The sequence below is a fragment of the Arachis hypogaea genome, chromosome 20, assembly GCF_003086295.3.
Source record: "Arachis hypogaea cultivar Tifrunner chromosome 20, arahy.Tifrunner.gnm2.J5K5, whole genome shotgun sequence".
NCBI classification, from domain to species: Eukaryota; Viridiplantae; Streptophyta; class Magnoliopsida; order Fabales; family Fabaceae; genus Arachis; species Arachis hypogaea.
The window spans coordinates 83,165,058-83,237,146 of record NC_092055.1 but is presented as its reverse complement, the minus strand read 5'-3'; the positions used below and the strand labels follow the sequence as shown (position 1 = coordinate 83,237,146).

Here is a 72,089-nt window from a genome sequence, read left to right as displayed (position 1 = left end):
TTTCATTAGATTGTCCACATGGGGCTGTGGTTGGTCCTTGAATGTTCGCGCGTCTAGAAGCTAATTGAATTACTGCTTGCTCCAGTTGTCGAATGGTTGTTTGAAGTTTATTTACTGTTGCCTTGAGGCGAACCTCTGATTCTCTGGGTGATGGATTTGGACATAAAACATAGGGAATTGGTGGTGCTTGGGGGTGATTGGATTGGAACTGGGGTAAGAATGGATCATACGGTGGCGAATGGTGAAGAGAAGCTTGGGAGTGTGGTGGTTCGAGGTTATGTTGAGAGGATGGTCTATAGGCACGAGATGGGGCTTGTTGGTAATTACAAGGTTGTCCACCATATCTTTCAGCTGGGCATGCATTGTAGAATGGTCATTGTCCATGATATCTTGGAGGGTGTTGTTGCTTGAAGGGTTGATTAGATCCTCTTGGCTCCATCCATCCTTGATTGGTTTGATCTTGATGCATATTCCTGCTGTAACTTCTATTTCCTTCAACAAAGTTAGAGCCAAACTCAAAGCGAGAGGGGTGAGAGTCCATAATAGCAAATAAAATTAAAAAGGAAAAACAAAAATAAATAAACAAGTAAAAGAAAAATATGTACAATAACCAATAATAAGGCCACGTTAGCAGTTCCCCGGCAACGGCGCCATTTTGATGTTAGGAACTTTTGCGTGGTTTAGAAATTTGCTGATAAATCCTCGTTGCAAGTATAGTTTCTAAACCTTCAAAAGTCCTTTCATACAAACGTTTTGGTTGTCACAAGTAACAAACCCCTTAAAATTGATAACCGAGTATTTAAACCTCGGGTCGTCTTCTCAAGGAACTGCAGGGAAGTATATTCTTATTATTGGTTATGGAAATTGTAAATTGGGGTTTCAAGAATAAGGAACAAGTAACTTAATGGCGGGTAAATTAAATGGCAATTAAAATAAATAAATAGCTGCAAAGCAAACTTTTGGCAAGGTATGAGAAATTGGAAGTCCAGACATAGTTATTCTTATCAATAACAATGAAACTTGAATCTTAATTCCACGTCTAGGGGTGAGCACGGGTTGGTTTGGTTCGGGTTCAAGGTAAAATTAGAACCGAACCGATCAAAAAACAATTGGTTTGGTTTGGTTCGGATTTACATTTTTTTGTGCTTGTACCCGAACCAAACCAAACCGATTAAGAACAGATTGGTTCGGTTCGGGTAGCGGGTACCCGATGACTTTGAAATTCATAAAAAAAAAACTAAATTGGCAAATTTTTATCTTAAAAATTCAAGAAATACAATAAACATGTAACATCAACAGAAATAATACAAACATATTAAATACCAAATACATTAAAAACTAAACTCATCAAAATCCAAACATATTAATAGTAAATAATCTTGTTTAATGAAAATATAAAAGTGCAATAGAAATATTAGAAATTAAATACAAAAGTCTAGTGAATAATCTTTGAAAGAAGCTAAAACCAAAACACATTAAAATCTAAACATTAGTGAGATAGGATTAGAGTTATGAGTTAGAAAACACATAAAAAGTCATATATATATATATATATATATATATATATATATATATATATATATATATATTATTTAATTAATTATGATCGGGTATACGGGTTGGTTCGGGTTCCGCGCTCCCAAAACCGATACCCGAACCAATCATCAGCAAATGTCATTGGTTTGGTCCGGGTTGGACCCAATTACCCGTCGGTTCTAGAACCAATTTAATTGGTTTGGTTCGGGTGGGTAATCGGGTACCCGCTCCCCGTGCTCACCCCTAACTTAGTCAACCTTTACTAAAGTAAAGGAAAGTCAAGGGACTAATTAGTTTGATCTTCGAATCCTATTTATTTCCTGAGAAAAGGTTGGGATTATTGAAGCTCAGTTCAATTAGCAAAGATAACAGTTATCAATTATGTTGAGATAAGATAACTCTTGAGTTACTGCTTTCTTAACCAAGACCAAAAGAGGAAAAAGTAAATTTGATGGAATAAAAATGCCATTAGATGTAAAGCAACAATAACATAAATTAAAGAAAGCAATCATGAATTGAAATACTGATGCACGGAAAACTTGTCTCTCAACAAATCTCCCTTCGGCAAGTGTACCGAATTTGTCGTCAAGTAAAAACTCACAATAGAGTGAGGTCGAATCCCACAGGGATTGATTGATCAAGCAACTTTAATTAGAAGAATGTTCTAGTTGGGCGAATTCAGAATTTGGGTTGAGAGTTGCAGAAAATAAAATGGCGGGAATGTAAATAACAGAAAAGTAAATGCTAGAATTAAAGGACTGGAAGTAAATGACTGAAAATAAATTTCAGAATTGTAAATGGGAATGGGGGATTTGCTCATAAAAGTAAATGGCAGAAATTAAAGAGAATGGGTAAGATCAGAGATGGGGAGTTCATTGGGCTTAGGAGATGTTGCAATTCTCCGGATCAAGTTCATTTTCATCTCTTCCTCAATCAATGCACTCATTGATCTCCTTGGCAATCTTAAGTGATTAAATTACAATTTCTTGCAATTCAATCTCTCAAATCTTGATCAATAGCCAATTCCTTGGTCAATTGCTCATGAGAAGAGATGAAGTATGGTCACTGATTATACCACATGCATTTCCCAAATCAAGTATTGAGAGGGTTATAGTCACATACCCATCCAAACCCAATTTGGTCCAGCATGAGAAAGCATTTCTAGCTTGATCTCTTCATTCCTCTTTCAAGGTACAAAAGAGATCCAAGTTTGAATAGCTTCTCTTCCAAGATAACTACTCATTTGGATGAAGATCGAAAGTTTTCAAGTAAAATCAAGAGAAAAGATAGAAGAAGAATAATGAAAATTAGTATTGATCCATCAAATTACAACAGAGCTCCCTAACCCAATGAAAGGGGTTTAGTTGTTCATAGCTCTTGAAAATGAAAACAAAGATGGAGAATACATCCTAAAACTAGAAAATGCAGAGAAAGTAAAATACAGAGAGTAGTTCTCTTTTTCCAGCCTCCAGAACTCCTTTTTACAATTCAAAGCTACTCCTATATATACTACTCTTTTCAGCTTCTAGTTTACTCTTCAAGTCTTGGGCCTTTGGATCTTGAGTTTGAAGCAGTTCTTTTCTTCATTTGGGCTTGGCTTTACTTGTAGAGAGAAAGTGCTAAGTGGGCAGAGACTTCAGCTCAGGGCGTTAGGGGTGTTAACATTTATTGAAAGTATAAGTTCGAGAACGTTAGTGACACTTAACATTTTCACTAACGTTCCAATGTACCCCTTTGCCTCACGTTAGAGCCCACGTTAACTATGTTAACGTGGCTTCTAACGTGGCCTTGCCAAACTTCGAGAACGTTAGTGACACTCAACATTGTCACTAACGTTCCAGTGTGCCCCTTTTTGCTTCACGTTAAAGCTCCACGTTAACTAAGTTAACGTGGCTTCTAACGTGGCCTTGCCAACCTTCGAGAACGTTAGTGACCCTCAACATTGTCACTAACGTTCCAATGTGCCCCTAGATCTCACGTTAGAGTCCACGTTAACTAGGTTAACGTGGCTTCTAACGTGGCCATTCTTAGCCATCCCAACGTTAGTGACAATGTTGAGAGTCAATAACGTTGGCTTATCATTCATTCCTCATCGTTAGCTTCCACGTTAACTAAATTAACGTGAAAGTTAACGTGGCTCCTTGGGGGATTGTGTGGTTGCTTCTAACGTTAGTGACAATGTTGAGTGTCACTAACGTTGGCGACAACTCTCACTTCTTACGTTAGCTCCCACGTTAACCAAGTTAACGTGGGAGTTAACGTGGTGTGTTGCATCCTTAGGCCAACGTTAGTGACAATGTTGAATGTCACTAACGTTGGCTTCTCTTCCCCCTTTAACGTTAGAGGCCACATTAACTAGGTTAACGTGGACTCTAACGTGGCCACTCATGAGTGTTTGCCAACGTTAGTGACAATGTTAAGTGTCACTAACGTTGGCTCAACTTCCCTTTTTCACGTTAGAGTTCACGTTAACTTAGTTAACGTGACTCTTAAAGTGGGCAATGATGGCTATGAGAGTGTCATTGGCAATCACTTTTCTCATTAACCTTGCAAGTTTCCTCCCTTTCCTTGCTTCCTTTGGTCCTGAAATCAAGCAATAGAGTGCATCAAAGTTCTAGTCCAAGTCATGGGCAATGCAACATACAATTTGTCACTAAACTTATGCAAAATCCTCATGAAATAATGTAAAATGCACAATGTATGCTTGAGTCAAGGTGTAAGTGAATATCTACCTAAAACTAGCTTATTTCCTAAGGAAATGCATGAAACTAACCTAAAAACAGTAAAGAAAAGGTCAGTGAAACTGGCCAAGATGCCCTGGAATCACAACACCAAACTTAAAGCTTGCTTGTCCCTAAGCAAGTACTGGAACAAGAGAATGATGAATGGAATATCCAGAGGAATGAGTCATTCTTGTGGAAGTCATGTTACTGATTTTATGGTGGTTTCATGCATAGCAACTTAGGTTCATTCCATTACTGGCTTTCAGACCTTTATCATGTCCCTAAACACTTACTTTGTTTATATCCCATGAGACTTTTATTCATTGATCCTTTTACTGTTATTTCAAGGGTTATTTGTGTTATTTAGGCTAAGTGCTCTGTAAGGGGGCAACTCTTTAAGATAAGTTTTCAGCCAACACTCCCGAACCAGTTGGTTCAAGGTGCTAGGTGTTGAAGCACCCCTAAGGACTTACTCCCTCAAGTCTCTCCCCCATACATACACACCACAAGCATATAGTTTGTTTATTTTCTTTTCTTGAGACCTTGGTGTCCAGCACCTCTTTGGGTTACTAAATGCTCTGTAGTGAGGGTTACTCTCGATAGTGGATTTTCAGTTGATAATCCCGGGTTAGTTAACCCAAGTTACCAAGTGATAAAGCACCCCGGAGAGCTTATTCATCCAAGTAGATCCCTCACACAGGAGCACCACAGACACTTGTCTCAAGGTCCAAACCATTGGTGCCTAGCCTTATTGCTTACTCTTTTTCTTTTCTTTTACACTTCCATTATTCTTTCCCTTTTCTCTTATTAGGATCTTGTCATCTACTTAGTCTCATGGGTATATCCAAAGTCAAGTATTCAGGATAGATAGTTGTCCTCCTAACCTTGTGGTTGAACCAACTTAGCTACTTATGACTACCCCAAAGATTCATGAATGCACTTCCACATTATGAACTCTACTCTGGTCTTTTAAAAACAATCATTCTCTCTTCATTTAATTCAAAAGGAACAAGCATACAAGTAAGTTAAGTAAGGATGCAGTAACATAAAGACTAGCACACATAGACGTATTCAATACCACAAACTTAAAAGACATGATTGAAAAAGGTTTAAACATAACATGGAAGCAAGTTCTATTTCACACAAGATCTTCCTTATTTAAGACATAGAGAAAGATGGAACAAAGAAGGAGCTCCACCACCTTTTACTGTTGTGGATGTCCATGCTCTTTTCCTTGCTTGTCCTCCTTGTTTCCTCTTGCATTTCCTCGCATTCGTGCCAATCTTGCTTGCTTCCAATCCTCAAGTGCCTTCCTCACTGACTCATGACTCTCTTCCACCCTTTGTCTTTCCTTTCGTGCTAATTCATCCTTCATTTCGTCATACTTGGCTATTCCTGGATGCAGTACTGGCAGCTGTCCCACTAAGTAGCCAAGCCTGGCTTGAGTGTTTATATGATGTCCTGTTTCGCTCATGTAAACTCCTTCTGCGAATGCCCTTTGCTCGTCCAATAGTTCTGCCTGTTCTATTTGTCTTCAATGCATCTCATGTATGTGTGCCCCTTGATGTGCTTGGATGTTGATTAGCCTCTGGGTGGATTCTTGTTGCTCGTTTTGTCTTTGTTCCATCCTGTTGAATGCTTCTCCCCATTGTTGTCCTTGGCTTAGTTGCTGTTCCATCATTTGCCTTTGCCACTCACCTTGCTGAGTCATCCATCTTGAAAGTGTTTTCTCTTGCTGCCCCATCATCTGTAGTTGAAGCTCTTTCTGTGCTCCTTGGCTTTCCAAATATTGTCTAGACAAGCCATCAATGGCCTCCTGCAATTGGTGCATGTCCAAGGTCTGTTGTGCTTGACCCTCTGAGACTTGGCCTTCCACTACTTGAGGGGCTGTTAGGGTTATGCATGGCTAGAAGACAAGGATCATCACTTTATGATGGGGATTGCTCGGTCTTCTAGGGGTTCCATTTTTTTCAATGTTGCATGGCAACATTTTCCAATGTATTCCCTCATTGTGTGTAACCCCTCCTCTTGTGGTGTCCGAACCTTCTTTGTCTGGTTGTCCAATCTATCCCTTTTTATACTCCTTTTCCTTTCCTATAAAGATTTAAAATAAGGTAATTAATATCATAAAAAAAATTCAAACTCTACGGCTAGAATACAAGGGAAGAAAGGATTTGATTGTTTATTTATGAATTCCAACTAACTAACTAACTATTGGTGGGTCCTTATATGCATTTTGGTGGCACCATAGGGTGACACCAAACTTAGTTTGAAGCAATGTGATGAAAGATTTTGTTCAAAGCTCCCAAGACTAGCATGCATCTTGGTTTGCTTTGAACATCAAACTTGTTCTTCACTATATACTGCATGATAAAGATTTCACCAAATGTTTGTCAAGTTTAGGTTGAAATTCATGAACGTTGATTTATTCATTATTTTAAAAACATATAAAACATGGGTTGCCTCCCATGAAGCGCTTCTTTAGCGTCACTAGCTTGACGTTTTTCCTTCATCAGGGTGGTTGGTAGTGCTTAAAGTTCTCCCCTCTTGCTGTGGACATGTATCCATTGGTTGGATCAATGATCTCCACATGTTCCAGGGAAAGAACTCTGTTGATAGTGAAGACCTTAGGTAACTGAGATGGTACAGTAGGGAGATTAGGGGGAATATCTGGGAAGTAAGCTGAGACAACTCTATCCCCTGGAGAGAAGTCTTCTGTAGGGATCTTCTTGTTCCTCCATTTCCTTGGTACCTTCTTCTTTGTTTCTTTTGAAGTTGCCTTCCCCTTGGTGACCTTTTTTCTCCACGGAGTTGTGATGTTGTCTTCACATGCCTCTAGAGGTTTAGGTTCCTCCAACTTTTCCTTGAGCTGTGGCAATTGCTGTTTTCCTTGTTTATCAATTGAGGGGGTTTCAGAATGAACTTGCTGTGCTTCAGTGCTTGTCTCCTCCTTCAGTGTCTCTTTATCGTTTGTGCTTAGTTCCTTGTCCTCTTGATCTGTTTTTTGTGAGAGTTTGAAGACATTGAAGCTGAGTCGTTCATCATGGATTCTCAATATTAGCTCCCCTTTCTCTACATCGATAAGTGCTCTGGCCGTAGCTAGGAATGGTCTTTCCAATATGATTGGGTGAGTGTGACTCTCTTCCATGTCCAGAATGACAAAGTCTGTTGGGAGAAAGTATTTCCCAACCTTTAGCAACACATTTTCCACCACTCCTATTGCTTGCTTTTGAATTTTGCCAGCCAGTCTGATGATTACATCTGTGGGCATTATCTCATTAATCTGTAGCCTCTTCACCAGGGATAAAGGCAGTAAGTTGATGCTAGCCCCCAAATCACATAGTGCTCTATCAAACATAGTTTCACCTATGGCACAAGGGATGTGAAAACTGCCTGGGTCTCTTCTTTTTGTAGGCACTTCAGGTTGAATAAGGGCACTACATTCTTTGTTCATCACTATAGTCTGGCCTCCTTTGAGTTAGCTTTTCCTGGGAAGAAGTTTCTTCATATACTTGATGAATGCAGGCATTTGTTGAATTGCCTTGATGAATGGTATGTTTACATGCAGAGATGCAAACAAGTCTAGGAACCTTGAGTATATTCTCTTTCCCACAGAACCATTGAGCAGTTGAGGGAAGGGAGCATAGAGCTTCAGCAACTCTTGTGAGATTTCTGGTCCTTGGTGATCTCTATCCTCTTCCTTTGTTGAGTTGTCTTTAGGTTTTTTGCAAAGTTTGCCTTGCTTGTCTTCAGTCTCTTGATCACTCGTAGTGACCATTTTGCAATCTTTCCATCTTACTTTCTTTGCTTCTCCCTTGGGGTTTTTCTCCGTGTCACTTGGGAAGCTATCGGTAGGTTTGGGAATCTTCTCAACTAAATATCCTACCTGGAATTCCAGCTTCCTAATGGTCTCTCCCTGGTTCTTAATATTGGCTCGCACTTCCTCTTTGAACACCTTATTTTCTTGAATCTCTTGGCATATTCCTTCAAGTAAGGCTTCAATCTTAGAGAGCTTGTCATCAATTGATGGGTGATTCGGAGCAGATGTGCTATTTTGGTTTTGATAAGCATATGAAGAAGTGTTGTTGTGGGGGTGTTGAGACGTCCTCTATGTGAATTACTGGTGAGCTGCATTGTTGTTGGAGTTGTAACATCTCTGGTCTTGGTTTTGATCTTACTCACTTCCCCACCCAAAGTTTGGGTGGTTTCTCCATCCAGGGTTGTAGGTCTTGGAGTATGGATCATAGTTTTTCCTTGGTGAATTCCCAATGTAGTTAGCTTGCTCCTGACTCCCCTCTGCTTCTTCATTCACTCCTTCTTGGATTGTTGATGAAGTGGAGATTGCTGCTACTTGGTTCATCTCCATCTTCTTGGTGAGGTCAGCCAGCTGCTAGGTAATGAGCTTGTTTTCGGCCAACAGAGCATCTACATTGTTTAGCTCCATTACTCCTCTTGTGTTCCCTCTTTCAGAAGCATAGAAGTAGTCGTTCTCTGCTACTGTTTCAATAACATCTATGGCTTCCTCAATGGTCTTTTTCTTGTTCAAAGATCCTCCAGATGAATGGTCTACGGCCTTCTTTGACTCATAAGAGAGCCCTTCATAGAAAATGTGCAGCTGCACCCATTCGTTGAACATGTCAGGTGGACACCTCCTTGTTAAGTCCTTGAACCTCTCCCATGCTTCATATAGAGTCTCACCATCTTGTTGCCTGAAAGTTTGAACCTCAGCTCTCAGCCTATTGATTCGTTGAGGAGGGTAAAATCTTGCTAAGAATTTGTTCACCACGTCTTCCCAAGTTGTCAAGCTTTCCCTTGGGAAAGATTCCAGCCATTTGGCTGCCTTGTCCCTGAGTGAGAATGGAAATAAAAGCAGCCTATAGGCGTCAGGATGAACACCATTAGACTTCACTGTGTCACATATTCTTAGGAAGGTGGTTAAATGTTGATTGGGGTCTTCTTGAACACTTCCTCCAAATGAACAGTTGTTCTGAACAAGGGTGATGAGCTGTGGTTTAAGTTCGAAGTTGTTGGCATGGATTGTTGGCTTTTGGATGCTACGTCCATAATTGCCTGGGTTTGGATTGATGTAAGAGCCCAAAACTCTTCTATCCTCCCCAGCATGATTTGCTCTACCTCCTCCCCCATGGTTGTGATCTTCTTCTTCATGATGGTTTTCCATGTTGTCTTCCATGTGTGTTTCAAAGAATTCCTCTTCTTCCTCAGCACCAACCACTTTCTTTCCTCTTGCCTCCCTCCTTAATCTAAGGAAGGTCCTCTCAGGTTCAGAATTGAAGGAAGTTGAAGCCCCGCTTCTTCTCCCTGTCATACAACCATCAAGTGCAAGCAAGAAAAGATAGATGCAGAAAGTATTTGTGTCAGAATTACTGTTAGTTGTGGGTGATGCAATATATCAAACAGTTAGTGGGTTAGCAAACAGAATTAAAAATAACAAAGAAGAACAAAAGAGTAGAGGGGGAAGGGAAGAAGTTTAACTAAAACAAAAAGTAAATCACTCAAATAGAAAATGAAATTCACAAAACAAAAATGCTCAATCTAGTGATCTTCCAATTTAATCATTGTTGATACACAATCAATCCCTGGCAACAACGCCATAAACTTGATGCACGGAAAACTTGTCTCTCAACAAATCTCCCTTCGACAAGTGTACCGAATTTGTCGTCAAGTAAAAACTCACAATAGAGTGAGGTCGAATCCCACAGGGATTGATTGATCAAGCAACTTTAATTAGAAGAATGTTCTAGTTGAGCGAATTCAGAATTTGGGTTGAGAGTTGCAGAAAATAAAATGGCGGGAATGTAAATAACAGAAAAGTAAATGCTAGAATTAAAGGACTGGAAGTAAATGACTGAAAATAAATTTCAGAATTGTAAATGGGAATGGGGGATTTGCTCATAAAAGTAAATGGCAGAAATTAAAGAGAATGGGTAAGATCAGAGATGGGGAGTTCATTGGGCTTAGGAGATGTTGCAATTCTCCGGATCAAGTTCATTTTCATCTCTTCCTCAATCAATGCACTCATTGATCTCCTTGGCAATCATAAGTGATTAAATTACAATTTCTTGCAATTCAATCTCTCAAATCTTGATCAATAGCCAATTCCTTGGTCAATTGCTCATGAGAAGAGATGAAGTATGGTCACTGATTATACCACATGCATTTCCCAAATCAAGTATTGAGAGGGTTATAGTCACATACCCATCCAAACCCAATTTGGTCCAGCATGAGAAAGCATTTCTAGCTTGATCTCTTCATTCCTCTTTCAAGGTACAAAAGAGATCCAAGTTTGAATAGCTTCTCTTCCAAGATAACTACTCATTTGGATGAAGATCGAAAGCTTTCAAGTAAAATCAAGAGAAAAGATAGAAGAAGAATAATGAAAATTAGTATTGATCCATCAAATTACAACAGAGCTCCCTAACCCAATGAAAGGGGTTTAGTTGTTCATAGCTCTTGAAAATGAAAACAAAGATGGAGAATACATCCTAAAACTAGAAAATGCAGAGAAAGTAAAATACAGAGAGTAGTTCTCTTTTTCCAGCCTCCAGAACTCCTTTTTACAATTCAAAGCTACTCCTATATATACTACTCTTTTCAGTTTCTAGTTTACTCTTCAAGTCTTGGGCCTTTGGATCTTGAGTTTGAAGCAGTTCTTTTCTTCATTTGGGCTTGGCTTTACTTGCAGAGAGAAAGTGCTAAGTGGGCAGAGACTTCAGCTCAGGGCGTTAGGGGTGTTAACATTTATTGAAAGTATAAGTTCGAGAACGTTAGTGACACTTAACATTTTCACTAACGTTCCAATGTACCCCTTTGCCTCACGTTAGAGCCCACGTTAACTATGTTAACGTGGCTTCTAACGTGGCCTTGACAAACTTTGAAAATGTTAGTAACACTCAACATTGTCACTAACGTTCCAGTGCGCCCCTTTTTGCTTCACGTTAAAGCTCCACGTTAACTAGGTTAACGTGGCTTCTATCGTGGCCTTGCCAACCTTCGAGAACGTTAGTGACACTCAACATTGTCACTAACGTTCCAATGTGCCCCTAGATCTCACGTTAGAGTCCACGTTAACTAGGTTAACGTGGCTTCTAACGTGGCCATTCTTAGCTATCCCAACATTAGTGACAATGTTGAGTGTCACTAACATTGGCTCATCATTCATTCCTCATCGTTAGCTTCCACGTTAACTAAGTTAACGTGGCTCCTTGGGGGTTGTGTGGTTGCTTCCAACGTTAGTGACAATGTTGAGTGTCACTAACGTTGGCGACAACTCTCACTTCTTACGTTAGCTCCCACGTTAACCAAGTTAACGTGGGAGTTAACGTGGTGTGTTGCATCCTTAGGCCAATGTTGAATGTCACTAACGTTGGCTTCTCTTCCCCCTTTAACGTTAGAGGCCACGTTTACTAGGTTAACGTGGGCTCTAACGTGGCCACTCATGAGTGTTTGCCAACGTTAGTGACAATGTTAAGTGTCACTAACGTTGGCTCAACTTCACTTTTCCACGTTAGAGTTCACGTTAACTTAGTTAATGTGACTCTTAACGTGGGCAATGATGGCTATGATAGTGTCATTGGCAATCACTTTTCTCATTAACCTTGCAAGTTTCCTCCCTTTCCTTACTTCCTTTGGTCCTGAAATCAAGCAATAGAGTGCATCAAAGTTCTAGTCCAAGTCATGGGCAATGCAACATACAATTTGTCACTAAACTTATGCAAAATCATCATGAAATAATGTAAAATACACAATATATGCTTGAGTCAAGGTGTAAGTGAATATCTACCCAATACTAGCTTATTTCCTAAGGAAATGCATGAAACTAACCTAAAAACAGTAAAGAAAAGGTCAGTGAAATTAGCCAAGATGCCTGATGAGTATTTTGGTGAAAAATAAATTTCTCCCAAAACTCACAAATCTAACCGGCAAGTGCACCGGGTCGTATCACGTAATAAAAACTCACAGGAGTGAGGTCGATCCCACAGGGTTTGAAGGATTGAGCAATTTTAGCTTAGTGGTTAATTTAGTCAAGCGAATCAAGATTTGGTTGAGTGTTTTATGATTTGCAGAAATTAAATTGCATGGAAGTAAAGAGAACAGGGAATTAAAGTGCTGAATCTTAAAGAACAAGAAATTAAATGGCAGAAACTTAGAGTGCAAGAAATGTAAATTGCGGAATCTTAAAGTGCAAGAAATGTAAATGGCTCGAAATGTAAAGGGGATTGGGAGTAGGATTTGCAGAAATTAAACAAAGAAAAGTAACTTGCATCAAACAAAAGAGTAAAAGAAGGTTTGGGTTTTATCGGATCTTGAAGCAGTAAAGTAAATGAACATTAAAAGCAAGAAACAAAATGTAAATTGGGAATTTAGATCTCAGGACCCAGAGACTAGAAAACCAAGTCTAGATCTCAATGCCTTCCTAGATCCAACAAGAACAATTGCAAAGGAAATTGTAAATTGCAAGGAAAGTAGATGAGAAGCAAGTAACAGAAACATAAATTCAATTGCAGTAAATAAACAGAGAGATCCAAGGATGAGATTGAAACAGAATTTCTTCAAATCTCCAACCCAAGATCCAAGACAATTGTAATTGAAATTGAAAGCAATAAAACTAAGAGGAAGAGAAGTGAATTCTCCTTCCCCAAGACTAAGAAATTAAAGATCACTCAATATCCAAAGCTCTCCGAAAACTATTATGAAAATTCCAAAAGAAAGCCCTCCGAAGAACTTGAATTCTATCTTATTTATACACTTTCTTCAAATGATCTTCAAGCCTTGAGTTGGGCCTTTGCTCTTGGTGGAATTGGGTTGAAAGAGGCCTTGGTTGATTGCTCTTGAAGTTTGGAGAAGAACCAAAGTGAACCAATTGAACCGGGTTGGAGTTTTGCAAAAGTTAGACCAAAAGTTTGAGCAAAAGTTAGGGGGCTAACTTTTGCCCAAACTTTTCATATCAGTAGCTATATCCATCTGATACCAACGTTGGTGCCAAAGTTAGGGGTCTAACTTTGGCCCTAACGTTGGCCTTACCTTGTGCACTTGTGGCGCCAACGTTAGCCACCAAGTTAGGGGCTAACGTTGGCGCAAACTTTTGCTCCTCCCCTTGTGATTTTCATGTGCCAACGTTAGCCACCAAGTTAGGGGGCTAACGTTGGCGCAAACTTTTGGTGCCCAGGGAGGTTTTCTTCATGCCAACGTTAGCCTCAAAGTTAGGGGCTAACGTTGGCGCAAACTTTTGGTGCCCAGGGGTGATTTTCATGTGCCAACGTTAGCCTCCAAGTTAGGGGTCTAACGTTGGCGCAAACTTTTGGTACCCAGGGAGTGATTTTCATCATGCCAACGTTAGCCTCCAAGTTAGGGGCTAACGTTGGGGCTAACTTTTCACCCAAAAGTTTGTGCAAAAGTTTGAGGCTAACTTTAGGTCCAGCTTTTTGCTTCCTGGTTCAATTTCACTTATTCCATTGTCCTCTCTTTACTCCTAGCTATTCCTTCTTGCTTCAACCTTTCTCCAAGCTTTCTTCACCTATCATTAATCAACCAAACACATCAAAGCTATGCTTGAAATCATGAGATATTCATTCTTTCATAATATGTGACAATTATAGTATAAAACCTCATGAAATAGCATGAATTCATACATGGTTGATTAAATCAAAGGAAACATGAAAATCTACCTAATTGGCTTGCTTGTAGCTCAAGAAAGTGCATAATTCTAATGAAAACAAAAGAAAAAGACTAGTTAAAATAGGCTAAGATGACTTGTCATCACAACACCAAACTTAAAGCTTGCTTGTCCTCAAGCAAGAAATAGATTTATGCTCCAAGGTTCTTTCAATTAAGATGGATTGAGGAACACTTGTAAAGTGCAGTGAGTGAAGTGATCAAGTATCAGTGGGGTGAACTCTAAATCATATGCTCATGCAAGGGCTTCAGTGCTCACTAGTCCTTACATATTGGGAGTCGTAGGTCTTTAGGATTTTCATCCAAATGGTACCATGGAGATCTCTTTATATGTAATCACCTTGAAGCAGCTTATAGTTTCTGTGCTTTGGCCTCGACTCTAAGTATCATGTCTCAAAGCGGCTCTTTAGATAAGCTTTCAATCAATACTCCTAAACCAGTTGGTTTTAAGGTATTAGGTGTTAAAGCACCCCTAAGGATTTACTTGCTCAAGCCTCTTTCCTTGACACACTTCAACCACAAGCATTTACTAGGATAACAACTCTTTGAGTTTTTGTTTCTTTCTTTCTTTTTTTGCCTAGTAATTGATGCTCAGAGCCTTGGGCCATGTTCTTTTTGCTGTTGTATTTTCTTTATTTTCTTTTGTTTTGTTTGCTGTTTCTTGGATCAATAGATTTTTGAGAATCTCCACAATACTTCTTTGAACTTCATGTCCCGCCTATGAGCTCCCATGCAAGTTTTCACAAGCATGCAACCTCAATACATAATCATACAACTAGAACCACCACTTCTCCTAATCTTTTGCTTACCTCAAAATTGTTTAATTCCTCAATCATTCTTTTCAAAGAACTTTCATGTGATGCATTCTTGAAAATTGAGTGCAAACGAGTTTTGAAGATAAGAATGTTGTGAATGATCAAACATCTTGCTTATTGAATTATAAAGAAAAACTATGCTATGTATGCAGGCAGGGGTATATAAAAAAACTATACTATGTAGACAGGCAGGGCAAATAAGGATACAATCCAACTTGCAATAGCAGCAATATTTGATGTAAACAATCACTTAACAATACAACCTGTTGGAGTTCACTTGCTTTCCTTCTCATCACCATTGCTGGCCTTTATGTTCATCTTTTGTTTCTTTGGTTGATGATTCTTAATCCCTCCAAAGGCTTGTATGATGCTCTGCAATGATATTGAAAGTTGCTTGTTCTCCAAGCACTTGGAAACAATGGTTAGTCTGGCTGATTTATTTATGGGCTTTTGAACTTACTTTGGTGTGAGAACACCAAACTTAGTACCTTGCCAGTGATTCTTGCATCAAATTAACCATGTGTAATAACTTTTTTTCTTTTCTTCTTCTTTTTTAAAAGCAATAAAACTGAAAACTAGGAAACAGCAGAATAGTTAACTAGTTCATCCAACATGCTTGAAGCCAGCATTATGCAGAAAGTGAGAATGTGTTTTATAATGGGATTTTGGTGAAACACCAAACTTAGAATCCTGCATTCTCCTTTAGATTGTTTTGGTGTGCAACACCAAACTTAGCTTCTTGCATTATAGATAAAACTAATTAACCTTTTTATTAAAATAGTTATGAACAGAAAACTACCTCAGGTTGGGTTGCCTCCCAACAAGCGCTCTTTTATTGTCACTAGCTTGACATCCTCTGTGCTTGCTTAGTTCAGATTCTGGGCTTCTTTCTCCTTGTCCCCTTGTCCTCCTAAGTGAGGCTTTGCTTTGTGATGCTCATCCTGGATGAGTGATTCTTTTCCTTTAGCCCTTTTCTCACTCATTTCTGTGAGATTCTTAGCTAGTTGTTCCATTTGCTTCTCAATTCTCCCGAGTGAGGCCTCCTGGTGTTTGCTTATCATCCCTTGATGTGTCATCATTTTCTCTATTAAGATCTCCAAATTGGTGATCCTGTGATAGTGTTGTGAAAGTTGTTGGTTGTGAGGTATCTGAGGTTGGAAGGGTGGGCAGTGTGGTTTTTGCAAATTTGGGAAATGGTTGTTGTAGTTGAAGATCCTTGGTTCCTGATGTTGAGGTTCCCTCATTCTTAGATACGAATGTGGTTTCCATGGTGGGAACTGTGCATTCACTGTAGTGGAGTGGAAAAAATCAAGTTGTCTAGCCATTGACTCCAATTGTTGCTGAGTTTGCTGATGTAGCTGTTTGCTTTGATTCATGACTGCCTTCATTCCTTCAAGATTCATTGTATCTTTCTCTGAAATTGCATTCTGTGGTGTCTCAAAGGAGTGTTGGTTGTTGGTTCTCTTGTCATTGAACCTTGCAATTCCTTGACCAGTTGCTGTTGCTTCGAGTAAGTCATCTGAGAAGTGATCCACCGCTCTTCTTGTTTCTGGGGTTAATCCTTTATAGAATGCTTGGAAAGCCACTTTGTCATTTGCTTTCTTGTATCTTTCCCATGCTTTGAGCAATGGTTCTTCCTCTCCTTGCATGAATGGATGTGTTCCCTCTTTCATCTTGATGTTTTGTTGGGATGTAGAGAATTTGGCTAGAAATTTGGCAACCAGACCATCCCAACTAGTGATACTTCCCTGGGGAAGAGTTTCAAGCCATTGTGCTGCCTCATCCTTTAGTGAGAAAGGGAATAGCAAGAGCTTATAGACATCATGATTGACAACATCACAGATCCTCAGAAAAATAGATAGATGCTGTTCAGGATCCTCCAATGGATTTCCACCATAAGAACAATTGTTCTCTATTAGTGTAATGAGTTGCGGCTTCATGTTGGGATGTTCTTCTTTCTCAGAAACTCCATCCTCAATGATATCCTTTCCTCTGGATGCTCTTCTTTCCTGTGACATATGAATCAATCAATAGAAAACACAGTGATTCTCTTGAAAATTGAGTGTAGCCGGTTGAGACAAAACTTCAAACAGTTAGTGGGTTAGTCAAAATTTAAAGAAAAAGTGCTTGATCTAGATCACCACCTCACTTAATCATTGTCAATCTAATCATTCCCCGGCAACGGCGCCAAAAACTTGATGAGTATTTTGGTGAAAAATAAATTTCTCCCAAAATACACAAATCTAACCGGCAAGTGCACCGGGTCGTATCACGTAATAAAAACTCACGGGAGTGAGGTCGATCCCACAGGGATTGAAGGATTGAGCAATTTTAGCTTAGTGGTTAATTTAGTCAAGCGAATCAAGATTTGGTTGAGTGTTTTGTGATTTGCAGAAATTAAATTGCATGGAAGTAAAGAGAACAGGGAATTAAAGTGCTGAATCTTAAAGAACAAGAAATTAAATGGCAGAAACTTAGAGTGCAAGAAATGTAAATTGCGGAATCTTAAAGTGCAAGAAATATAAATGGCTCGAAATGTAAAGGGGATTGGGAGTTGGATTTGCAGAAATTAAACAAAGAAAAGTAACTTGCATCAAACAAAAGAGTAAAAGAAGGTTTGGGTTGAATCGGATCTTGAAGCAGTAAAGTAAATAAACATTAAAAGCAAGAAACAAAATGTAAATTGGGAATTTAGATCTCAGGACCCAGAGACTAGAAAACCAAGTCTAGATCTCAATGCCTTCCTAGATCCAACAAGAACAATTGCAAAGGAAATTGTAAATTGCAAGGAAAGTAGATGAGAAGCAAGTAACAGAAACAGAAACTCAATTGCAGTAAATAAACAGAGAGATCCAAGGATGAGATTGAAACAGAATTTCTTCAAATCTCCAACCCAAGATCCAAGACAACTGTAATTAAAATTGAAAGCAATAAAACTAAGAGGAAGAGAAGTGAATTCTCCTTCCCCAAGACTAAGAAATTAAAGATCACTCAATATCCAAAGCTCTCCGAAAACTATTATGAAAATTCCAAAAGAAAGCCCTCCGAAGAACTTGAATTCTATCCTATTTATACACTTTCTTCAAATGATCTTCAAGCCTTGAGTTGGGCCTTTGCTCTTGGTGGAATTGGGTTGAAAGAGGCCTTGGTTGATTGCTCTTGAAGTTTGGAGAAGAACCAAAGTGAACCAATTGAACCGGGTTGGAGTTTTGCAAAAGTTGGACCAAAAGTTTGAGCAAAAGTTAGGGGGCTAACTTTTGCCCAAACTTTTCATATCAGCAGCTATATCCATCTGATACCAACGTTGGTGCCAAAGTTAGGGGTCTAACTTTGGCCCTAACGTTGGCCTTACCTTGTGCACTTGTGGCGCCAACGTTAGCCACCAAGTTAGGGGCTAACGTTGGCGCAAACTTTTGCTCCTCCCCTTGTGATTTTCATGTGCCAACGTTAGCCACCAAGTTAGGGGGCTAACGTTGGCGCAAACTTTTGGTGCCCAGGGAGGTTTTCTTCATGCCAACGTTAGCCTCAAAGTTAGGGGCTAACGTTGGCGCAAACTTTTGGTGCCCAGGGGTGATTTTCATGTGCCAACGTTAGCCTCCAAGTTAGGGGTCTAACGTTGGCGCAAACTTTTGGTACCCAGGGAGTGATTTTCATCATGCCAACGTTAGCCTCCAAGTTAGGGGCTAACGTTGGGGCTAACTTTTCACCCAAAAGTTTGTGCAAAAGTTTGAGGCTAACTTTAGGTCCAGCTTTTTGCTTCCTGGTTCAATTTCACTTATTCCATTGTCTTCTCTTTACTCCTAGCTATTCCTTCTTGCTTCAACCTTTCTCCAAGCTTTCTTCACCTATCATTAATCAACCAAACATATCAAAGCTATGCTTGAAATCATGAGATATTCATTCTTTCATAATATGTGACAATTATAGTATAAAACCTCATGAAATAGCGTGAATTCATACATGGTTGATTAAATCAAAGGAAACATGAAAATCTACCTAATTGGCTTGCTTGTAGCTCAAGAAAGTGCATAATTCTAATGAAAACAAAAGAAAAAGACTAGTTAAAATAGGCTAAGATGACTTGTCATCAATGCCCTGGCATCACATACCTTAAATAACATTAATAAGGGAAATTATAATCTAACATGAAGAGTTTATAAACTAGATTGGAAGAATAAATAAAAATAAAGAACCTAGGATTGAGCGTCACTCCTAAAACTAAGAGAAGTCCTAAATCCTAAGGGAGAGAGGAGAGAACCTCTCTCAAAACTAGATCTAAATCATGGAAAGTAACTAAATTGGCGAGCTTCCTCTGAATGGATGTGTTCCCACACTTTATAGCCTCTGGTCTATGCCTTCTGGACTCGGATTGGGCCAAAAAGGGCTTCAGAAATTGCTGGAAGCATTTTCTATAATTTCTGGTGCGTGGCCTCTGTCACGCGGTTGCGTCATTCGGAGCTTTCCTTGTCACGCGGTCGCGTCAGTCATGCGACCGCGTCATGTGTGTTCTGCTTAAGGCGCACAGTCGCGTCAGTCATGTGGCCGCGTCGCTGCTTCTTTGCGCTTGGCATGCGTCCGCGTCGCCCATGCGATCGCGTGGATGCCAGTTTCTTCAGAAGCTGCGTTTTGTGCTTTCCTTCCATTTTTGTATGTTTTCTTTCCATCCTTTAAGTCATTCCTACCTTAGAAGATCTGAAAACTACTCAACACACTAATCACGGTATGGAATGGAATTAAAGGTGATTAAAATAATTAATTTAAAAGCATAGGAAACATGTTTTTAACATACATCACATAATAAGGAAGGAAAAGTAAAACCATGCAATTAACATGAATGTGGTTTTGTGAAAAACAAGCATATATAATAGTAGATTAAAAGAAATCTTAAAAATAATACACAATGCCATACGGGCGTTTTCACAAACACATAGCGTGCATGGTAAATAAGCTATTTGAAAGTATTAAATTGAACATGCAAGCAACCCTTTAAAAAGTAAAATATAATTGTCAAACAATTTTAATAATCCAAAAATATATAAAAATAATGACACAAATAAATTTCTAACACCAATGAAAATAATGCAATGAATGAAAGTATGCAAATAAATTAAATAAAATAGAATGAGAGGGAAAGAGGATGAGAAGAAGAAAAAGAAAGTGAGAAAGGAGAGAAAAGGAAGAAATTAGGATTAGAAAAGAAAAGATAAGAAAATTGGCACTAATCTAAATAGGTTGTGCGACGCTGGCGACGCGGTCGCGCGGGTGACGCGGTCTTGATAAGTGTCCAATCCCTCTGGGCTAGGTGGGAGATCCAATACTCTCTGAATGGCCCCTTCGGAGACAGGGACTTGCTTTTGACAAACATAGACAAACTCCATGGTACGCGAGTGGAAGTTGGAGTAGAATTCTACTAACCATGATAGATTAGCCTCCCATGGCTGCCTCCTTAAGAATCCCCACTGTCTCTTTTCAATGCGGGACTCCACAAAATCAACAAAGTGTGTTGAAAGAATGAGTAGGTGCTCATTATTGTAGTTTTTCTCAGCCAGGATAGGGAACATCTGCTCACAGTAACGGTTAGTGAACCATGCAGAGTCCCTAGCAGGAAATGCCTTTTCTGCCTCATTAACTTTGATTATCCGCTTTACCAGCTTCGTGGGTGGTTTAACTCCTCTAGTAGGTTGCGCCTTAGCCGCCGCTCTTTTAGTACCTTGCCTTGACGGTGTCTTGTCAGTAGCCTTCTCTTTTCCTTTCTTGGTACCCATCCTATGGAAGAAAGAAAGAGGAAGAATATTAAATATAGATAGCTAAAAACCGGAAGGAAGAAATTCCAAGTGATAATAAATGCCAAAGAAAAGATAATAGCTTACTTACATCGTAGCTACAACATGTAGGTAAGACATCAATTAAGATTATGAAGGCATGTTGTAAAAATTAGATGCAAGAGGGTTTAAGGCATGCAAGTAAGAGGCATCAGAGGCATAGCTCAAGCATCAATATCAATAATAATTATTACATGGAAGAAAATAATGAGCACTTGAATGTTGACAATTAATGACTAATATACTCAACTCACATGGAATTCAAAGGTTGTGAAAAAGAGGCATTAAAGTAGTAAGAATAAAATAGAAAAGATATCAAAATACCATGTTGGCTTTTTCACAAACACTTGGTGTTCAATATAAAAGTAAGTATTAGAGCAATTAATGCATGCAAATATGAGAGCCAAAATAGAATGTCAATTGTCAAATTACTCATCATAAAACCCATAAGCTCAAATATAGCAAAGTAATCACCCAAATAAAGCTCCAACACCAACATAAAAATCAAGATAAAAGAATGAGAAAGAAGGTATAAATAACTAAGCTAATTAAAAATAAATAAAATTAACAAATGCAATAAATAAAGGAAGAAAGAAATAGTAAGAGAAAGGAAGAAGAGAAACCTTAAGAAGAAAGTGAAAATAGGATGTTGAGTGGAAGTAAGAATGAAAGAAGAGGAGTGAGAATAGAAGAGGAAAAGAAAAGGAAATTGTAGTTGCTGGCGTTGGTGGTCTCCGGTGGTGGTTGAAGAAGGGAAGAAGAAAGGAGTAAGAAGTGGGAAGAGGAAAAGAATAGAAAGGGAAGAAGGAAGAATTAGGATTGAATGAGAATTAGGATTGGAAGGGGGGAGAAAATTGAGACTGGCGGCGCGCTGAACAAGTGATGCGGCGCATGCGACACGCACGCGTACCCCACGCGTACGCGTGGGTAGGTGATGCGAGTGAAACCGTCGGTTAAGAATTCCTTCTCGGTAAAGGAGAAATATCCTCGTTGCAAGTATAGCTCTCAACCAATGATAATGAGAATTATTGTGTGTCGGTCTAGAATTTCTCTAATAGAAAGAAGAACTTCGTTGTAAGCATAGCTCCAAACCAATAAACAATTCTCACATCAAAAATTTGGTTTAATTAACCGAAGTATTGAAACCTCGGGTTGTCTCACAAGGAATTTCAATGAAGTGTTTAATTATTTGCTATGAAGATGCAAGGGGGGTTTAATTTGGAAATTGACAAGAAAATGTAAATGACCAGAACTTAAATGCTAAGAACTTAATAAAATAAAGGAAAAGAACTCTTGGCTAGACATAGGTAATTGAGATCACCATCCTTGTCTACCTACCAAATATTGATAATTATGAGGGACCAACCAATTAAGTCTACCTCCAAAAGCTTTAAGTACGTAATATCTACTCCTAAGCTTGAGGTACGTCAAATAGGCTTGATCACATCAACCCATCAGTCGCAACCTATCTACTAATTAGATTAGTAGTGGGTTAGTGTCAATGGGTATCAAATTGATCACCAAGGGTTCTCAAATCACCAATAACTCAAGGTCACTCAATCCCCTTAGCCTAGGCCAAGAGTAAAGAAAATTACCCAAAAACTAGTGGAAACATTTTATCAAACACCTAGTGTGCATGGAAAATAAACATCATAAAATGTAAGAATTAACAAAATCCATAACTATCATAAGCAAGAAATCAATAATAGCAAGCAAGATCAACATAAAAGAAACATAGAAACATGAAATTGCATTAAAAAGAAATTAAATCCAACAATGGTTCGTCAACATTAAAGAGAGAAAAATAAGAAATGACAAGTAAAACTAGAAGAACAAAGATGTAATAACAAGAAATTAGAAGGGAAGACTAAATCAAAACAAGAATTGAAAATTGGATTTAAGAAAATTAAACCTAAACTACCCTAAATTCTAGAGAGAAGGGAGAGCATCTCTCTCTAAAATTCTAACCTACAACATGGTAAAAACTCAACTACGACTACTTGGTTCATTTCCCCTTCAATCCTTGGGTTCAATAGCATCAAAAATGAGTTGGATTAGGCCCAAAATGAGCTAGAAATCACTGGCCACATTTTCTTCAAAATTAAATGACCCACACTGATCCACCGACGCGTACGCGTGACCGCGCACGTATCTCTAGACGCCAGACAACTATGGCAAAATTTATATCATTTTGAAGCCCCAGATGTTAGCTTTCCAACGCAACTGGAATCACCTCATTTGGACCTCTGTAGCTCAAGTTATGATCGATTGAGTGCGAAGAGATCAGGATTAACAGCTTTACGATTCCTTCATTTCTTCATGAGTTCTCCCACTTTGCATGCTTTTCCTTCATTCCTTCAATCCAATCTTTGCTTTCTAAACCTGAAATTACTTAACAAACATATCAAGGCATCGAATGGAATTAAAATTGGCAAATTTAAAGCCTAAAAAGCATGTTTTCACATTTAAGTACAAATTTAGGGAGAATTACAAAACCATGCTATTTCATTGAATAAATGTGAGAAAAGTTGATAAAATCCTCCAAATTAAACACAAGATAAACCACAAAATTGGGGTTTATCAAACCTCCCCACACTTAAACCAAGCATGTCCTCATGCTAAGAATAAAGAAGGACAAGAACAAGGGTACGAACATTTATTCGATGCAAAGAAACTATATACAACCTATCTGAATGAATGCAACTAAATGCAAAATGATTCTATCTACTTGGTTAAAAATGAATCAATCTCCAAGAACATATATAAGTAAGTAGGGAAAAGGTCATATGACGACTCATAAACTCTACCAATTTAAATATCAAAATGAAGTTCAAATAGACTTGCAAGAAGAAAGCTCATGATAGCCGGGAACAAGGAATTGAGTAACGAACCCTCACCGGTAGTGTATCCGCTCTAGTCGCTCAAGTGTATAGGGCCGATTTACTCAATTCTCTTCTACTCATACTTTCTAAGATTTGTTTTTCATCTAACAATCAACAATTATTCAATGCATGCATACCTTTATCATGAGGACTTATTCGTTGGTTGTAATGGGGCTAGGGTAAAGGTAAGGATGCATATGGTCAAATGAGCTTGAAATTTGAATCTTTGATTAACCTAAGCTCTCACCGAATAACTTATAACAACCTATACAATTCTAATACAATGCCTAGCTACCAATGATTCCCACTTTTTTTCACATACTCATGCATTCTCTTTAATTCATATTCCATATGCATTGTTATTGTTACTTTACTTTGGGGCATTTTTGTCCCCTTTTTATTTCATTTTTTTTATATTTTTTTTCTTTTATTATTTTTTTTCTATATTCTATATATTCTTTTTTCACATTTTTTTTCACAACAAAGTACATACAAACGTATCAATGCATATGGATTTACATATTCAATGCATAAGCACGTACCCAATCCCATGTTTTTTAACAAAAATACAAAATATACTTTTACCTCAACCAATGTCCCAAGTTTTCCATACCCAATTGATACACACCCTCACTAGCCTAAGCTAATCAAAGATCCAAATTAAGGGACATTTATTATTTTTCACTTAGGGATAGTGATGTGCTAAAAATTAAGAACAAAAGGGATTAAATAGGCTCAAAATTGGCTAACAATGATTGATGAAAGGTAGCCTATTTGGGTAAGTGAGCTAAATGAAATGATGGCCTCAATCATATAAATGCATGTATACATGGAACAATGGACATATAAAATCAAACAAATCAAAGATTACAATCATAGAAAGAGAACAATACACACAAGAATGGAAAATAAGTGGTTATAAAATGTAACCACACAATTGGGCTCAAAACTCACATGCTTGTGTTCTTAGCTCAAAAACTGAGCAGCGTCTATGGTCTTAGAAGCATAAGCAATTATATAAGGGTCTTTACCTTCGCGCTGAGCCAACGCCACTCCTACCACATAGTTGGAGGCTGATAGGCAAAAACTGTCTCTCAACAATTTCCTTCCGGCAAGTGCACCAGATTGTCGTCAAGTAAAAACTCACAAAAGAGTAAGGTCGAATCCCACAGGGATTGGTAGATCGATCAATTATAATTGAAGAAGTTTACTAGTTGAGCTAAATCAAAATTGAATTGGGAATTGCAGAAAGTAAATTGGCGGGAAACTTAAATTGCAAGAAATTAAAGAAGCTGGAAATTAAATTGCAGGGAATTAAATTGCAAAAGCTTAAAATGCAAGAAATTAAATGGGAATGGGTAATTAGCATGAAATTAAAGAGCAGAAGGTAAATAGAATGGCTAGATCAGAGAATGGGGAGTTCATTGGGTTCAGGAGATATATAATTCTCCGCATCAAATTCATCTTTGTCTCTTCTGGAATCAATGTATTCATTGATCTCCTTGGCAATCTTAAGTGATTGGATCCCAATTCCTTGACTCACAAATCTCCCTAAGCATGAACAATTGTCCAATTCCTTGATTAAAGTTCTCATGGGAAGAGATTAAGTTTGGTCACTGATTATACCACACAAATTCATAGATCAAAGTGTTGGTAGGATTACATGTCACTATATCCATCCAAACCCCAATCTAGCATGATCTCCTCATTCCTCTTCCAAGGTTCCAAGGAGATCCAATAATGAATAGCTTCTTTCCCAACATAACTATTCAATTAGATGAAGACTGAAAACTTTCTAGTAAAATCAAGAGAAAAGAAAGAAGAAGATGAATGAAAACTACTATTGATCCATTGAATTACACAGAGCTCCCTAACCCAATGAAAGAGGTTAGTTGTTCATAGCTCAATTCAATTTACATAGAAGAAGAGTGCATGAAAATTAAAGCCTAGCTAGAAAGTAAAAAAAAAAAAAAGAAAATACATAAAACTAAAAAAGGAAAAAAGTGCAGAAGAGAAATAACAGAATTCTGAACTCCCAGAGCCCCTCAGGGCCTCTCAGAGAGCTCCTCTAATCTTCAACAATTCTTCTATTTATAAACATCTTTTCATCTTCAATTGGATCAAGTATTTGGATGTGGGCCTTGGCCTTGATTGAAGCAATGAGGAATGATTCTTAGTGATGGGAATTGGCAACTAACTTTCATATTCTGTATAAGTGCAATTTGGAATTGAATTGGCTTTAACGTTGGTTATCACGTTTGAGGGCAAACGTTGGGCCAAACGTCCTTTGAAAATTCAGTTCTAGTTTGCTGTAATTGGTGTTTGACTCAACGTTGGAGGGCCAACGTTTTGCTATTCATGCTTACGCGTGACCTACGCGTACGTGTGAATAGTCAAATTTTCCATTTCACGCGTGCCGTACGCGTGCGCGTGGTTGGGCTGAAAAAGTATGTTCACGCATACGCGTCATTGAAGCGTACGCGTCGATGCAAAATTCCCAACTCCCATTTCTGAAATCTTATTGCGGACGTTGGAGGCTAACGTTTGAGGCAATGTTGGACTCCAACGTTCGCATATCCATGCGTGCGCGTCACCTACGCGTACGCGTGGATGCCAAATTCTCAAGTTCCAAACTGAATGTTGCACATCAAGCCCTGGGGACGTTACTTTGTCCTCTTGTCAATGTTTCAAATTTCATGCCCACTATAGACTATTATATATGGTTGGAAATCTCTGAATGTCAGCTTTCTAACCCAACTGGAATCACCTCAATTGGACATCTGCAACTCAAGTTATGCTCCTTTGAAGGGGACAGGGATGCTGGCGTAAGTGTGCAACGTTGGAGGCAACGTTGGCACACCAACGTTTGCACCAACATTGGGAACATTGCCAGATTCGGAAGCCCAAACGTGCTGTTCACCCCATACTATTATATATTGTTGGAAACCCCTGAATGTCTTCTTTCCAATGCCGTTGGAAGTGCATCATTTGGAGCTCCGCAGCTTGAGTTATACTTCATCGAAGGTGCAGAGGTCAGCTGGCCTTACTACAGGTTGGTACCATGTTCGTTTATGCACTTTTAAGGGCAGTTTTCTCCCTTAATTTTAGTGTCCACCATGTAGTGCCATATACGCTTGGAAATCGCTCGACCCCTACTTTCCAATGCTTTTGGAATCACTTCATTTGGAGCTCTATAGCTCAAGGTATTCTTGTTGGAAGTATACCCCTTCAGGCTGTGGGGAGCAACGTTTCCAGCAACGTTGGAGCACCAACTTTGCCTCCAACGTTGCTTCCCTTTGCTTACTTTCATGGCTTTCTTGTTGCTTCTTTGCCTTTCCTATTCTTAGCTTCTTCTTACCTATCATCAACCAAACAAAATGTATCAAAGTATTGCCTTAATCACAAGATAATTCATCATTCATGGCATCAAACAATTCTTTGCATAAATCTCATGACAATACACAAAATTAGCAATGTTTGATCGAATCAAGACAAGCATGAATTTCTCATCCAAATACTTACTTATTGCCTAAGAAATGCTTGAAACTACTCTAAAACAAACTAAAAATGGCTTGTGAAACTAGCCAAGATGCCCTGGCATCAGAGGCGTCACACATTATCTCAAATGGCTGACTCCAGTCGGGCCCTCTCACAATAGGATCTTGAGTCAAGGCAATCTTCAACTTGTCAAATGCTTCCATGCAGTCCTCACTCAGCTCAAACTCGACATCCTTCTGCAGTAGTCGGAATAAAGGCAATGCTACCTTACTGAAGTCCTTCATAAATCGCCGGTAAAACCCTGCATGACCAAGAAATGAACAGACTTCCCTCACGGAGGAAAGGTAAGGTAAACCAGAAATAACATCTACCTTTGCTGGATCAACTGAAATACCAGTATTAGAAATAACATGTCCTAGAACAATACCTTGTTTTACCATAAAATGACATTTTTCAAAATTCAGTACAAGGTTTGAACTAACACATCTTTCTAATACTGTAGCTAAACTATCCAAGCAAAGGTCAAAAGAACCACCATACATGCTAAAGTCATCCATAAAAACTTCCACGTAGCTCTCAAGAAGATCTGAGAAAATACTCATCATGCATCTTTGAAACGTTGCTGGTGCATTACATAAGCCAAAGGGCATTGTCTTATATGCATACGTTCCAAAGGGACATGTAAAAGTAGTTTTCTCTTGATCTTCAGGAGCTATATGAATTTGGAAATAGCCAGTGTAACCATCTAGAAAACAGTAGTGTGATTTACCTGACAGGCGATCAAGCATTTGATCGATGAACGGTAACGGGTAGTGATCCTTGTGAGTAGCCTGGTTGAGGTGCCTATAGTCAATGCACACCCTCCAGGAGTTTTGAACCCTTGTGGCCATTCTCATTCTTCTCTGTTGTGATGCCAGACTTCTTGGGAACCACCTGTACTGGGCTGACTGATGAGCGGATAATTTATACGCTTTTTGGCATTGTTTTTAGGTAGTTTTTAGTATAATTTAGTTAGTTTTTACTATGTTTTTATTAGTTTTTAAATAAAAATCACATTTCTAGACTTTACCATGAGTTTGTGTGTTTTTCTGTGATTTTAGATATTTTCTGGCTGAAATTGAGGGACTTGAGCAAAAATCTGATTTAGAGGCTGAAAAAGGACTGCAGATGCTGTTGGATTCTGACCTCCCTACACTCGAAATGGATTTTCTGGAGCTAAAGAAGCCCGATTGGCGCGCTATCAATTGCGTTGGAAAGTAAACATCCAGGGCTTTCCAGAAATATCTAATAGTCCATACTTTGCCCGAGTTTTGACGACACAAACTGGCGTTCAAACGCCAACTTCCTGCCCTATTCTAAAGTTAAACGCTAGAAACAGGTTGCAAACCAGAGTTAAATGCCAGAAATAGGCTACAACCTGGCATTTAACTCCAAAAAGAGTCTCTACACATGAAAGCTCAATGCTCAGCCCAAGCACACACCAAGTGGGCCCGAAAATGGATTTCTACATCATTTACTTATCTTATGTAACCCTAGCTACTAGTTTAGTATAAAAACTACTTTTAGTGATTTATTTTATATCTCTGGTTAGTCTTTGAATAATTTTATGTTCAGAGATCATGTTTAGTAGGCTGGCCATTCGGCCATGCCTGGACCTTCATCACTTATGTATTTTCAATGGTAGAGTTTCTACACACCATAGATTAAGGTATGGAGCTCTGCTGTTCCTCATGAATTAATGCAAAGTACTATTGTTTTCTTATTCAATTCAAGCTTATTCCTATTCTAAGATATTCTCTTACACTTCAACCATGATGAATATGATGATCCGTGACACTCATCACTATTCTCAACCTATGAACGCGGCCTGACAACCACTTTCGTTCTACCTTGGATTGAGCGTTTATCTCTTAGCCTCCATTCCAAAAGATCGGAGTCTTCGTGGTATAAGCTAGAATTATTGGCGGCCATTCTTGAGATCCGGAAAGTCTAAATCTTGTCTGTGGTATTCCGAGTAGGATCTGGGAAGGGATGACTGTGACGAGCTTCAAACTCGCGAGTGTTGGGCGTAGTGATAGATGCAAAAGGATCATTGGATCCTATTCCAACATGATCGAGAACCGACAGATGACAGCGCATTTGGACCATTTTCACTGAGAGGACGGGAAGTAGCCATTGACAACGATGATGCCCAACATACAGCTTGCCATGGAAAGGAGTATGAATGATTGGATGAAGGTAGTAGAAAAGCAGAGGTTCAGAAGGAACAAAGCATCTCCATACGCTTATCTGAAATTCTCACCAATGAATTACATAAGTATCTCTATCTTATTTTTTGTTATTTATATTTTAATTATCAAAATCCCATAACCATTTGAATCTGCCTGACTGAGATTTGCAAGATGACCATAGCTTGCTTCAAGCAGACAATCTCTGTGGGATCGACCCTTACTCACGTAAGGTTTATTACTTGGACGACCCAGTGCACTGATGCCAGGGCATTTTGGCCAGTTTTACTGGCCTTTTCTTTACTATTTTTAGGGTAGTTTCATGCATTTCCTTAGGAAATAAGCTAGTTTTGGGTAGATATTCACTTACATCTTGATTCAAGCATACATTGTGCACTTTACATGATTTCATGAGGATTTTGCATGAATTTAAGGACAAATTGGATGTTGCATTTCCCATGACTTGGACTAGAACTTTGATGCACTTTATTGCTTGATTTCAGGACAAAGGAAGCAAAGAAGAACCACATTAGTGGCTACGTTAGTTACACTAACGTTAACACTAACGTGGAATGGGAGTAACTTGCAAAGTTAATGAGAAAAGAAATTGCCAATAACGCTCTCGAAGCCATCATTGCCCACGTTAAGAGTCACGTTAACTAAGTTAACGTGAACTCTAACGTGGAAGAAAGGAAATGGAGCCAACGTTAGTGACACTTAACATTATCACTAACGTTGGACCAAGGTCATAAGTGGCCACGTTAGTTGCCACGTTAACTTAATTAACGTGGCCTCTAACGTTAAGAAGTAAAGGGGAAGCCAACGTTAGTGACATTCAACTTTGTCACTAACGTTGGCCAAGTCACAATAAGCCACGTTAACTTCCACGTTAACCTAGTTAACGTGAAAGCTAACGTGAGGAGACAAAGTGGTCGACAACGTTAGTGATACCAAACATTGTCACTAACATTGGAAGGAACCCACACAAGCCCCAATAAGCCACGTTAACTCCCACGTTAACTTAGTTAACGTGGAAGTTAACGTGAAGAAGGGAGGTGATCGCCAACATTAGTGACACCCAACATTGTCACTAACGTTGGAATTAACCCATGTAACATCCCTTCCAGCAAAATACCTTGCTTAAGTCAGGGTATTTCTACTAGAAAGAACGTTACGTGACCTTTTCTAATATTAACTACTTAATTACTAAGCCTTTGTATCGATTTCGTGTTTCAGTTTTAAGAAAATGCCAGAAAATTTTGTTTTTATTCATTAATGACATGTATCAAGGATAAACATTGAAAATAATAATAACAATCACATAAGTATAATTAATAGTAATTCTTATACATAAGAAGTCATATAAACCCAAATACAACACCTACCCCTCTGTTAAAATAAAACCTCAAAGGACAAGAGCGAAGGGATTCTACGAAAGCAGTTAAAACCATAAAGAAAACCTACTAATCGCTCGCAGCTTCAAATTGCGTCTTCAAACCTGTGTCACTGAAAGGGTGGAAAATTTCGGGGTGAAAACCAAACCACATGTTCTCAGTAGAGGTCGAGAATGCCATGAAAGTAAAGAATAAAGCGCAAATAGTTAATTTCATTTAGAGACATTGAAAAGAAAACTACTTTCATTCGCAGTATTCATCGCTCACCTTATATAAACTTCTTCTGAAAACCAATGGCTCAACTTTCAAAAATCTAAAACCTTCTTTAGAAGCATCAATTAATTATCCAAAATCCTAAACCCATATTTTACTTTATATGTGCCTTAAAAGTTTTCCTAGACTGTATGAATGACTAATTTGTTCCAAGCATAGGTTCATTAAGTCTATACTGAACCAGCTTAATCTTTCATACTTTACTAAACCCCAAACACAAACCAATCACGGCCTTAGGCTCAAGCAATTCAATCAACACCCAATTCACTACAACCCAGCCAATCAAATACAAACACAAGTAAAGAGATTCAAGCACAATCAAGAGCAATTACATCAAGTATAGCAATTAGCAGTTAAACAGAATTATCCACATAGGCAAACCAATTACAATATACACACCCAAACAATGTCACATAGATGCATATAATGAATGTCTAGTCCTAGTACAGGCCATGAGCTCATGTGTCGGTTGGCTGCCCGCAATCCCGACATTTATCCGGTCACGAGTAGTCCCGATTTTCCCAGATACGATTTTTCGTTCCTAAATAAATGCGCATATAATAATAGCCGCTCATTTGAGACAGCCTCTGCTTACTGCAGGAAACTATATATATATACTCTGCTCTGCTCTGGGGAAGCGGAAAATGGCTGTAGGTAACTTAGTTTCCCTACAGAAGCTCTGTGTTGCATTAAGCAACTAATATATATATATAAATATAGCTATGGGTTGCATCAAGCAACTAATATATATAAATATACAAATATCTCTTTACTCTGCTCTGGTTTCTCTTTTCTCTACATCTCTTTACTCTACTCTAGTTGTTCTGTTCTCTGTATCTCTTTACTTTTCTCTGAATACTCTTTCATCTGTATCTATATTACTCTTTTTCTCTTTATCTCTTTACTCTTTTGTAATTGTAAATATGCAAGCGGGACAAAACCCATGTCGTTGCTAGCACCTTTATAAACCAAATATATTTTCTCAAAAGAATCAGTAAAGTAATTATCGTTAAAAAAGTCTCAAGTATTCGTTTTGATTAAGCCCTTTTACTTTTATAAAAATTTGGACATAATCTCCTTTAAAAATAGGACTTAGCCACCCTTACGGGTTCCTTCTTTCTCAAAATTTCATCAGCCTCTTTCAGCAGTTGCCACAGCAATATATATTCTCAAAAATATTTGATAATAGTATAGAAAATCTATTTCTTAAATTCCATATCCAAAATAATTGTCAACACAACCTGGCAGCCTGATTTCCATTTTGTTTTTAAAATATCAAATGAATTCGGAATCACGCAAACTTTATATCCATGCGACCGTCTCGGATTAAGCTTTCTATTAAACTAAAAATCATAATTTTTCGCTGACTCTAGTATCGGAAATATAAGCAAAACCGTGACTGCTCTGCAGTATTTTAAAACCAGAAGACAGCAGCAGCATACAACATTTGAAATTTCATATAAAATCCAAATTAAATCCAACTACCTTCAAAATTAATGTGGTTAAATATAACTCATCCAAATTTCTTTCTCAATTGGTTACAGGGTCATACCATGTTTAATGAAGGAGTTACGTAGCTTGGAAGTTAGATAATTTTCTGCAGAATTCTGTTTTACAAATCATTGAACACAACCTCTTCCAAGTCTCATAACTCACTTATTAAAACATGAAAAACCATGAAATTTGAATCATATATACTATACATACTCAACTTTCACCTCCAATTAGTTGCATCTCAATATCATTCCAGAATTAAAAATTATAAAGCCTCAAAGTTACTGACTTAGAAAACAAAGCCTAACTTTTACTAAATAAAACATCTTTCTTTGAAAATCCAAATCTTTAAAACCACAACTCTAACAATTCTAAATTTTTATGAAATTAAAGTAATAAGACCAAAGTTTCATTTAAAATTGGTTCCATTTCAAAATTCCAACTGCAGAATTTCCAATAGAGGAATCAAGTTGCTGCTGTGATAAACGTTCTGCAGAAAAACCAGATTTGACATCCCCAATTCAAAAATTCACCATAATTCATAAACTTAATAAAAAAGTCTCAAATTTACCAGTTCAACTCCCTATATTCTCAATCTTAATCCAGATTTAGTCCCACGCAAATCCGATCATCATAGAATTATAGATTTTCAAGTTTTCTAATTTCATTTAAAATAGTGCAGAAAATCAGATTCACGATTTAACTTTGAAAAATCATAACTAATGTTCCAGTTAATATGAAACCTTCGAAATTAAATCTCAATAATCACACTTAATATAATTTAGTTAACATTTAAATTCTCATCATTTCAGTCACTATAGAGCCACTGATTCACTTTCAAAGTTACCGTTTAATTTCAAGAGAACCTGATTTTCAGTAAACCATTTTGTATTCAAAATCCAACCCTTCAATACCCTTCAAAACCAATTCCAAATCAACCACCAACCAAGCTCATTAACATTACAATATACCAAATAATAGCTCAACAGCAACAAATCCAACATAACCCATTAAAATTCAGTAATTCTCAATAATAAGTCATCAAACTATTCCCAATCTACATAATCAATCAATATCACCAATAAACAATTCCAAATCACAATCTCAACCATTCCAATCACAAATTCAGCCACAATTCAATATTCACATAATCAATCAATTACTCACATCTATTAAATCTATTTGCAGTTATTCAATAAACCTTGTAGGCATTCTTAAATTGAAATCGTTTTAAACCCCCTACCTCGATGTCGCAATTGCAGAATTTGAACACAACTGCCCCCGTTTCGTTTCTAATTTACAGCAGTGACAACAATCCTAATGCAATCAAGGACACCACTGGAACAGCAACAGCTTTAATTTCGCGGCAATCATGATGGTTGCAGCAGGACAAGAATTTGAATCTAATGTAGTCAAGGGCATAAACAGCCCTGGGAATTGACGACAAAGTAAAAACTAAAATTGAATTAAAACAAGAATATAACAACTATACCAGTGCCAAAACAGAGCGTGCAAATGGACAAGTCCCAAAGAAAAGATTAGACCAGTACCAAGGTAATAGAATCAGAACCAGCAACAGCCCGGCGTTGGCTTCTGGCAGCGGCAACACCCTCGCCAGTGGCTCCAATTGGGACAAACTCCAGGAAACATCATATAACCAAGGACATCAGAGGTAGATACAGGGTATTTACAGAGCAATAAAGGTTCAGAGATGGTGGTTCTCATGGCTAGGGTTTAACTGACTCACCATTAATCATGGCGGCAACCAGAAATTCCGGCAGCGGCAGCGGCAGAGGAATGGTCCCTCCTCGGTGCGTCACTCTCTCACACACGTCTCGTCCTCTTCCTCTGTGACAGCATCAACGAAACCTCTTCTCCCATGTTCGTTTTCCCCGCTGCGGTGGTAGCGGCTTCCACTAACAGCAGCGCCGGCGATGGAACTTCCCTCCAACACGCGGTGCTTCTCTACTTCGATCACCCTCTCCTCTATGACGGCTAGGGTTTGGTGGTGTGGCGGTCAGACAGCGGCGACGGTGGCTGTGTTCATCACCGGCAACGCCTCTTCCTTCCCTTCCCCTCACCTCTCCTTCTCATCCTCTGGCTCACTTTGGTTCGGACTCTCCCTCTCCGTCACTCCCACTCTAATTTTTGCCTTCCCCTTTTATTTTGCTATCAACATATATATGATATACGTTCTTTTGAAGATAAATTGTGAGAGTGAATAAATGTGGGGTTATAAGGAGGAGATGAGTATACCAGTGCGTGTGTGAGTTTAGTTGGTTAGGGCGTACACGTATTAGATACTAACAGTACGTATAAAATAAGAAATATAAGACTAGGAAAAATATATACGAGTAATTTAACAATTTTATAAAACATTTATGATAGGATAACAATTTAGAATTTAAATATAATGCTATAAAGATTACTTTTAAAACGCATAAGATTTTATCTATCAATCTATTAACGAGCTCAAATAATTATTTTTAATCTAAATCATGAAGTAAATATACTAATTACATTTTTATAAAATGTAGTTTAAACTCAAAACTAATTATTCAAATTAAATAATATAACTTTTTATTATTTTTCTATCACCGAAACTTTAATTTCAATTTACAAAATATCTAATTATAATAAAATTACTTAAACTTAAAGTATTTATAAAAATCCATTTAATCATTCCTAATAAATTAATCTCTAGGAGCTAAAACTAATAAAATAAACCATAATTTATCCATAATAGAAATTATTTAAATTAAATTATACAATTTTCAAAATATATAAAATAACCAACTATAAAAATTTACACAAGAATATTAATTGAATTAACTCCTAATATTAGTAAACTAATTTAATTACTCTCAATTGATTAATTTATAAAATAAGATATCAAATCAATAAAATAAATCGTAACCTTTTCAGAATAAAAGTTACATAAATTAAATTATACAATTCTTTCTTATTTTTCAATTACTAAAATTATACAAAATATTCTATTATAATAAGATTACTTAAAAATATTAATTGATTTCAAAATAAAACTATCTCTGAATCTATTTAATTATTTCTAACAAAATAATTTCTAAAATTATAATGTTTAAACTTAACAAGATAAAATCACAATTTATTTATATTTAGATTTTCAAAAATGCAGGATGTTACATTCTATCCAACTTACAAAAATTTTCGCCCTCGAAAATTGATATAAGATGGAGAAAAAATTCATATTCACATCCCCTTTCAAATATTTTAAAGATACCAAGAAAATTATATCACAAACATAGAAGAAAATATATTAGGTGATGCAAAAGTTAATAAAAATAACTTGACACAAACCAAATTTCAAAATTTAAAATTAAATAGGCACAATGTTCGTTCAAAACTCTTAACAAAGCATGATCACTTCCTCTCCTCGCCTCAAAATTAAACTCCTTATAACTTCGCATACTGACCAGATTCACTTTCCACATGCACAAATCGCGTCCCTAAGAACTAGCGCGTATAAGGAATACGAAACATGAGAAGAGAAAGATAAACGGCACAAAAGATTTATGCGAGAAATTAGAAGAATACTCAAGTTTGCAATTGCACAAGATGGTATTTCGCAAGGTTCTGAAGGAATACATGAGATTACCAAACAAGAAGAATATATATAAGCAACGAAATGTAGCATAAAGGGAGTTAATTCGAAGCTTAGGAAGGAATTTTGAATCAAACAATTTCAATATAAGCATCATTAGGGAAAATAGTACAATGATTTTGAACAACTTCAATTTGAAATAGAGGGAATTAGTTTATTTTTTTTTTTAAAAGAAAATATTTAAATCCAACATTTTTCAAAAGTACTAAATTATGTATAAACAATATGTTATACCGATTTAATTTCAAACCAAAACAAATCAGGGGAGGTTTGTAAATTAAAGCTTGTTTGGCGCTAAGGACAAAATATTTTCTTTAAAAATCTTGGAGGATACTTAAGTACATAATTAGGTAAGAATAGCCATAAAATTATGAAAAAGTTGGAAGAAAATCAGCTTCTATTCAAAGAATAAATTCAAAAATAAAATTTTCTATAAATCAATAAAAGATAAGTGGTATATCACAGATAAACAAGATTAAACTACATAAAGAAGCTTCAGAGTTTATGTAAGAAAGTCTAGGCTGAATTAAAAACAATCCCATCAAAATTTAAGTAAGGGTTGTGGATATAGTCAAGTAAGAAAAGATTTAAATTGAAATTTTTCTCGAAGAGAATCTGAATCAAGTACTCAAGAAGGAAATTACAAGAAATGGTATGTTGCACCGAGATAAATCAGAGTTCAGAGCAAGGAGCATAGAGTTCGCAAGGTAAGGATAAATGTTCCAAAAGATTCAAACAACAACCAGATACAGAGGCAAGCAAGGACGTGCACGAATGATAATACAAGGTTAGTCAGAAAGAGATCAAAAATTAGAAATTCCATTACAATTAGTAGAGAAAGAGATAACGCTAAGCACGAATAAAGAGCATACGTCGAAACGGAACTAGTCTCTAGAACTTAGTTTCTAACGTTTCCCCAAAACCTCGTAATTCGCGTTAACCTATCACTTCTATTTCGTCTAAGATAACCTATTAGTGTTCCCATATACATAAATCATTAGTATTAAGTTGGCCAAACTTGATACCATGAGGTATGCAATGGTAAACTAATAGCGTTAATCATCAGACAGTCATGCATATCAAACAAAAACTCTCGTCACCAAGACAAGTCTTAAGGCATGATAGACACTCAGAGTATGCAATGAAGCATAGTCAGTCCATTCCCAAGGCTCTACAGGAAAGACTGCTCTGATACCATATTGTAACATCCTTTCCAGCAAAATACCTTGCTTAAGTCAGGGTATTTCTACTAGAAAGAACGTTACGTGACCTTTTCTAATATTAACTACTTAATTACTGAGCCTTTGTATCGATTTCGTGTTTCAGTTTTAAGAAAATGCCAGAAAATTTTTTTATTCATTAATGACATGTATCAAGGATAAACATTGCAAATAATAATAACAATCACATAAGTATTATTAATAGTAATTCTTATACATAAGAAGTCATATAAACCCAAATACAACACCTACCCCTCTGTTAAAATAAAACCTCAAAGGACAAGAGCGAGGGGATTCTATGAAAGCAATTAAAACCATAAAGAAAACCTATTAATCGCTCGCAGCTTCAAATTGCATCTTCAAACCTGTGTCACTGAAAGGGTGGAAAATTTCGGGGTGAGAACCAAACCACATGTTCTCAGTAGAGGTCGAGAATACCGTGAAAGTAAAGAATAAAGCGCAAATAGTTAATTTCATTTAGAGACATTGAAAAGAAAACTACTTTCATTCGCAGTATTCATCGCTCACCTTATATAAACTTCTTCTGAAAACCAATGGCTCAACTTTCAAAAATCTAAAACCTTCTTTAGAAGCCTAAAATAATTATCCAAAATCCTAAACCCATATTTTACTTTATATGTGCCTTAAAAGTTTTCCTAGACTGTATGAATGACTAATTTGTTACAAGCATAGGTTTATTAAGTCTATACTGAACCAGCTTAAACTTTCATACTTTACGAAACCTCAACCACAAACCAATCACGGCCTTAGGCTCAAGCAACTCAATCAACACCCAATTCACTACAACCCAGCCAATCAGATACAAACACAAGTAAAGAGATTCAAGCACAATCAAGAGCAATTACATCAAGTATAGCAATTAGCAGTTAAACAGAATTATTCACATAAGCAAACCAATTACAATATACACACCCAAACAATGTCACATAGATGCATATGATGAATGTCTAGTCCTAGTACCGGCCATGAGCTCATGTGTCGGTTGGCTGCCCGCAATCCCGACATTTATCCGGTCACGAGTAGTCCCGATTTTCCCAGATACGATTTTCCGTTCCTAAATAAATGCGCATATAATAATAGCCGCTCATTTGAGACAGCCTCTGCTTACTGCAGGAAAATATATATATACTCTGCTCTGCTCTGGGGAAGTGGAAAATGGCTGTAGGTAACTTAGTTTCCCTACAGAAGCTCTGTGTTGCATTAAGCAACTAATATATATATATAAATATAGCTATGGGTTGCATCAAGCAACTAATATATATAAATATACAAATATCTCTTTACTCTGCTCTGGTTTCTCTTTTCTATGCATCTCTTTACTCTACTCTAGTTGTTCTGTTCTCTGTATCTCTTTACTTTTCTCTGAATACTCTTTCATCTGTATCTATATTACTCTTTTTCTCTTTATCTCTTTACTCTTTTGTAATTGTAAATATGCAAGCGGGACAAAACCCCTGTCCTTACTAGCACCTTTATAAACCAAATATATTTTCTCAAAAGAATCAGTAAAGTTATTATCGTTAAACAAGTCTCAAGTATTTATTTTGATTAAGCCCTTTTACTTTGATAAAAATTTGGACATAATCTCCTTTAAAAATAGGACTTAGCCACCCTTACGGGTTCCTTCTTTCTCAAAATTTCATCAGCCTCTTTCAGCAGTTGCCACAGCAATATATATTCTCAAAAACATTTGATAATAGTATAGAAAATCTATTTCTTAAATTCCATATCCAAAATAATTGTCAACACAACCTGGCAGCCTAATTTCTATTTTGTTTTTAAAATATCAAATGAATTCGGAATCACGCAAACTTTATATCCATGCGACCGTCTCGGATTAAGATTTCTATTAAACTAAAAATCACAATTTTTCGCTGACTCTAACTTCGGAATATAAGCAAAACCGTGACTGCTCTGCAGTATTTTAAAACCAGAAGACAGCAGCAGCATACAAAATTTAAAATTTCATATAAAATCCAAATTAAATCAAACTACCTTCAAAATTAATGTGGTTAAACATAACTCATCCAAATTTCTTTCTCAATTGGTTCCAGGGTCATACCATTTTTAATGAAGGAGTTACGTAGCTTGGAAGTTAGATAATTTTCTGCAGAATTCTGTTTTACAAATCATTGAACACAACCTCTTCCATGTCCCATAACTCACTTATTAAAACATGAAAAACCATAAAAATTGAATCATATATACTATACATACTCAACTTTCACCTCAAATTGGTTGCATCGCAATATCATTCCAGAATTAAAAATTATAAAGCCTCAAAGTTACTGACTTAGAAAACAAAGCCTGACTTTTACTGCATAAAACATCTTTCTTTGAAAATCCAAATATTTAAAACCACAACTCTAACAATTCTAAATTTTTATGAAATTAAAGTAATAAGACAAAGTTTCATTTAAAATTGGTTCCATTTCAAAATTCCAACTGCAGAATTTCCAATAGTAGAATCAAGTTGCTGCTGTGTTAAACGTTCTGCAGAAAAACCAGATTTGACATCCCCAATTCAAAAATTCACCATAATTCATAAACTTAATGAAAAAGTCTTAAATTTACCAGTTCAACTCCCTATATTCTCAATATTAATCCAGACTTAGTCCCACGCAAATCCGATCATCATAGAATTAGTTGTAGATTTTCAAGTTTTCTAATTTCATTTAAAATAGTGCAGAAAATCAGATTCACGATTTAACTTTGAAAAATCATAACTAATGTTCCAGTTAATATGAAACCTTCAAAATTAAATCTCAACAATCACACTTAATATAATTTACTTAACATTTAAATTCTCATCATTTCAGTCACTATAGAGCCATTGATTCACTTTCAAAGTTACCGTTTAATTTCAAGAAAACCTGATTTTCAGTAAACCATTTTGTATTCAAAACCCAACCCTTTAATACCCTTCAAAACCAATTCCAAATCAACCACCAACCAAGCTCATTAACATTACAATATATCAAATAATAGCTCAACAGCAACAAATCCAACATAACCCATTAAAATTCAGTAATTCTCAACAATAAGTCATCAAACTATTCCCAATCTACATAATCAATCAATATCACCAATCAACAATTTCAAATCACAATCTCAACCATTCCAATCACAATTTCAGCCACAATTCAATATTCACATAATCAATCAATTACTCACATCTATTAAATCTATTTGCAGTTATTCAATAAACCTTGTAGGCATTCTTAAATTCAAACCGTTTTAAACCCCCTACCTTGATGTCGCAATTGCAGAATTTGAACACAACTGCCCCCGTTTCGTTTCTAATTTACAGCAGTGACAACAATCCTAATGCAATCAAGGACACCACTGGAACAGCAACAACTTTAATTTCGCGGCAATGATGATGGTTGCAGCAGGACAAGAATTTGAATCTAATGTAGTCAAGGGCATAAACAGCCCTGGGAATTGACGACAAAGTAAAAACTAAAATTGAATTAAAACAAGAATATAACAACTATACCAGTGCCAAAACAGAGCGTGCAAATGGACAAGTCCCAAAGAAAAGATTAGACCAGTACCAAGGTAATAGAATCAGAACCAGCAACAGCCCGGCGTTGGCTTCCGGCAGCGGCAACACCTTCGCCAGTGGGTCCAATTGGGACAAACTCCAGCAAACATCATATAACTAAGGACATCAGAGGCAGATACAGGGTATTTACAGAGCAATAAAGGTTCAGAGATGGTGGTTCTCATGGCTAGGGTTTAACTGACTCACCATTAATCATGGCGGCAACCAGAAATTCCGGCAGCGGCAGCGGCAGAGGAATGGTCCCTCCTCGGTGCGTCACTCTCTCACACACGTCTCGTCCTCTTCCTCTGTCACAGCATCAACGAAACCTCTTCTCCCATGTTCGTTTTCCCCGCTGCGGTGGTAGCGGCTTCCACTAACAGCAGCGCCGGCGATGGAACTTCCCTCCTTCACGCGGTGCTTCTCTACTTCGATCACCCTCTCCTCTATGACGGCTAGGGTTTGGTGGTGTGGCGGTCAGACAGCGGCGACGGTGGCTGTGTTCATCACCGGCAACGCCTCTTCCTTCCCTTCCCCTCTCCTCTCCTTCTCATCCTCTGGCTCCCTTTGGTTCGGACTCTCCCTCTCTGTCTCTCCCACTCTAATTTTTGCTTTCCTCTTTTATTTTGCTATCAACATATATATGATATACGTTCTTTTGAAGATAAATTGTGAGAGTGGATAAACGTGGGGTTATAAGGAGGAGATAAGTATACCGGTGCGTGTGTGCGTTTAATTGGTTAGGGAGTACACGTATTAGATACTAACAGTACGTATAAAATAAGAAATATAAGACTAGGAAAAATATATACGAGTAATTTAACAATTTTACAAAACATTTATGATAGGATAACAATTTAGAATTTAAATATAATGCTATAAAGATTACTTTTAAAATGCATAAGATTTTATCTATCAATCTATTAACGAGCTCAAATAATTATTTTTAATCTAAATCATAAAGTAAATATAATAATTACATTTTTATAAAATGTAGTTTAAACTCAAAACTAATTATTCAAATTAAATAATATAACTTTTTATTATTTTTCTATCACTGAAACTTTAATTTCAATTTACAAAATATCTAATTATAATAAAATTACTTAAACTTAAAGTATTTATAAAAATCTATTTAATCATTCCTAATAAATTAATCTCTAGGAGCTCAAACTAATAAAATAAACCATAATTTATCCATAATAAAAATTATTTAAATTAAATTATACAATTTTCAAAATATATAAAATAACCAACTATAAAAATTTACACAAGAATATTAATTGAATTAACTCCAAATATTAGTAAACTAATTTAATTACTCTCAATTGATTAATTTATAAAATAAGATATCAAATCAATAAAATAAATCGTAACCTTTTCAGAATAAAAGTCACTTAAATTAAATTATACAATTCTTTCTTATTTTTCAATTACTAAAATTATACAAAATATTCTATTATAATAAGATTACTTAAAAATATTAATTGATTTCAAAATAAAACTATCTCCGAATCTATTTAATTATTTCTAACAAAATAATTTCTAAAATTAAAAAGTTTAAACTTAATAAGATAAAATCACAATTTATTTATATTTAGATTTTCAAAAATGCGGGATGTTACAGCCTACATAAGCCACTATGAGCCACGTTAACTCCCACGTTAACTTAGTTAACGTGGAAGCTAACGTGGATAAGGGAATGATGAGCCAACGTTAGTGACACTCAACTTTTTCACTAACGTTGGAGATGGCTAGTGGTGCACAAATTGTGAATCACACTTTTCACAACCCGTACCACTAACCAGCAAGTGCACTGGGTCGTCCAAGTAATACCTTACGTGAGTAAGGGTCGAATCCCACAGAGATTGTTGGTTTGAAGCAATCTATGGTTATCTTGCAATTCTTAGTCAGGAAGTCAATTTTATTTATCAGTTGAATTTTGAATAAACAAGAGAGTATGGATTAAAGGTTACTTGTTATGCAGTAATGGAGAATATGTTGGAGTTTTGGAGATGCTTTGTCTTCTGAATCTCTGCTTTCCTCTGTCTTTTGATTCACGCATGCATGTCCTCCTATGGCAAGCTATGTGTAGGTGGATCACCGTTGTCAATGGCTACCATCCATCCTTCCAGTGAAAAGGGTCCAGGTGCGCTGTCACCGCACGGCTAATCATCTGCAGGTTCTCAGTCATACCGGAATAGGATTTACTATCCTTTTGCGTCTGTCACTACGCCCAGCACTCGCGAGTTTGAAGCTCATCACAGTCATCCAATCCCAGAATCCTACTCGGAATACCACAGACAAGGTTTAGACCTTCCGGATTCTCATGAATACCGCCATCAATCTAGCTTATACCACGGAGATTCTGATTAAGGAATCTAAGAGATATTCATTCAATCTGATGTAGAACGGAGGTGATTGTCAAACACACGTTCATGGATTGAGGAAGGTGATGAGTGTCACTGATCATCACCTTCTCCATAGTTAGGCGCTGATGAGCGGATATTTTATACGCTTTTTGGGGATAATTTCATATAGTTTTGAGTATGTTTTAGTTAGTTTTTAGTCTATTTCTAGCAGTTTTTAGGAAAAATTCATATTTCTGGACTTTACTATGAGTTGTGTGTTTTTCTGTAATTTCAGGTATTTTTCTGGCTGAAATTGAAGGAGCTGAGCAAAAATCTGATTCAGGCTGAAAAAGGACTGCTGATGCTGTTGGATTCTGACCTCCCTGCACTCAAAGTGGATTTTCTGGAGCTACAGAACTCGAAATGGCGTGCTTCCAATTGCGTTGGAAAGTAGACATCCAGGGCTTTCCAGAAATATATAATAGTCCATACTTTGCACAAGAATAGACGACGTAAACTGGCGTTCAACGCCAGTCCTCTGCCCAATTCTGGCGTCCAGCGCCAGAAAAGGATCAAAAACTGGTGTTGAACGCCCAAACTGGCACAAAAACTGGCGTTCAACTCCACAAATGGCCTCTGCACGTGGATTGCTTAAAGTCTCAGCCCCAGCACACACCAAGTGGGCCCCAGCACACCAAGTGGGCCCCAGAAGTGGATCTCTGCATCATCCATCATAGTCCACTCATATTTTGTAACCCTAGGCTACTAGTTTAGTATTTAAACAACTTTTAGAGACTTATTTTGTATCTCATGATATTTCAGATCTAAACTTTGTATTCTCTGACGGCATGAGTCTCTAAACCCCATTGTTGGGGGTGAGGAGCTCTGCTGTGTCTCGATGAATTAATGCAAGTATTTCTGTTTTCCATTCAATTACGCTTGTTCCTATCTAAGATGTTCATTCGCGCTTAACTGTGATGAAGGTGATGATCTGTGACATTCATCACCTTCCTCAACCCATGAACGTGTGCCTGACAACCACCTCCGTTCTATATCCGATTGAATGAGTGTCTCTTAGATTCCTTAATCAGAATCTCCGTGGTATAAGCTAGAACTGATGGCGGCATTCATGAGAATCCGGAAAGTCTAAACCTTGTCTGTGGTATTCCGAGTAGGATTCAAGGATTGAATGACTGTGACGAGCTTCAAACTCCTGAAGGCTGGGCATTAGTGACAGACGCAAAAGGATAGTAAATCCTATTCCAACCAGATCGAGAACCAACCGGTGATTAGCCGTGCTGTGACAGAGCGCGTGAGCGTAGTTTTCACTGGAAGGATGGAAGGTAGCCATTGACAACAGTGATCCACCAACACACAGCTTGCCATAGGACGACGTGCGTGCGTGAATCAGAAGACAGAGGAAAGCAGAGATTCAGAGGACAAAGCATCTCCAAAACTCCAACATATTCTCCATTACTGCACAACAAGTAACTTTTAATTTATGCTCTACTGGTTATTCACAATTCAACTGATAAACATAATTGACTTCCTGACTAAGATTTACAAAATAACCATAGATTGCTTCAAACCAACAATCTCCGTGGGATTCGACCCTTACTCACGTAAGGTATTACTTGGACGACCCAGTGCACTTGCTGGTTAGTGGTACGCGTTGTGAAAAGTGTGATTCACAATTCATGCACCAAGTTTTTGGCGCCGTTGCCGGGGATTGTTCGTGTTTGAACAACTGACGGATTATTTTGTTGCTTATATTAGGAAAAATCTTTCTTTTTTGGTTTAGAATCTTTTATTATTTATCCCTTGTTAAAATACTTTAAACTTATAGCTCAGTTATTTAGAACGTGGTGTTTATGTTCATGATAATTGGCTATCATATTTTTTTAAAAAAAAAAAAAACCTTTTTCAAAAATAATTTTTCTATTAAATCCTGTGCCAAACTTTAAGTTTGGTGTTTTCAAAAATAATCTTTCTTAAAATTTCATCCTAAGGTCCCATAACTCATTTGGCTAGAGCATTAATTTGATTGGGTTAGACTCTTTTATACTCTTTTCAAAACCTTCTTTTTCAAAAATATTTTTTTCTCTTAAATCTTGTGCCAAATGTTAAGTTTGGTGTTTTCTTGTTGATTCCCCTTTGATTTTCGAAAATTTTGGTTTGGTTTTCTAAAAATTTTAAGTTTGGTGTTCTTCCTTCATGTTCTTGTGTTCTTGTGAGTCTTCAAAGTGTTCTTGAGTTTTCCTTGTGTCTTGATCTTAAAATTTTTAAGTTTGGTGTTCCTTGGTGTTCTCCCTCCAAAATTTTCAAAAATAAGGAGCATTAGATCTAAAAATTTTAAATCTTGTACTATCTTATTGTTTTTCTCTCTCCTCACTAAATTCAAAAATATCTTTTCAAAATATCTTTTCTAACTTCCTATCTTTTCAAAATTAATTTCAACTAACTAACCAACTTTTTGTTTGTTTCTTAACTTTTTCAAAACTACCTAACTAACTCTCTCTCTCTCAAAATTTTTGAAAATATCTCCCCTCTTTTTCAAAAATTTTTTTTTTAACTAATTATTTTTAATTTTTTTTACGAAAAAAAAAATTTTAAAATTCAAATTCTTTTTAGTTATTTTATTTTATTTAAGTATTTACTTCTTATAAAATAAAATAAATAAAAAGATAAATCAGTCTAAGTTATATCCATATATCCATCATGGACATAAGTGGAGATGGACAGTCCAGGAGGACTTTGGGGTCATACTCTAACCCCTCTACTGCTTCATATGGGAGTAGCATATGCATACCCTCCATTGGAGTTAGTAGCTTTGAGTTGAATCCTCAGCTCATTATCATGGTGCAGCAAAGTTGCCAGTATTCCGGTCTTCCACAGGAAGAACCTACAGAGTTTCTGGCACAATTTTTACAAATTGCTGACACAGTACATGATAAGGAAATAGATCAGGATGTCTACAGACTATTACTATTTCCATTTGCTGTAAAAGATCAAGCCAAGAGGTGGTTAAATAACCAACCAAAGGCCAGCATAAGAACATGGAAACAGCTGACAGAAAAATTCCTGAATCAATATTTCCCTCCAAAAAGGATGACACAGCTAAGGCTGGACATCCAAGGCTTTAAACAAGGAGATAATGAATCTCTTTATGATGCCTGGGAGAGATACAGAGAGATGCTACGAAAATGCCCCTCTGAAATGTTTTCAGAGTGGGTTCAGTTAGACATCTTCTACTATGGGCTTGCAGAAGGAGCTCAGATGTCTTTAGATTACTCAGCTGGTGGATCTATCCATATGAGAAAGACCATCGAAGAGGCTCAAGAGCTCATTGATACAGTTGCCAGGAATCAGCATCTGTATCTAAGCAGCAACCCTTCCATGAATGAAGAGGTTAAAACAGTAACTGCTGAATTCAGTACTGTAAAACAAGCTGCTGAATTCAATCAGCAATTAGATTCTCTAACAAAGCAGCTAGCTGAATTCAAAGACAGGTTACAGGAGACAAGGATAGATAATATACATATGGAAGAACAGTTTAAGCAAATAGCAGAAGAATGCCAAGCAGTTCAATTAAGAAGTGGGAAAACATTAAATACCCCACCTCAAGGCATCAAAAATTCAAGAAATAAGCAACCCACCAAAGATTCCCCTGAGGACAGTAAGAGCCCAGGGAAAAATAATTCTGGCACTAAAACACCAGAAAATGGGTGGAAGGCTGGCGCTGAACGCCCAAACCATGCCCAAAACTGGCGTTCAGCGCCAGAAACAAGGCAGGATTGGCGTTCAACGCCAGAAATGGGCAAGAATCTGGCGTTGAACGCCCAACAGGGGCACATTTCTGGCGTTCAGGCGCCAGGAACAGACAGTGAGTTGGCGTCTAACGTCACTCCAGCTTCTAACTCTGGTACGCAATTGCCAGTGAGGGATCAGACACACATAAGTGCTGATCACAACCCCTCTAAAAAGGCTTCTTTAACCACTAAGGTTGAGGAATATAATGCCAAGATACCTTATCCTCAAAAACTCCGGAAAGAGGAGCAGGATAAGCAATTTGCTCGCTTTGCAGATTATCTAAGGACTCTTGAAATAAAGATTCCATTTGCAGAGGCACTTGAGCAAATACCTTCTTATGCCAAGTTCATGAAAGAGATCTTGAGTCATAAAAAGGAGTGGAGAGAAACAGAAAGAGTTCTCCTCACTGAAGAATGCAGTGCAGTCATTCTGAAAAGCTTTCCTGAAAAGCTTAAAGACCCTGGGAGTTTTCTGATACCATGCATATTAGAAGGTGATTGCACCAAGACAGCTTTATGCGATCTTGGGACAAGCATCAACCTAATACCTGCATCCACTATCAGGAAGCTTGGCTTAACTGAAGAAGTTAAACCAACCCGGATATGTCTCCAACTTGCTGATGGTTCCACTAAATACCCATCAGGCGTGATTGAGGACATGATTGTCAGAGTTGGGCCATTCGCCTTTCCCACTGACTTTGTTGTGCTCGAAATGGAGGAGCACAAGAGTGCTACTCTCATTCTAGGAAGACCCTTCCTAGCAACTGGACGATCCCTCATTGACGTCCAGCAGGAGGAAATAACCCTGAGAGTCAACGATGACGAGTTCAAGTTGAACGCTGTCAAAGCCATGCAGCATCCAGACACATCAACAGACTGCATGAAAGTTGACCTTATTGACTCTTTGGTAGAAGAGATCAACATGGCTGAGAGTCTCGAATCAGAGTTGGAAAACATCTTTAATGATGTTCAGCCTGATTTGGAGGATTCAGGGGACATGAAAGAGCCTCTGAACTTTCTTCTGAAAGAGGAAAAACCTCCTAAACCAGAGCTCAAGCCACTGCCACCATCCGTGAAATATGCATTTCTAGGAGAAGGTGACACTTTTCCAGTGATCATAAGCTCTGCTTTAAATTCACAGGAAGAGGAAGCACTTATTCAAGTGCTAAGGACACACAAGACAGCTCTTGGGTGGTCCATAGGTGACCTTAAGGGCATAAGCCCAGCTAGATGCATGCACAAAATCCTATTGGAGGATAATGCCAAACCAGTGGTTCAACCACAGAGGCGGCTAAATCCAGCCATGAAAGAAGTGGTGCAGAAAGAGGTCACCAAATTACTAGAGGCTGGGATTATTTATCCCATTTCTGATAGCCCCTGGGTGAGCCCTGTTCAAGTCGTCCCAAAAAAGGGAGGCATGACAGTGATTCATAATGAAAAAAATGAACTGGTTCCTACAAGAACAGTTACAGGGTGGCGCATGTGTATTGACTACAGAAGGCTCAATACAGCCACCAGAAAGGATCATTTTCCTTTACCATTCATAGACCAGATGCTAGAGAGACTAGCAGGTCATGATTATTACTGCTTTTTGGATGGCTACTCAGGCTATAACCAGATTGCAGTAGATCCCAGGATCAAGAGAAAACAGCATTCACATGTCCATCCGGAGTGTTTGCTTATAGAAGGATGCCCTTTGGGCTATACAATGCACCTGCAACCTTCCAGAGATGCATGCTCTCTATTTTCTCTGATATGGTGGAAAAATTTCTGGAAGTCTTCATGGATGACTTCTCAGTATATGGAGACTCATTCAGCTCCTGTCTTGATCACCTGAAACTTGTTTTGAAAAGATGCCAAGAAACTAACCTAGTTTTAAACTGGGAAAAGTGTCACTTCATGGTGACTGAAGGAATTGTTCTTGGGCACAAGATCTCAAACAAGGGAATAGAGGTGGATCAAGCAAAAATAGAGGTAATTGAAAAATTACCATCACCTGCCAATGTTAAGGCAATCAGAAGCTTTCTGGGGCATGCAGGATTCTATAGGAGGTTTATAAAGGATTTTTCAAAAATCGCAAAACCTCTAAGCAATCTGCTAGCTGCTGACACGCCATTTGTGTTTGACACAGCATGCCTGCAGGCGTTTGAAACGCTGAAAGCTAAGCTGGTCACAGCACCAGTCATCTCTGCACCAGACTGGACATTGCCATTTGAGTTAATGTGTGATGCCAGTGATCATGCCATTGGTGCAGTACTGGGACAGAGGCATGACAAGCTTCTGCATGTCATTTATTATGCCAGTCGCGTTTTAAATGATGCCCAGAAAAATTACACAACCACAGAAAAGGAATTACTTGCAGTGGTTTACGCCATTGACAAGTTCAGATCCTACTTAGTAGGATCAAAGGTGATTGTGTACACTGACCATGCTGCTCTTAAGTATCTACTCACAAAGCAGGATTCAAAACCCAGGCTCATCAGATGGGTATTGCTTCTGCAAGAGTTTGATATAGAAATAAGAGACAGAAAAGGGACAGAGAACCAAGTAGCTGATCATCTGTCCCGGATAGAGCCAGTGGAAGGGACGTCCCTCCCCTTCCTTGAGATCTCTGAGACATTCCCTGATGAGCATCTATTTGCCATTCAGGAAGCACCATGTTTTGCCGATATTGCAAACTATAAAGCTGCAAGGTTCATACCCAAGGAGTACAATAGAATACAAAAAAAGAAACTAATTACTGATGCAAAGTACTACTTGTGGGATGAGCCCTATCTCTTTAAGAGATGTGCAGACGGAATTATCCGTAGGTGTGTTCCCAGAGAGGAAGCACAGAGAATCTTATGGCATTGCCATGGATCTCAATATGGAGGTCATTTCGGAGGTGAGCGAACAGCCACCAAGGTCCTCCAATGTGGCTTCTATTGGCCCACACTCTATAAAGATTCCCGAGAGTTTGTACGTAATTGTGACAGTTGCCAAAGAGCTGGTAATCTGCCCCATGGTTACGCCATGCCTCAACAAGGAATCTTGGAAATAGAGTTGTTTGATGTATGGGGAATTGACTTCATGGGACCTTTCCCACCATCATACTCAAACACTTATATTCTGGTGGCAGTTGACTATGTATCAAAATGGGTTGAAGCTATTGCCACACCCACCAATGATACTAAAATAGTGCTGAAGTTCCTCCAGAAACATATCTTTAGCAGGTTTGGTATCCCTAGAGTGCTAATCAGTGATGGGGGCACTTACTTCTGCAATAAACAGCTTTACTCTGCCATGGTTCGGTATGGAATTCGCCACAAAGTGGCCACACCATATCATCCACAAACCAATGGGCAGGCTGAAGTCTCTAACAGAGAATTAAAGAGAATCCTGGAACGGACAGTAAATACCCGTAGAAAGGATTGGGCAAGGAGCTTGGATGATGCTCTGTGGGCTTACAGAACAGCATTCAAGACCCCTATAGGGACCTCTCCATACCAACTCGTGTATGGTAAGGCATGCCACTTGCCCGTGGAACTGGAACATAAGGCCTACTGGGCAACCAGATTCCTAAACTTAGATGCCAAATTAGCAGGAGAAAAACGATTGCTCCAGCTAAATGAGCTAGAGGAATTCAGATTCACAGCTTTCGAAAATGCCAAGCTTTATAAAGAAAAATCAAAAAAATGGCATGACAGAAAGCTGTCATCTAGAATCTTTGAACCAGGACAGAAGGTCCTGTTGTTTAACTCTAGACTCAGGCTATTCCCCAGGAAACTGAAATCCCGGTGGAGGGGACCATACGTGATTACAAGTGTGTCACCATATGGTTATGTGGAGCTTCAAGATATTGATTCTGATAAGAAGTTCATTGTCAATGGATAGAGAATCAAGCATTATCTTGAAGGCAACACTGAGCAAGAATGCTCAAGGCTGAAGCTAGATTGAAAGCTCAGCAAAGTCCAGCTAAAGACAATAAAGAAGCGCTTGCTGGGAGGCAACCCAGCCATGGGGCAACAATCCTCTAAGCATTTTTGCCCTATTTTTATTTTTATTTGTTTATATAAAGTTCACTGACACTAAGGTACAAAGTCATTTGTATAAGTTTACAGGGTTACAGAAGGAATCAGCACACAAAACAGAGTAAAAAAGCTCAATGGCAAGAAAACGCCAGTAAAGGGGCATTTTGGGCGTTCAGCGCCCAAAATGGGCATCTACTGGGCGTTGAACGCCAGTAATGGCAGCATTTGAGCGTTCAACGCCAGAAATGGCCACCCACTGGGCGTTGAACGCCAGTAATGGCAGCAACTGGGCGCTGAACGCCCAGGAGATCAGCATTTGGGCGCTGAACGCCCAAAACAGGCAGTGTTTGGGCGTTCAAACGCCAGGAGGACAGGAAGGAGCCAAATCCAAGCAATCCCACACGTATTTCCATTTTAATTTCAAATTTTATGCTTCAATGCATGATTTTTACATGAACATGTCAAGAACCCTGATTTCTAAAAACCTTAATTTCTAAAAATCCATCTTTCCAAATTCAATCCAACTCTTTTCAAAATCTTTTCTGAAAATCTATCTTTTTCAAAATCTATCTTTTTCACTCAAAAATCTTTTCAACTAATCCATATCTTTTTCAATATCTTTTTCATATTATCTCTTTCAAAATCCAGAATTATCTTTTTCAAAAATCTATCCTATCTTTTCAAAATTAAACTATATCTTCTATCTTATCTTTTTCAACTCAATCTTTTTATCTTATCTCCTCCAATTTTTCGAAAATCCAACCCTCCCCCCTTTAAATTGGGTTCGGCCTCCCCTCTCCTTCATCAACAAGTGCTACTCAATCTCCTTCTATCCCTCTCCTTTCTTTTCTTTTGCTTGAGGACAAGCAAACCTCTAAGTTTGGTGTGTTTTTCCGAAATCACTAAGATCATGGCTCCCAAAGGGAAACAATACACTCCTAGAGACAAGAAAGAGAGCGTTCCAAAACCACTTTGGAATCAAGGGAAGTTCTTATCTAAAGAACATTCAGACCATTATCTTAAAGTAATGGGTCTGAGATCAGTGATCCCGGAAGTTAGATTCGATCTGAAAGAAGATGAATATCCAGAGATCCAGGAGCAAATTCGAATCAGGAACTGGGAAGTCCTAGCTAATCCTGAAACGAAAGTAGGAAGGAACATGGTCCAGGAGTTCTATGCTAATATGTGGCAGACTGACAAGCAAAGACTATCTGGAACAGCCTGCTACGAATTTTGGACCATGGTCAGGGGAAAAATTGTTCATACCACCCCTGACAAGATCAGAGAGATACTAAAGCTACCTCAGCTAAAGGATGATCTAGACTCCTTCAACAGGAGGATGATGAGAGCAGACATTGGCCTGGATAAAATTGGGGAGGACATCTGTATTCCTGGAGCCAGGTGGACCACCAACACAAAGGGCGTCCCAAATCAACTCAAGAGGGAGGATCTCAAACCAGTTGCCAGAGGATGGCTGGACTTCATTGGGCGTTCTCTGTTGCCCACCAGCAACCGTTCTGAAGTCACAGTTAAAAGAGCAGTGATGATTCATTGCATCATGATGGGAAAGGAAGTGGAGGTTCATCAGCTGATTTCAACAGAGCTCTATAAGATTGCTAACAAAAATTCAAGAGAGGCCAGGTTGGCTTATCCAAGTGTGATATCTCTGCTCTGCAAGGACGCTGGAGTCAAGATGGGAATAACTGAATATATCCTAATTGAAAAGTCAATCACCAAAGCATCAATGGAGAGACAACAAGCACAGGAGGATCATATCAAGAAGAGAGCACAGGAATTCCTCCCAGAGATTCCTCAAGCAGAATATTGGGAACATCTTGAGACGTTTGTCACCAAGATATAGAAAGCTATGGAGCAAATAATAAAACAACAGAAGGAACACAGTCAAATGCTGACCCATATGCTTAAAGAACAAGAGGAGCAGGGACGTGACTTAAGGGAACTGAAGCGCCAAAAGTCTTCTGTGATACCAAGTCTCCCAAGGATCAGAGGAACTCCCATACCTCCAAAATAAAGGTTGTTAATTTCCAATTTCTGCCGTAACTCTGTGACAGTGTCCTTATAAAAGTACCTTAGAAGTCATACAGTAGTAATTAGTATCTATTTTGATTTTATCTCCAATTAAGCTATAGTTTATTTTTCTCATCATCATTAAACATGAATAAAATAGTAGATCTTTTGAATAAGAAGCAATAAAATTTCGAGTTTAAATAAAACAAATTCTAATTGGTTAAATGTGGTGGCAATGCTTTCTGTCTTCTGAATGAATGCTTGAACAGTGCATATGTCTTTTGAATTTGTTGTTTAAGACTGTTAAATATGTTGGCTCTTGAAAGAATAATGAACATGAAACATGTTATTGATAATCTGAAAAATCATAAAAATGATTCTTGAAGCAAGAAAAAGCAGCAAAGAACAAAGCTTGCAAAAAAAAAAAAAAAAAAAAAAGAGCAAGCAGAAAAAGCCAATAACCCTTAAAACCAAAAGGCAAGGGCAATTAAAAAGGATCCCAAGGAGGGCCTAAAGGACTAAAATCCTGGTCTAAGCGGCTAAACCAAGCTGTCCCTAACCATGTGCTTGTGGCGTGAAGGTGTCAAGTGAAAACATGAGACTGAGCGGTTAAAGTCAAGGTCCAAAGCAAAAAGAAAAGTGTGCTTAAGAACTCTGGACACCTCTAATTGGGGACTTTAGCAAAGCTGAGTCACAATCTGAAAAGGTTCACCCAGTTATGTGTCTGTGGCATTTATGTATCCGGTAGTAATACTGGAAAACAAAGTGCTTAGGGCCACGGCCAAGACTCATAAAGAAGCTGTGTTCAAGAATCATCACACTGAACTAAGAGAATCAATAACACTATCTGAATTCTGAGTTCCTATAGATGCCAATCACTCTGAGCTTCAATGGATAAAGTGAGATGCCAAAACTGTTCAGAAGCAAAAAGCTACTAGTCCCGCTCATCTAATTAGAATCTGAGCTTCATTCAAAAACTCTGAGATATTATTGCTTCTCAACCTATTAGTCTTCTATTTTATTTGTCTAGTTGCTTGAGGACAAGCAACAGTTTAAGTTTGGTGTTGTGATGAGCGGATATTTTATACGCTTTTTGGGGATAATTTCATATAGTTTTGAGTATGTTTTAGTTAGTTTTTAGTCTATTTCTAGTAGTTTTTAGGAAAAATTCATATTTCTGGACTTTACTATGAGTTGTGTGTTTTTCTGTAATTTCAGGTATTTTTCTGGCTGAAATTGAAGGAGCTGAGCAAAAATCTGATTCAGGCTGAAAAAGGACTGCTGATGCTGTTGGATTCTGACCTCCCTGCACTCAAAGTGGATTTTCTGGAGCTACAGAACTCGAAATGGCGTGCTTCCAATTGCGTTGGAAAGTAGACATCCAGGGCTTTCCAGAAATATATAATAGTCCATACTTTGCACAAGAATAGACGACGTAAACTGGCGTTCAACGCCAGTCCTCTGCCCAATTCTGGCGTCCAGCGCCAGAAAAGGATCAAAAACTGGAGTTGAACGCCCAAACTGGCACAAAAACTGGCGTTCAACTCCACAAATGGCCTCTGCACGTGGATTGCTTAAAGTCTCAGCCCCAGCACACATCAAGTGGGCCCCAGCACACCAAGTGGGCCCCAGAAGTGGATCTCTGCATCATCCATCATAGTCCACTCATATTTTGTAACCCTAGGCTACTAGTTTAGTATTTAAACAACTTTTAGAGACTTATTTTGTATCTCATGATATTTCAGATCTAAACTTTGTATTCTCTGACGGCATGAGTCTCTAAACCCCATTGTTGGGGGTGAGGAGCTCTGCTGTGTCTCGATGAATTAATGCAAGTATTTCTGTTTTCCATTCAATTACGCTTGTTCCTATCTAAGATGTTCATTCGCGCTTAACTGTGATGAAGGTGATGATCTGTGACATTCATCACCTTCCTCAACCCATGAACGTGTGCCTGACAACCACCTCCGTTCTATATCCGATTGAATGAGTGTCTCTTAGATTCCTTAATCAGAATCTCCGTGGTATAAGCTAGAACTGATGGCGGCATTCATGAGAATCCGGAAAGTCTAAACCTTGTCTGTGGTATTCCGAGTAGGATTCAAGGATTGAATGACTGTGACGAGCTTCAAACTCCTGAAGGCTGGGCGTTAGTGACAGACGCAAAAGGATAGTAAATCCTATTCCAACCAGATCGAGAACCAACCGGTGATTAGCCGTGCTGTGACAGAGCGCGTGAGCGTAGTTTTCACTGGAAGGATGGAAGGTAGCCATTGACAACGGTGATCCACCAACACACAGCTTGCCATAGGAGGACGTGCGTGCGTGAATCAGAAGACAGAGGAAAGCAGAGATTCAGAGGACAAAGCATCTCCAAAACTCCAACATATTCTCCATTACAGCACAACAAGTAACTTTTAATTTATGCTCTACTGGTTATTCACAATTCAACTGATAAACATAATTGACTTCCTGACTAAGATTTACAAAATAACCATAGATTGCTTCAAACCAACAATCTCCGTGGGATTCGACCCTTACTCACGTAAGGTATTACTTGGACGACCCAGTGCACTTGCTGGTTAGTGGTACGCGTTGTGAAAAGTGTGATTCACAATTCGTGCACCAGGCGCGAATGGATATCTTAGATAGGAACACGCATGTTTGAATGGAAAACAGAAATACTTGCATTAATTCATCGAGACACAGCAGAGCTCCTCACCCGCAACAATGGAGTTTAGAGACTCATGCCGTCAAAGAGTACAAAGTTTAGATCTAAAATGTCATGAGATACAAAATAAGTCTCTAAAAGTTGTTTAAATACTAAACTAGTAGCCTAGGTTTACAAAAAATGAGTAAACTATGATGGGTGGTGCAGAGATCCACTTCTGGGGCCCACTTGGTGTGTGCTGGGGCTGAGACTTAAACAATTCACGTACATAAGGCTGTTTTGGGCATTCAACGCCAGGTTTGGATCCATTTCTGGCGTTGAACTCCAACTTTTAATCCTTTTCTGGTGCTGGACGCCAGAATTGGGCAGAGAACTGGCGTTGAACGCCAGTTTACGTCGTCTATCCTTGAGCAAAGTATGGACTATTATATATTGCTGGAAAGCCCTGGATGTCTACTTTCTAACGCAATTGGAAGCACGCCATGTTGAGTTCTGTAGCTCCAAAAAATCCACTTTGAGTGCAGGGAGGTTAGAATCCAACAGCATCAGCAGTCCTTTTTCAGCCTGAATCAGATTTTTGCTCAGCTCCCTCAATTTCAGCCAGAAAAATACCTGAAATTACAGAAAAACACACAACTCATAGTAAAGTCCAGAAATATGAATTTTTCCTAAAAACTAATGGAAATAAACTAAAAACTATATGAAATTAACCCCAAAAAGCGTTTAAAATATCCGCTCATCACAACACCAAACTTAAACTGTTGCTTGTCCTCAAGCAACTAGACAAATAAAATAGAAGACTAATAGGTTGAGAAGCAATAATATCTCAGAGTTTTTGAGTGAAGCTCAGATTCTAATTAGATGAGCGGGGCTAGTAGCTTTTTGCTTCCGAACAGTTTTGGCATCTCACTTTATCCATTGAAGCTCAGAGTGATTGGCATCTATAGGAACTTGGAATTTAGATAGTGTTATTGATTCTCCTATTTCAGTATGATGATTCTTGAACACAGCTATTTCATGAGTCTTGGCCGTGGCCCTAAGCACTTTGTTTTCCAGTATTACCACCGGATACATAAAAGCCACAGACACATAATTGGGTGAACCTTTTAGATTGTGACTTAGCTTTGCTAAAGTCCCCAATTAGAGGTGTCCAGAGTTCTTAAGCACAGTCTTCTTTCTGCTTTGGACCTTGACTTTAACCACTCAGTCTCAAGTTTTCACTTGACACCTTCACGCCACAAGCACATGGTTAGGGACAGCTCGGTTTAGCCGCTTAGGCCAGGATTTTATTCCCTTAGGCCCTCCTATCCACTAATGCTCAAAGCCTTGGGATCCTTTTTATTACCCTTGCCTTTTGGTTTTAAGGGCTATTGGATTTTTTTTTGCTACTTTTTCTTGCTTCAAGAATCATTTTTATGATTTTTCAGATTATCAATAACATGTCTCATGTTCATCATTCTTTCAAGAGCCAACATATTTAACAGTCTTAAACAACAAATTCAAAAGACATATGCACTGTTCAAGCATTCATTCAGAAGACAGAAAGTATTGCCACCACATGTAACTAATTAGAATTTCTCTTATTAAAACTCAAAATTTTATTGCCTTTTATTCAAAAGATCTACTATTTTATTCATGTTTGCTGATGATGAGAAAAATAAACTATGGCTTAATTGGAGATAAAATCAAAATAGATACTAATTACTACTATATGACTCCTAAGGTGAACTTCTCTAATGACACTATCACAGAGTTAAAGTAGAAATTGGAATTTGACAACCTTTGTTCTGGGAAGTGGGTGTTCCTCTGATCCGTGGGGTGCTTGGTCCTTCAAGAGATAACTTCTGGCGCTTTAATTCCCTTAAGTCACGCCCTTGCTCCTCTTGTTCTTTAAACATATAGGTAAGAATTTGACTGTGTTCCTTCTGTTCTTTTATTATTTGTTCCATAGCTTCCCGTATCTTGGTAACAGACGTCTTAAGATACTCCCAGTATCCAGATTGAGGGATTTCTGGGAGAAATTCCTGTGTTTTCTTCTTGGTGGGATCCTCCTGTGCTTGTTGTTTTTCTATTTATGCTTTGGTGATTGGTTTCTCAACTGAGATGTACTCAGTTATTCCCATCCTTACTCCAGCGTCCTTGCAGAGCAGAGAAATCACACTTGGATAAGCCAACCTGGCCTCTTTAGAATTTTTGTTAGCAATTTTGTAGAGTTCAGCTAAGATTAGCTGATGAACTTCCACTTCTTTTCCCATCATGATGCAATGGATCATCACTGCTCTTTTAACAGTGACTTCAGAACGGTTGCTAGTGGGCAACAGAGAATGCCCAATGAAGTCCAGCCATCCTCTGGCGACTGGTTTGAGATCTTCTCTCTTGAGTTGATTTGGGACACCCTTTGTGTTGGTGGTCCACCTGGCTCCAAGGATACATCTGTCCTCTAGAATCTTATCCAGGCCCTTGTCTGTTCTCATCATTCTCCTGTTGCAGGAGTCTGGATCATCTTTCAGCTGAGGTAGCTTTAAGATCTCTCTGATCTTGTCAGAGATGGTATGAACAATCTTTCCTCTGACTATGGTCCGATATTCATAGAAAGCAGTTCCAGCTAGTTTTTGCTTGTCAGTCTGCCACATATTAGCATAAAACTCCTGAACCATATTCCTTCCCACTTTCGTTTCAGGATTAGCTAGGACTTCCCAGTTCCTGATTCGAATTTGCTCCTGGATCTCCGGATATTCATCTTCTTTCAGATCGAATCTAACTTCCGGGCTCACTGATCTCAGACCCATTATTTTGTTATAATGGTCTGAATGTTCTTTAGATAAGAACTTCCCTTGATTCCAAAGTGGTTTTGGAACGCTCTCTTTCTTGCCTCTTGGAGTGAGTTGTTTTCCTTTAGGAGCCATGATCTTAGTGATCGCGGATAAACACACCAAACTTAGAGGTTTGCTTGTCCTCAAGCAAAAGAAAAGAAAGGAGAGGGATAGAAGGAGAGCTAGGTGCAATTGTTGATGGAAGGGGAGGGGGCCGAACCCAAATTTAAAGGGAGGGAGGGTCGGTTTTCGAAAAAAGAGATAAAGATATGATAAAAGAGATTGATTTGGAAAAGATAAGATAGAAGATATGATAAGAGAGGATATAGTTTAAAATTGAAAAGATATGAAAGATTTTTGAAAAAGATAGATCTAGATTTTGAAAAAGATAAAGTGGAGATTTTGAAAAAGATATTGATGAGTTGAAAAGATAGATTTGTTTTTAAAAAGATTTGAAAAGAGTTGGATTGAATTTGCAAACAGGGTTTGTGCTTATGGATTAAGATATATTTGAAATTTTAAAGTAGGATTTTTAGAAATTAAGGATTTTAGAAATCAGGGTTCTTAACATGTTTATGCAAAAAATCATGAATTGAAGTATGAAAATTAAGATTAGAATGAAAAAATATGAAGAAAAATTAATTTGCCTACTCCCCATCATCCTGGCGTTTGAACGCCCAAACACTGCCTGTTTTGGGCGTTCAACGCCTAAATGCTGTTCTCCTGGGCGTTCAACGCCCAGTTGTTGCTCTTTTCTGGCGTTGAACGCCAGATTGCTGTCCTTACTGGCGTTCAGCGCCCACTGGCTGCCCCTTTTGGGCGCTGAACGCCCAAAATAGGCTCTTACTGGCGCTTTCTTGCCAATGAGCTCTTTTTCTCTGTTTTGTATGCAGATTCCTTCTGTAATCCTGTGAACTTATGCAATTCATTATTTACCTTGTTATCAATGAACTCTATATAAACAAATAAAAATAAAAATAGAAATAGGGTAAAATGCTTAGAGGATTGATGCCCCATGGCTGGGTTGCCTCCCAGCAAGCGCTTCTTTATTGTCTTTAGCTGGACCTTGCTGAGCTTTTAGTCTAGCTTCAGCCTTGAGCACTCTTGCTCAACATTGCCTTCAAGATAGTGCTTGATTCTCTGTCCATTGACAATGAACCTCTTATCAGAATCAATATCTTGAAGCTCCACATAACCATATGGCGATACACTTGTAATCACGTATGGTCCCCTCCACCGGGATTTTAATTTCCCGGGGAATAGCCTGAGTCTAGAGTTGAACAGCAGAACCTTCTGTCCTGGCTCAAAGATTCTAGATGACAGCTTTCTGTCATGCCACTTTTTTTATTTTTCTTTATAAAGCTTGGCATTTTCAAAAGCTGTGAATCTGAATTCCTCTAGCTCATTTAGATGGAGCAATCTTTTTTCTCCTGCTAATTTGGCATCAAAGTTTAGGAATCTGGTTGCCCAGTAGGCTTTATGTTCCAGTTCCACGGGCAGGTGACATGCCTTACCATACACAAGTTGGTATGGAGAGGTCCCTATAGGGGTCTTGAATGCTGTTCTGTAAGCCCACAGAGCATCATCCAAGCTCCGTGCCCAATCCTTTCTACGGGTACTTACTGTCCGTTCTAGGATTCTCTTTAATTCTCTGTTAGAGACTTCAGCTTGCCCATTAGTTTGTGGATGATATGGAGTAGCCACCTTATGGCAAATTCCATACCGAACCATGGCAGAGTAAAGCTGTTTATTGCAGAAGTGAGTGCCCCCATCACTGATGAGTACTCTAGGGACACCAAACCTGCTAAAGATATGTTTCTGGAGGAACTTCAGCACTGTTTTAGTATCATTGGTGGGTGTGGCAATGGCTTCAACCCATTTTGATACATAGTCAACTGCCACCAGAATATAAGTGTTTGAGTATGATGGTGGGAAAGGTCCCATGAAGTCAATTCCCCATACGTCAAATAACTCAATTTCCAAGATTCCTTGTTGAGGCATGGCGTAACCATGAGGCAGATTACCAGCTCTTTGGCAACTGTCACAGTTACGTACAAACTCTCGGGAATCTTTATAGAGTGTGGGCCAATAGAAGCCACATTGGAGGACCTTGGTGGCTGTTCGCTCACCTCTGAAATGGCCTCCATATTGAGATCCATGGCAATGCCATAGGATCCTCTGTGCTTCTTCTCTAGGCACACACCTACGGATTATTCCGTCTGCACATCTCTTAAAAAGATAAGGTTCATCCCACAAGTAGTACTTTGCATCAGTAATTAATTTCTTCTTTTGTATCTTGTTGTACTCCTTGGGTATGAACCTTGCAGCTTTATAGTTTGTAATATCGGCAAACCATGGTGTTTCCTGAATGGCAAATAAATGCTCATCCGGAAAAGTCTCAGAGATCTCAAGAGAGGGGAGGGGCGTCCCTTCTACTGGCTCTATCCGGGACAGATGATCAGCCACTTGGTTCTCTATCCCTTTTTTGTCTCTTATTTCTATATCAAACTCTTGCAGAAGCAACACCCATCTGATGAGCCTGGGTTTTGAATCCTGCTTTGTGAGTAGATATTTAAGAGCAGCATGATCAGTATACACAATCACTTTTGATCCTACTAAGTATGATCTGAACTTGTCAATGGCGTAAACCACTGCAAGTAATTCTTTTTCTGTGGTTGTGTAATTTTTCTGGGCATCATTTAGAACCCGACTAGCGTAATAAATGACGTGCAGAAGCTTGTCATGCCTCTGTCCCAACACTGCACCAATGGTGTGATCACTGACATCACACATTAGCTCAAATGGTAATGTCCAGTCTGGTGCAGAAATAACTGGTGCTGTGACCAGCTTAGCTTTCAGCATTTCAAACGCCTGCAGGCACTCTGTATCAAACACAAATGGCGTGTCAGCAGCTAGCAGATTGCTTAGAGGTTTTGCGATTTTTGAAAAATCCTTTATAAACCTCCTATAGAATCCTGCATGCCCCAGAAAGCTTCTGATTCCCTTAACATTGGCAGGTGGTGGTAATTTTTTAATTACCTCTATTTTTGCTTGATCCACCTCTATTCCCTTGTTTGAGATTTTATGCCCAAGAACAATCCCTTCAGTCACCATGAAGTGACATTTTTCCCAGTTTAAAACTAGGTTGGTCTCTTGGCATCTTTTCAGAACAAGTTTCAGGTGATCAAGACAGGAGCTGAATGAGTCTCCATATACTGAGAACTGAGAAGTCATCCATGAAGACTTCCAGAAATTTTTCAACCATATCAGAGAAAATAGAGAGCATGCATCTCTGGAAGGTTGCAGGCGCATTACACAGCCCAAATGGCATCCTTCTATAAGCAAACACTCCAGATGGACTTGTGAATGCTGTTTTCTCTTGATCCTGAGGATCTACTACAATCTGGTTATAGCCTGAGTAGTCGTCCAAAAAGCAGTAATAATCATGACCTGCTAGTCTTTCTAGCATCTGGTCTATGAATGGTAAAGGAAAATGATCCTTTCTGGTGGCTGTATTGAGCCTTCTGTAGTCAATACACATGCGCCACCCTGTAACTGTTCTTGTAGGAACCAGTTCATTTTTTTCATTATGAATCACTATCATGCCTCCCTTTTTTGGGACGACTTGGACAGGGCTCACGCAGGGGCTATCAGAAATAGGATAAATAATCCCAGCCTCTAGTAATTTGGTGACCTCTCTCTGCACCACGTCCTTCATGGCTGGATTTATCCGCCTCTGTGGTTGAACCACTGGTTTGGCATTATCCTCCAATAAGATTTTGTGCATGTATCTAGCTGGGCTTATGCCCTTAAGGTCACCTATGGACCACCCAAGAACTGTCTTGTGTGTCCTTAGCACTTGAATAAGTGCTTCCTCCTCCTGTGAATTTAAGGCAGAGCTTATGATCACTGGAAAAGTGTCACCTTCTCCCAGAAATGCATATTTCAAGGATGGTGGTAATGGCTTGAGCTCGGGTTTAGGAGGTTTTTCTTCTTCTAGAAGAAATTTCAGAGGCTCTTTCATGTCCTCTGAATCCTCTAAATCAGGTTGAACATCTTTAAAGATGTTTTCCAACTCTGATTCGAGACTCTCAGCCATGTTGATCTCTTCTACCAAAGAGTCAATAAGATCAACTTTCATGCAGTCTTTTGATGTGTCAGGATGCTGTATGGCTTTGACAGCGTTCAACTTAAACTCATCATCATTGACTCTCAGGGTTTTCCCCCCTGCTGGACGTCAATGAGGGATCGTCCAGTTGCTAGGAAGGGTCTTCCTAGAATGAGAGTAGCACTCTTGTGTTCCTCCATTTCCAGCACAACAAAGTCAGTGGGAAAGGCGAATGGCCCAACTCTGACAATCATGTCTTCAATCGCGCCTGATGAGTATTTAGTGGAGCCATCAGCAAGTTGGAGACATATCCGGGTTAGTTTAACTTCTTCAGTTAAGCCAAGCTTTCTGATAGTGGATACATGTATTAGGTTGATACTTGCCCCAAGATCGCATAAAGCTGTCTTGGTGCATTGACCTTCTAATATGCATGGTATCAAAAAACTCCCAGGGTCTTTAAGCTTTTCAGGAAAGCTTTTCAGAATGACTGCACTGCATTCTTTAGTGAGGAGAACTCTTTCTGTTTCTCTCCAATCCTTTTTATGACTCAAGATATCTTTCATGAACTTGGCATAAGAAGGTATTTGCTCAAGTGCTTCTGCAAATGGAATCTTTATTTCAAGAGTCCTAAGGTAATCTGCAAAGCGAGCAAATTGCTTATCCTGCTCCTCTTTCCGGAGTTTTTGAGGATAAGGTATCTTGGCTTTATATTCCTCAACCTTAGTTGCTGCAGGTTTATTGCCTACAGAAGTGGCTGAAGAGGCCTTTTTAGAGGGGTTGTTATCAGCATTTGTGTGTGTCTGATCCCTCACTGACAATTGAGTGCCAGGGTTAGAAGCTGGAGTGAAATTGGACGCTAGCTCCTTGTCTGTTCCTGGCGTCTGAATGCCAGAACTGTGCCCATTTTGGGAGTTCAGCGCCAGATCTTGCCCATTTTGGGCGTTCAATGCCAGATCCTTGCCTATTTCTGGCGTTGAACGCCAGTCTTGCCTCGTTTCTGGCGTTGAACGCCAGTCCTGAACATGGTCTGGGCGTTCAGCGCCAGCCTTCCACCAAATTTCTGGCGTTTTAATTCCAGAATTACTTTTCCCTGGGCTCTTACTGTCCTCAGGTGAATTTTGGGTGGTTTGCTTATTTCTTAGCTTTTTGCTGCCTTGAGGTGGGGTATTTAATGTTTTCCCACTTCTTAATTGAACTGCTTGGCATTCTTTTGTTATTTGCCTTGACAGCTGCTGCTTTGTTTGCTTAAACTGTTCTTCCATATGTATATTAGCCATCCTTGTCTCTTGTAGTCTATCTTTGAATTCGGCTAACTGCTTTGTTAGAAAGTCCAATTGCTGATTGAATTCAGCAGCTTGTTTTACAGGACTGAGTTCAGCAGTTACTGTCTTAAACTCTTCTTTCATGGAAGGGTCACTGCTTAGGTACAGATGCTGATTCCTGGAAACTGTATCAATGAGCTCTTGAGCCTCTTCAATTGTCTTTCTCATGTGGATAGATCCACCAGCTGAGTAATCTAGAGACATCTGAGTTTCTTTTGCAAGCCCATAGTAGAAGATGTCTAACTGAACCCACTCTGAAAACATTTCAGAAGGGCATTTTCGTAGCATCTCTCTGTATCTCTCCCAGGCATCATAAAGAGATTCACTATCTCCTTGTTTAAAGCCTTGGATGTTCAGCCTTAGCTGTGTCATCCGTTTTGGGGGAAAGTATTGATTCAGGAATTTTTCTGTCAGCTGTTTCCATGTCCTTATGCTGGCCTTAGGTTGGTTATTCAACCACCTCTTAGCTTGATCTTTTACAGCAAATGGAAATAGTAATAGTCTGTAGACATCCTGATCTATTTCTTTATCATGTACTGTGTCAGCAATCTGTAAAAACTGTGCCAGAAACTCTGTAGGTTCTTCTTGTGGAAGACCGAAATACTGGCAACTTTGCTGCACCATGATAATGAGCTGAGGATTCAACTCAAAGCTACTGACTCCAATGGAGGGTATGCAGATGCTACTCCCATATGAAGCAGTAGAGGGGTTAGAATATGACCCCAGAGTCCTCCTGGACTGTTCATTTCCGCTTAGATCCATGATGGAGAAAGGGAGATGATGTAAAATAGAGAAAATATTTTTTTTATTTTTTTATTTCGAAAATAAGATAAAGATAAATAAAAATGGGTGAAGATTTTCAAAAAATTGAGGAGAGAGAAAGTGGTTAGAAAGTTTTGAAAAAAATATGAGTTTTAAAAATTGATTTTCGAAAGAGATGCTTTAAAATAGAGAGAAAAGCAATAAGATAGCACATGATTTAAAATTTTTAGATCTAATGCTCCTTGTTTTCGAAAATTTTTTTTTTTGAGGGAAAAACACCAAGGAATACCAAACTTAAAAATTTTAAGATCAAGACACGAGGAAAACTCAAGAACACTTTGAAGACTCACAAGAACACAAGAACATGAAGGAAGAACACCAAACTTAAAATTTTTAGAAAACCAAAATAAATTTTCGAAAGTTTTAAGAGAATACCAAACTTAAAGTTTGGCACAAGGTTTAATAAAAAAAAATTATTTTTGAAAAAGATTTAAAAAAAAAGAAATAAGGATTCTAAAATTTTAACACGACAATAATAAGAGACTCTAAACAAAAAAAAAAGAGAAATTTTTCCTAATCTAAGCAACAAAATAAACCGTTAGTTGTCCAAACATGAACAATCCCCGGCAACGGCGCCAAAAACTTGGTGCATGAATTGTGAATCACACTTTTCACAACCCGTACCACTAACCAGCAAGTGCACTGGGTCGTCCAAGTAATACCTTACGTGAGTAAGGGTCGAATCCCACAGAGATTGTTGGTTTGAAGCAATCTATGGTTATCTTGCAATTCTTAGTCAGGAAGTCAATTTTATTTATCAATTGAATTTCGAATAAACAAGAGAGTATGGGTTAACGGTTACTTGTTATGCAGTAATGGAGAATATGTTGGAGTTTTGGAGATGCTTTGTCTTCTGAATCTCTGCTTTCCTCTGTCTTCTGATTCACGCACGCATGTCCTCCTATGGCAAGCTGTGTGTAGGTGGATCACCATTGTCAATGGCTACCATCCATCCTTCCAGTGAAAAGGGTCCAGGTGCGCTGTCACCGCACGGCTAATCATCTACAGGTTCTCAGTCATACCGGAATAGGATTTACTATCCTTTTGCGTCTGTCACTACACCCAGCACTCGCGAGTTTGAAGCTCATCACAGTCATCCAATTCCAGAATCCTACTCGGAATACCACATACAAGGTTTAGACCTTCCGGATTCTCATGAATACCGCCATCAATCTAGCTTATACCACGGAGATTCTGATTAAGGAATCTAAGAGATATTCATTCAATCTGATGTAGAACGGAGGTGATTGTCAGACACACGTTCATGGATTGAGGAAGGTGATGAGTGTCACTGATCATCACCTTCTCCATAGTTAGGCGCGAATGGATATCTTAGATAGGAACACACATGTTTGAATGGAAAACAGAAATACTTGCATTAATTCATCGAGACACAGCAGAGCTCCTCACCCCCAACAATGGAATTTAGAGACTCATGCCGTCAAAGAGTACAAAGTTTAGATCTAAAATGTCATGAGATACAAAATAAGTCTCTAAAAGTTGTTTAAATACTAAACTAGTAGCCTAGGTTTACAAAAAATGAGTAAACTATGATGGGTGGTGCAGAGATCCACTTCTGGGGCCCACTTGGTGTGTGCTGGGGCTGAGACTTAAACAATTCACGTGCATAAGGCTGTTTTGGGCATTCAACGCCAGGTTTGGATCCATTTCTGGCATTGAACTCCAACTTTTAATCCTTTTCTGGCGCTGGACGCCAGAATTGGGCAGAGAACTGGCGTTGAACGCCAGTTTACGTCGTCTATCCTTGAGCAAAGTATGGACTATTATATATTGCTGGAAAGCCCTGGATGTCTACTTTCCAACGCAATTGGAAGCGCGCCATGTTGAGTTCTGTAGCTCCAGAAAATCCACTTTGAGTGCAGGGAGGTCAGAATCCAACAGCATCAGCAGTCCTATTTCAGCCTGAATCAGATTTTTGCTCAGCTCCCTCAATTTCAGCCAGAAAAATACCTGAAATTACAGAAAAACACACAACTCATAGTAAAGTCCAGAAATATGAATTTTTCCTAAAAAATAATGGAAATAAACTAAAAACTAACTAGAATATAGTAGAAACTATATGAAATTAACCCCAAAAAGCGTATAAAATATCCGCTCATCAGCTAGCATGGCCACGCTAGAAGCCATGTTAACCTAGTTAACGTGGACTCTAACTTGAGAAATAGGGGCACATTGGAACGTTAGTGACAATGGTAAGTGTCACTAACATTCTCGAAGGTTGGCAAGCCTTCGTTAAAAGAGCCACGTTAACTAAGTTAACGTGGACTCTAACGTAGGGAAGGGGGAGGCTTCTCAACGCTATTGGGAAAGGCAAGTCCTAATAACGTGTGCAAAGGACAAAGAGGCAACGTTAGTGGCAACGTTTGTGCCACTAACGTTGAAGATAACGTGGCTCTTACTTGGGTGAGAAACGTTAGTGAAAAAGGTGATTGTCACTGACGTTCTCGAACCCATATTTTCACTGAACGTTAACACCACTAACGTCCTGAGCTAAAGTCTCTGCCCACTTCACACTTTCTCTCTGCAAGTAAAGCCAAGCCCAATGAAGAAAAGAACTGCTTCAAACTCAAGATCCAAAGGCCCATACCCAAGACTTGAAGAGCCAACTAGAAGAACAGAAGAGTAGTATATATAGGAGTAGCTTTGAATTAAATGGGGAGTTGGAAATTATAGGGAGCCTCTTGGCATAGAACTACTCTCTGTATTTTACTTCCTCTGCACTTCTAGTTTCATCATGTATTCTCCATCTTTGTTTTCATTTTCCAGAGCTATGAACAACTAAACCCCTTTCATTGGGTTAGGGAGCTCTATTGTAATTTGATGGATCAATACTAGTTTTCATTATTCTTCTTCTATCTTTTCTCTTGATTTTACTTGAAAGCTTTCGATCTTCATCCAATTGGGTAGTTATCTTGGAAAAGAAGCTATTCAAACTTGGATCTCTTCTGAACCTTGAAAGAGAAATGAAGAGATCATGCTAGAAATGCTTTCTCATGCTGGACCAAATTGGGTTTGGATGGATATGTGACTATAATCCTCTGAACACCTGATTTGGGAAATGCATGTGGTATAATCAGTGACCATACTTCATCTCTTCTCATGAGCAATTGACCAAGGAATTGGCTATTGATCAAGATTTGAGAGATTGAATTACAAGGAATTGTAATTCGATCACTTAAGATTGCCAAGGAGATCAATGAGTGAATTGATTGAGGAAGAGATGAAAATGAAATTGATCCAGAGAATACAACATCTCCTGAGCCCAATGAACTCCCCATTTCTGATCTTACCCATTCTCTTTAATTTCTGTCATTTACTTTTATGAGCAATTTTCCCATTCCCATTTAAGATTCTGCAATTTACTTTCCGTCATCTACATTCAGCTCTTTATTTCTAGCATTTACTTTTCTGTTATTTACTTTCCCGCCATTTAATTTTCTGCAATTCTTAACTCAAATTCTGATTCGCTCAACTAGAACATTCCTCTAATTAAAGTTGCTTGATCAATCAATCCCTGTGGGATTCGACCTCACTCTATTGTGAGTTTTTACTTGACGACAAATTCGGTACACTTGCCGAAAGAAAATTTGTTACGAGACAAGTTTTTCGTGCATCATGCACTTGCTGGTTAGTTGTATCAGAGTTGTGAAAAAGAATTTGAGATCATGAATGTGCGTATTGAGTTTTTGGCGCCGTTGCTAGAGATCACAATTTCTTGCACCAAGTTTTTGGCGCCGTTGCCGGGGATTGTTCGAGTTTGGACAACTGATAGTTCATCTTGTTGCTCAGATTAGGTAATTTTATTTTATTTTTAAGCTTTTTATTTTTGAAAAAAAAAATTTCAAAAAAAATAAATTATTCTATGTTCTTCAGAATTTTTAAGAATGAATTATAGAGTTTCAGATGATGCTTTTATCATCACAAGAGCTAATTGATTCCCATCAATTTGGCTGTTGTATGTAATGTCCTACTGAAGCTTGGCTAGCCATGTCTAATCTTTTTTAGACTGAAGCTTTAGACTAACACTGCATGATTCCTGGAATTCATATTAAAAATTCTGACTTATATTTTTTTTTCTTTTTCCAAATAATTTTCGAAAAATACAAAAAATTTCATAAAATAATAAAAACCAAAAATTGTGTTTCTTGTTTGAGTCTAGTGTCAAATTTTAAGTTTGGTGTCAATTGCATAACTTTAAATTATCTTAAAAATTTTCAAAAAAAAAATATGCATTATGTTTCTTCATTGATCTTCAAGTTATTCTTGATGATTGTCTTTGTTTGATCTTTAATTTTTCTTGTTTTGTGTCTTTTCTTGTTTTTCATATGCATTTTTGAATTATTAGTGTTTAAAGTTTAAAAATTTTTAAGTTTGGTGTCTTGCATGTTTTTCTTTCTTAAATATTTTTAAAAATGTGTTCTTGATGTTTATCTTGATCTTCAAAGTGTTCTTGGTGTTCATCTTGACATTCAAAGTGTTCTTGCATGCATTCTTAGTTTTGATCTTAATTCCTTGTGTTTTGTGTCATTTTTATGTTTTTCTCTTTCCTCATTAAAAATTCAAAAATAAAAAATATATCTTTCCTTTTTTTTCTCATAAATTTCGGAAATTTGAATTGATTTAGTCATAAATTTTTAAAATTTAATTGTTTCTTATTAGTCAAATCAAATTTTCAATTTAAAAATTCTATCTTTTTCAAATCTTTTTCAAAAATCAAATCTTTTTCATTTTTCTTTTATGATTTTCGAAAATTTTAAAAATGATTTTCAAAATCTTTTTCTTAATTTCATTTCATAATTTCAAAATCTTTACTAACAATTAATGTGATTGATTCAAAAATTTTAAAGTTTGTCATTTGCTTATTAAGAAAGGTTCAATCTTTAAATTTTAGAATCATATCTTTTAATTTCTTGTTAGTCAAGTAATCAACTTTAATTTTCAAAATCAAATCTTTTTAAATTTCTTTTCAAATCTTTTTCAAAATTATTTTCAATCACATCTTTTTCAAAATCAATTTCAAAATCTTCTCTAACTTCTTATCTTTTCAAAATTGATTTTCAAATCTTTTTCAATTAACCACTTAACTTTTTGTTTGATTTTTAAATTCTTGTCTTTTTCAAAACTATCTAACTACTTTCCTCTCACCAATTTTCGAAAATCACTAAATTTTTTTTCAAAATTTCTTTTCATTAACTAATTGTTTTAAATTTTAATTTAATTTTATTTCTTAATTTTCGAATACTAACTAATAATTAAAATAAAAACAAAAATATTTTCCTTTTATTTTAAATTAAATTCGAATTCTCTCCCCCTCTCTCATCTCCTTTTATTTATTTATCTACTAACATTCCTCTTCTACTCATAATTCGAACCCACTCTTCTCCTCTGTGTTCAAATTTTTCTCATCTCCTTCTTCTATTCTCCTATTCTTCTACTCACATAAAGGAATCTCTATACTGTGACATAGGGGATTCCTCTTCTTTTTTGTTCTCTTCTTTTTCATATGAGCAGGAACAAGGATAAGAACATTCTTGTTGAAGCTGACCCTGAACCTGAAAGGACTCTGACGAGGAAGCTAAGGGAAGCTAAGGCACAATTCTCTGGATAGGACTTGACAGAAATTTTCGAACAAGAAGGAGACATGGCCGAACCTAATAACAATGGTGGAGGTGCAAGGAAGATGCTTGGTGACTTTATTGCACCCTCTTCTAACTTCTATGGAAGAAGTATCTCAATTCCTGCAATTCGAGCAAACAACTTTGAGCTTAAGCCTCAATTAGTTTTTCTAATGCAGCAGAATTGCAAGTTCCATGGACATCCAATGGAAGATCCTCATCAGTTTTTGGCTGAATTCTTGCAAAAATGTGACATAGTCAAGACCAATGGAGTTGATCCCGAGGTCTACAGGCTTATGCTTTTCTCTTTTGCTGTAAGAGACAGAGCTAGAACATGGTTGGATTCACAACCTAAGGAAAGCCTGAACTCTTGGAATAAGCTGGTCAGTGCTTTCCTGGCCAAATTCTTTCCACCTCAAAAGATGAGCAAGTTTAGAGTGAAAATCCAAACCTTCAGATAGAAGGAAGGAGAATCCCTCTATGAAGCTTGGGAAAGATATAAGCAACTGATCAAAAGGTGTCCTACTGACATGCTTCCAGAATGGAGCATCATAAGTATATTCTATGATCGTCTGTCTGAGTTGTCAAAAATGTCATTGGACCATTCTGCAAGAGGATCTCTTCATCTGAAAACCCGTGCAGAAGCTCAGGAACTCATTGAAATGGTTGCAAATAACCAGTTCATGTACACCTCTGAGAGGAATCCTGTGAACAATGGGACGCCTCAGAAGAAGGGAGTTCTTGAAATTGATACTCTGAATGCCATATTGGTTCAGAACAAAATATTGACTCAGCAAGTCAATATGATTTCTCAGAGTCTAAATGGATTGCAAGCTACATCCAACAGTACTAAAGAAGCATCTTCTGAATAGGAAGCTTATGATCCTGAGAACCCTGCAATGGCAGAGGTGAATTACATGGGATAACCCTATGGAAACACCTATAAACCTTCATGGAGAAATCATCCAAATTTCTCATGGAATGACCAAAAGAAGTCTCAACAAGGCTTCAATAATAATGGTGGAAGAAATAGGTTTAGCAATAGCAAGCCTTTTCCATCATCTTCTCAACAACAGACAGAGAATTTTGAACAGAGCCATTCTGACCTGGCAACCAAAGTTTCTAATCTATCCAAGATCACACTAAGTTTCATGAATGAAACAAGGTCCTCCATTAGAAATTTAGAGGCACAGGTGGGTCAGCTGAGTAAGAAGATTACTGAAACTTCTCCCAGTACTCTCCCAAGCAATACAGAAGAAAACCCCAAGAGAGAGTGCAAGGCCATAACAATGACCAACATGGCTGAACTTGGAGAGAGTGAGGAGGACGTGAATCCCAATGAGAAAAGCGTCATGGGACGTCCCCTGGACAGAAAGGAGTTCCCCTTTGAGGAACCAAAGAAATCTGAGGCTCATACAGAGACCCTAGAGATTCCATTGAACCTCCTTCTGCCATTCATGAGCTCTGATGACTATTCTTCCTCTGAATAGGATGAAAATGTCACTGAAGAGCAGGTTGCTAAGTATCTAGGAGCATTGATGAAGTTGAATGCCAGTTTATTTGGTAATGAGACTTGGGAGGATGAACCCCCCTTGTTCACCAACGAACTGAATGCATTAATGAGGCAGACATTACCTCAGAAGAAACCGGATCCCGGAAAATTCTTCATACCTTGTACCATAGGCACCATGACCTTTGAGAAGGCTCTGTGTGACCTGGGGTCAGGGATA

At 38.1% G+C, this 72,089-nt stretch overlaps 2 long non-coding RNA genes and 1 other non-coding gene across 4 annotated transcripts; 1 reads left to right on the top strand and 2 right to left on the bottom strand.

The window, feature by feature from the left end:
• Positions 1-8,893: 8,893 nt before the first annotated feature.
• Positions 8,894-8,997, top strand: LOC112788430 (small nucleolar RNA R71). The gene has a single exon (XR_003195793.1). It is a non-coding gene; the product is annotated as a small nucleolar RNA R71 (small nucleolar RNA).
• Positions 8,998-30,495: 21,498 nt separating this feature from the next.
• LOC112786829 (uncharacterized) lies at positions 30,496-34,569 on the bottom strand. Of its 2 annotated transcripts, none has more exons than XR_003194346.3 (4): positions 34,106-34,569; positions 33,909-33,995; positions 33,602-33,788; positions 30,496-30,703 (listed from the first exon to the last, which is right to left on the bottom strand). It is a non-coding gene; the product is annotated as an uncharacterized lncRNA (long non-coding RNA). The 2 variants fall into 2 exon arrangements; XR_011878382.1 differs by having other exon boundaries at positions 33,602-33,813; positions 34,106-34,502.
• A 2,817-nt stretch (positions 34,570-37,386) lies between these two features.
• LOC112786690 (uncharacterized) lies at positions 37,387-41,466 on the bottom strand. Its single transcript, XR_011878381.1, has 4 exons — positions 40,997-41,466; positions 40,800-40,906; positions 40,493-40,679; positions 37,387-37,594 (listed from the first exon to the last, which is right to left on the bottom strand). It is a non-coding gene; the product is annotated as an uncharacterized lncRNA (long non-coding RNA).
• Positions 41,467-72,089: the final 30,623 nt, after the last annotated feature.